The 60,948-nt window shown below is 54.4% G+C and overlaps 3 protein-coding genes across 6 annotated transcripts; 2 read left to right on the top strand and 1 right to left on the bottom strand.

Moving 5' to 3' along the window:
• Positions 1-20,869: 20,869 nt before the first annotated feature.
• LOC102110095 (green-sensitive opsin) lies at positions 20,870-25,178 on the bottom strand. The gene is made up of 5 exons (XM_005529357.2): positions 24,624-25,178; positions 22,870-23,038; positions 22,429-22,594; positions 22,070-22,309; positions 20,870-21,919 (listed from the first exon to the last, which is right to left on the bottom strand). Exons 1-5 carry the CDS (start codon positions 24,982-24,984, stop codon positions 21,788-21,790), a joined length of 1,068 nt encoding a protein of 355 aa, XP_005529414.1. The 5' UTR covers positions 24,985-25,178; the 3' UTR covers positions 20,870-21,787.
• Positions 25,179-35,471: 10,293 nt separating this feature from the next.
• On the top strand, positions 35,472-41,045 carry MLN (motilin). 3 transcript variants are annotated; one of them, XM_088067194.1, is made up of 5 exons: positions 35,472-35,554; positions 37,456-37,581; positions 38,820-38,942; positions 40,057-40,159; positions 40,906-41,045. In XM_088067194.1, the coding sequence occupies exons 2-5, from the start codon at positions 37,465-37,467 to the stop codon at positions 40,911-40,913; spliced, it is 351 nt and encodes a 116-aa protein (XP_087923320.1). In that variant the 5' UTR covers positions 35,472-35,554; positions 37,456-37,464; the 3' UTR covers positions 40,914-41,045. The 3 variants fall into 3 exon arrangements, with proteins under 3 accessions (XP_087923320.1, XP_087923319.1, XP_087923321.1); XM_088067193.1 differs by lacking the exon at positions 35,472-35,554 and adding an exon at positions 35,630-35,670; XM_088067195.1 differs by lacking the exon at positions 35,472-35,554 and adding an exon at positions 35,630-35,670 and having other exon boundaries at positions 40,060-40,159.
• Positions 41,046-41,864: 819 nt separating this feature from the next.
• Positions 41,865-58,697, top strand: LEMD2 (LEM domain nuclear envelope protein 2). Of its 2 annotated transcripts, XM_088067130.1 has the most exons (10): positions 41,868-41,914; positions 42,098-47,249; positions 48,462-48,502; positions 49,589-49,664; positions 50,854-50,930; positions 51,573-51,652; positions 54,088-54,233; positions 55,187-55,288; positions 55,371-55,473; positions 56,697-58,697. In XM_088067130.1, exons 2-10 carry the CDS (start codon positions 45,755-45,757, stop codon positions 56,845-56,847), a joined length of 2,271 nt encoding a protein of 756 aa, XP_087923256.1. In that variant the 5' UTR covers positions 41,868-41,914; positions 42,098-45,754; the 3' UTR covers positions 56,848-58,697. The 2 variants fall into 2 exon arrangements, with proteins under 2 accessions (XP_087923255.1, XP_087923256.1); XM_088067129.1 differs by having other exon boundaries at positions 41,865-47,249.
• Positions 58,698-60,948: the final 2,251 nt, after the last annotated feature.

The raw sequence follows: 60,948 nt of genomic DNA on the forward strand, positions 1-60,948 counted from the left end.
TGGCAGAGGGTCCACTAGGGCACCGCCAGCCACAGAGCGGAGAAGCAGGAGAATAAATACAGAAAAATCAGCACAAAAAGAGACTTTACCACGAACAAGAGAGCAAAACCCCCAGAGCAGCGGCTGCGGAAATGATGCGCGAAATGTAGCGGTGACAAGGGGCACCGCTGGGGTGGTGACAAGGGGCACTGCTGGGGTGGTGACAAGGGGCACCGCTGGGGTGGCAGGAGTACACTAAGGCCCTCCAGCCACACCAGGATGATGCCCTGATTGACTGCCCGGAACTCGGGGCTGGCAAAGCGGCTGCAGCCCGCGGGGTGCCGGTGTTGGATGGGGGAGGGAGGGGGAAGGAGATGCTGGAAATGGGGGGAGAAGGGCTGGGCAGCAAGGAATGAGGGCTGGGAAATAGGGAAGAACATCTGGGGAGCAGGGAATGAGGGATGGGGAAAGGGAAGAAGTAGGGATGGGGAAGGAGCTGCTGGAGCGGAGGGAAGAAGGGCTGGGGAATAGGGTGTGAGGGCTGGGGAATAGAGGAGGGCTGGCCAGCAAGGAATGAGGGCTGGGAAAATGTCTGGAGAGCAGGGAATGAGGGATGGGGAAGGGGAAGAAGAACTAGGGGTGGGGAAGGAGCTGCTGGGGAGCAGGGAGTGATTACGCGGAATAGGGAAGGGCTTGGCAGCAGGGAATGAGGGCTGGGAAACAGAGAGGGACTGGAGAGCAGGGAATGAGGGCTGAAGAAGGGGAAGAAGGACTGGGGAAGGGGTCAGGAATCTCATCCTTCTCACTCCTTCCCACCTGCTGTGGGAGCTGCTGGGGGACACCTGGCTGCGCCCTGTGAGCCTCAGGGTGTGGCCCAGCTCCCACCCATCCCACGGGTGTCCCACAGCTCCTCAGCCCCTGCCACGGAACCCTGGCTTTGCAGGGGTTGCTGTTTCAGTGATGGGCTTGTTTTCCTTGGAGCAGCTTCTCCGAGCTCTGTCTCCTCCCTTTGCTCTGTGCTTTGGGCTTGGCTCTCCTTGCGCTCCCTGGAGCCAGAGCTCTGCTCAGCCGTGTCCAGCTCGGTGTTCCTGCATTCCCCACAACTCCAGCTTTCAACGCTGGCATGGAGCAGGGCCCCGTGTTTGCCCCTGGCTTTATGGATGGCCCAGAGGAGCAGCCAGGGCTGGGGGAGAGGGCTGGGAATGTCCGAGGAGCCTGTGCAGAGGGACAGGAGCAGCACCCACTGTGTGACACCCTGGGGACACTGTCCTGCTGCTCTCTGGAAGGGGATGAGTAATTAAAAGCCAATATGATCACGAACAAAGACCCTCTAACTAATTAAAGTTAGAAAGGAGTATGTTTATTCACTGGTGGGCAGCACAGGGATTGTCCCCAAAAGGCGTGACCGCCCCAAACAAGGTTCTCCTCCCTCTATTTCCCAAAATCTCACAATCCATATGCCTGACCCCAGCACCTCCCATCCCCATTCGGCACTAAAATGAGGCTGTTAGTCCTTCACATGTGCACAATTCTTCTCTCAGATTGGGTCAGTGGTCTCGAATTGGGTCGGTGATCTTCAAAGGATGAAGTCAGGAAGGTCTTCATCAGGTCTCTGTGACCCTCTGGCACAACCCAAGGCTCCCTGCTTGGTGATTGATCAGTGCAGAGCCCAGGTTCTGCCATTGTTCTCACTGGGTTCAATCTGAATATAATATAATATAATATAATATAATATAATATAATATAATATAATATAATATAATATAATATAATATAATATAATATAATATAATATAATATAATATAATATAATATAATATAATATAATATAATCCTCTGGCCTAAGTATCTAATAATCATTAACCTACCATTTGCTTATCTGACTTATATATTGATCATTATAAATTGTTTCTAAGTCTTAGCTAAAATCTTAACTCCAAAAATCACAATTCAGGGATGGCTCTCCCAGAGCTGCAGACAGCACGAATTCCATCCAGACACGGGGCAGGCTCAGGGTGCTCCATCCACCTCCATCCCTCCTGCTCCTGTCCCTTCTCACCACAGGCTTAGGGTGCTCCATCCATCCCCATCCCTCCTGCTCCTGTCCCTTCTCACCATCAGGCAGGAGCTCTGGGTCCGATTCACTCGGATTTATGGCACATTCCATAGGAAGCGCTGCCTTTTGCCTGCGAAATTCCCAACATCTCTCTGCTCTCCCCAGGGCTCAGCTCCGTGGCTCGGCTGACACAAAGGCATCACACACTGAGAGAGACAAATGAGCAATTTGCCGGGAAATTATCCTTTGGGATTCCTCCTCTCTCCAGTCGGTTTAATTGGGTGAGCTCAGGGTGGCTTTAATTGCTGTGTTCCCAGCACAGCCTCACACCTCCTTGCTTTTGTGTCTCCCATCTCCCTCCTTTTTGGGATCATTTATCTTCCTCCTCCTCTTCCTCCTCTGTTTTTCTCCCCCACCAATATCTCCTGGAAATGGTGACAACCTGAAATGTTCGAGTCTCTCACGACTGGCAGGTTCTTTAAGGCTTTGGTGCTTCTTGGGGTGATGAACGGGCTGGGGGATCCCTTGGGTTCCGCGGGGATTTGGGATGGCTGTGGCAGCAGGGATCACAGAGGGATGCGTTCCAGAGGGATATCCCATGGGATGAGGTTCACCTCCTCGCCCTCGTGCTTTGTGCCCAGCACCTCCCAGACGTGTCCCAGGGCAGGCTGAGGGGACAGCTGGGACAGCCCAGGGTGGCCCCGGTGAAACAGAGAAATTAAGAATTAGGAGTTAAGTGTAAAAGAAATTCTTTGACTGGAAGAGAGGGCTGCCAAACCCTATGGGATGCTTACTGCTCCCACAGGAGCAGAAAGGGAGTGAGACTACAAGATAAAGAGCTAGAATACACAAACAGGATGCAAGGACAAAGGCACCACAGGATAAGGGGATTCTTGGGACCCCCAAAGTGGGAGAAACAGTATCAAAGTCTGAAAGGTGGTCAAAGGGCTAAAAGGAGCATGTGCAAGGAGAACAGGTGCAAAGTTCAACTAAGGAGAAAATTTGATTTCATCCCAAAGACCCCCAGATGATCCCCAGAATGACCAACAAGGAGCAGTGTGCAGCCACAAAGGAGCTGATTTTAATATGAAGTAGGAACAGGTGGGGTTAGGAAATGAATATGTATGAGGTGTATTTTGTAACCCGAGTTTGTAGAGAATAAAAGGAGAAGGGTGTTGCTAAAGGACATGGAATGATTCACACAAACACATCTCAGTGGGGTGATAGGAAAAAAGAAACTTTATTTTTCTGACTCCAGTATTTATAAATTCTTGACAATGACCAGGGATTGGATAATTAAGTTACCACCTTCCCAATCACACTCGTCATGCGAAATGTCCATCAAAAGATGTTTCTTAGAAGGAATGTACAAACATCTACGATTATAGTTACTTTCCTGGGAAAGTGGCTAGAGCTATGAAAACAAGACCAGGAGGTTTAGTTTTCAGGATGACATCTCACCCTTTCTTCTTTAAAAAAAGAAAAAAAGAAAATGAACAGAGAAAATGAAAAATATTCTAAACAATCAAAAGGAAAATAACAAAGCAAATAAAGAATGTTGTAAACAATCAGAAGGCTCTAGTTTCAGGGTAATAGGAGGGCAAGTCTCCAGGGTGTGCATGTCCTTGGAGGAGCTATCCCCCATGCGACTCAGTGCTGAATAAATTCATACCTACTCTTATAACTGCTCTGTGAGTTACAGAGTTTTCTTTCCTCGTATCACTGGGAGCTCCTGGTGATGCCTGGAGGATTCTCCTTTTCCCTGCTCCTGCTTCCCAAATCGCTCATCCCTGTTGGTAGAGGACACAAAGTATTGTGAGGGTTCTGAGAGAATCACAGCCACACACAGAGGTTTTGTGAGGTGAGAAGCCTTTATTGAGGGGTTTTGGAACCCTTTTTGTAAGCAGTTCTGTTCAGGTCACCCTGACTGGTAGAAGAAACAACATCTCCCTCATCCCATTGGTGGGACAAGAGAGAAAAACACTCTCAGAACATCTGTGTCTTGTTTTGGGAAAGTAAACCCTTATTTACACAAATAATCCTTGAGCGAGAAAAGGTTCCCAAGACTTTCCCTTGGGAACAGTCAGTCCCTGAGAGCTTGAAATTCTCTCAGGTTCAGAAATCATGTCCACAAATCCCTTTTAAAGGGCTTGGAGAACACCTGAGGTTCATTGGCACTGGGCACCTGTGAGGCACAAATTGCACCCTCCTGACTTTTGTATGGTCTCACCCCAGAATTACCTCCAGGGAATTTTACATTGGCCACATTCCCAGTGTTTTAACTGGGAGCATTGGGAGTGTCCAGTTTCATTCCAGAGTTACCTTCAGGGCATTTTATAGGCCACATTTCCATGAAACTGGGAGCATTGGGAGTGTCCACGGTGCTCCCAGAGAAGCAAAGGACTTGCCTGGAGGGCTGGGGAAAGTGGGGGAGATGGAGAGAGACAACCAGAGTCCATCTCTCTCCCAAGAGGTCTGGAGTCCTTCTACCTGTCTTCACCATCCTCTTCCTCCCTCCCCACCTTTCCCAGGAGATTCCCCACTCTCCCAGCCCAGCCTGGCTGCTGCCCATGGAGGCAAAGCTCCTTTTTGGGGAGCTCATGGCATGGTCCAGCTCACTGCCTGGATTTTATGCAATGTATGCAAAGGAGAGGATAAGCAAGCCCAGTCCCTGGCCAGGAAACAGCAGATTTGTGGTTCTCTCATGGTCTCCAAGGACACAGCACAGGAATCCAAGCAGCACACGGTGATGGACAAGGGATAATTCCAAACTGCAGCTGAAGTCCAAATTCTGGTGGTAATAAACACATAAACTAGTTAAAAATAAATTGATTAGCCAAGGATATCTTCTTAGCACTCTTTAAACTCTAACATCTGCTTGCAATAAATAATTCAGCCGTGGTTATTAATAAGGGGAAGCTGGGCTGGGTGGGGAGGCTGCTCAGAGCTCTGTGGGGACACAAGGTGTCTGTGTGCTTCCCTGGGGACTTCAGGCGTGTCCAGGTGCTTCCCTGGGAATTTCAGGTGCATCCATGTGCTTCCCTGGGGACTTCTGGGGTCTTCAGGTGTGTCCATGTGCTTTCCTGGGCACGTCAGGTGTGTCCATGTGCTTCCCTGGGATGTGTTGGAAGTGGCACACGTGTCCAGGCACGTCCCAGCTGACCGAGACACGAGTGCAGGGCTGGAGGAGCTGAGAGCCAGACACGCACAGGGTGACACTCATGTCCTTAGTGTGTCCCTGACTGTCCCTGCGGCACATCAGGATCCTTGTGAGCAACCATGCACAGCCCCCGGAGTGCTGGACCCCTGTGGATTTGTACATCCCCTTCTGGAGCCCGTTCCCTTTGGAACGTGCACCCTGCGGCCACGCTTGCCGTGGGATGTGCACACATGCGTTTTCTCTGCTGTATCTCTGTGGGATCCAGGGAGGAATTGGGGATCCAGCCATCCCTGGGCTGGCCGGCCCCTGCCCTGTCCCCAGCAGCAGCAGGGGCTCTCACAGCCTGATCATCGCTGGGTGTCTCCCTTTTTAATCAGCACCAGCAGCTGCTGTGCCCAATGCACCGGGGGCTGCTCCTGGCTCTGCCCGGCAGCCCAGGGCCGGCTCCAAGCTCAGCTGGAGGAGCCAGCTGGACCCAGACCAGGGCTGGGAGTCAGAAGCACTCAGGAGTCAGAGCAGGGGGCACCAGCAGCTCCAGACAGGGCAGGGGAGGAGGGCTGGAGCCGAGGTTCCAGCCAGGCTGCTCCTCCTGCCCATGGCATCTCTGCCTCTGGAAACGCAGATCCTTCCCACTGGATGCAGAAGGAGAGGACTCCAGCTCGCAGTTTAACCAGTTCTGCACGGCTTCTGCACACAGAAGCAGAGAGGGAAGGGCCAGAGGCCAGTGCTGGCACATCAGCTCGGGGAAGGAGCCCCGTGACGCATCCCTGGAGCACCAGCCGTGCCAGCCTCTGTCTTTGATGGGATAAGAGGGAGAGAAGGGGACAGGAGAAATGATGGAAGGATTTTAATCTGCCCATGAACCTCTGGGAAGGACCCAGACCCGAGAGATGGTCAGAGGCACAGTGTGGGCAGGAGGAAGAGGGACTTCGTGAGCGGTTGTCACCTCTTGTCTGCTCTCACTTCCCAGCCTGCTGCCTCCACCCTCCAGTCCCTGCTGCTCCACCCTCCACCAAAATATCTCCCTGAGTTCCTGAGGCCACGATGAGGTGCTGGGCTCATTAATCACCTCCTCCCATCGGTGTCTGCCCAGGAATTAAACTCATTTGTCACTGCTGCCCTGTTCCCAGCCGCCCCTCGCCCGGCCCGCTCTCCTTGCCGGGCTTGGAGCTCGTGGCTGCCCCAGGGCCGATGTGTCCCCACATCTTGGGCACCACCGGCCTTGCTCTGCCTCAACCTGCTCAGAAATGCCCTGGGCCCTGCACTGAGCTGTCTTCTGTCCCCTCCCTATGCCCTGTTTCAGTTTGGGACCCCAGACCTGGCTGCTCTCAGAAGCAGCCCTGGATGTCGATGCACCAGGGCTGAACAAGGCTGGGTGTCCCCTTCACCCCACCAAACCCTGCTGGCAGACATCACCAAGCCTCTTCCATCCTCCTTTTCCCAGGTTTTAGGTCATTTGCCCTGAGCTGTTCCCAGCCCATCCCCTTGTCCCTCCCTACCTGGGCACCTCGGTGCTGGTGGAGCAGAAGGTCCATTCCCAGCCCTCCATCCCCCCGTGCTGCTGCTTCCACACTCTCCCTGAATCCTGCTGTGCTCCAGCTTCCAATACTGCCCAGGAATGCTCCTGGGAATGCTCCCGGGAGCTGCTCGTTAATGAGGCTCCATCCCTCCATCCCTGCCGAGCATCCCGCAGTGACACACGGCCCTGCCTTTGAACTACCCGCGAGCGATCACTCTGGCTCCAGCAGGACAGGATGGAACAAGCCCTGGTTGCGCTGTTTGTGATCATTTTCCTGCCTCTTCACCTGCTCCGGTTTTTCCCTCAGAAGACCCAGATGTGGTGGGGAGGGACCAGCTGAGCGCAGCTCAGAGCGTGGCCACATCCAGTGGCTCCTGCTCCTCCCTGCACACCCCCCATGCTGGATCTGGGGGCACAGAATGTTTATTTATTTATGGCTCTGTGCAAGAGACCCATCCCACATCCAGGCGCCGAGTGCAGGCTGCAGACTGCTGCAAAAACGCTGGAAAATGGAAATGACCGCGATTAGGATTTTCTGTTAGCCCTAAAAATCCCATCTGGGCCTGGGGAACGCAGTCCCTGCCCTGAATCACTGCACAGCACGGGGAACACAACGCTGGCCTCACTGTCAGCCGTGCTTCCCCAAGAGACGCCTGTTTCCCTGTAAATCCCGACGTGCCAAAAGCCTCTCCCTCCCTAACGGGAGCCTGAGCCCTGCACAAAGCCCCGAGGCTCTGCGGCTCAGCGTGGCAAATGTAATGTTCTTAGTCAGCCTCATCGCGGCAAATCTCCATATTTCACAGGGATAAACACTCACCTCTCCTCCCTGGATCCAGCTTTAGGGCTGGGTTTCCCCCGCGGGAGGGGTGTGAAGCCGTGGAAGAAGTCCTGGCCACCGTCCCCCCTCTCTCATGTTTGGGTTCTCCACACAGCAAGCTTTGTAAACAGGTTTTTCCTTAAAGGGAGGAGGCTTTGCAAAGAAAAGGGGCTGTGGAAACTGCCCTGAGCACCTTCCAGCTGGGCTGGTCCTCCTGGGAATGGAGGATCCCACGCCACGGGACTGCTGGGCCAGGCAGTGGGAGCTCCCTGGGCTCCTGGCATTGCTGTGGGGATAAAAACCCTGTGTGGAGGTGTGAACGGCTGCCCTGGGCAGGTGGGATTTTCTCAGAGGGTCATCCCTGGCTTTTGGGATGTCTGGAGCTGCCTCAGCATCCTTCAGTGTCACCTCACCTGCACTAGGCTACTCCCTTTGGAATTTCAGGTGTAAATGGAGCTGAAATCCCCACCCCAGCCCACATCTGAGCTGTGCTGGTGGAGAAACCAACCAGGACCCCAAAGCATCCCCAGACAGGGCTGCACCAGAGCTATCCCCATCTCAGGAACACCTGTAGCTGCGCTTTGCCCAGGTGTGAGGGGCAGGGGGTGTTCAGGGCTATCTCAGCTACTCAGGGAGGTTTGAGAGAGCTCCTGGGCTGGTTCAGCACTGCCAGGAGCTGCAGGTGGCTCCCTGCTGCTGCCAGGGCTGTGGGTCAGAGCTGTGGCCATGGCTACACCTGCCCGAGGCTCTGCAGCAGCTCAGAGGGGTCACTGCCCACTCCTGGTGATTCCCCCAGCCCTGGCTCCGTGGGTGGATGAGGGTAAAAGAGATGCTGGTGGAAGGAGAGAGACTGGGGAGCTGATGGGAGGAGGAGAGAGACAGGCAGAGATTGTTCCTAAAGCACTGGGGGGGATGACGATGTAGATCACCAGAATTGGCGGGGGACAGGCCATAAAGCAAAAATAAAAAGGAATTATAATTTATGATGCACAGTAAAAATATCCTGGGAACTGGGTTATGAAGAAGAATTCATTCTCTCGCCAACTCTGCGTATCTTTAAAGATGATAAACGACGTTATGATTCTTCCTTGTATCTGAGAGCTGGAAAATTCACCCGGCCTTGGAGCTCTTGTCACATTCCCTCTGTGCTGCTCCTGCCCCCCAAAACACGAGGGGGGCTGAGCTCTGTCCAGGTGCTCCTGGGGGGACAGGGAGGGTCCCCAGTCCTGGCTGGGGACAGCAGTGCTGGGGGGCTGGGGCAGAGCCAGGACCTGAGCTGTGTGGGGACAGGGCTGCAGCCAGCACCTCTGCCAGCACTTTTGGGGTGGTTTTTGTCCCCCCATCCCCAGGCACAGCCCCTCCTGCCCATTGAGAGTGGCTGCTGCTGTCCCTTCACTCTGAGCGTCCCCAGATGTCACAGCAGAGCCAGGGGAGGGACCCCTGGGTCACATCTCATGCACAGGGTGGTGTTTGGGGTCAGTGAGAGGGAGAAATTCCCTTTATCACGTGGGTCCATGGGGCCTCTGACCCGGGATCCTGAGCCAGGGCAGGGCTGAGGATGAGGAGCAGTGCTGGGAATGGATCTGCTGGGACAGGAGGGTTTGGTCCTGCCCAGCTGAACCCTGCAGACACACGGCTGAACGGATTAGCTGTTCACAGGGTGGATTTAAAGAGCTGGGAGAGGAGGATGAAGCCCAAACTTTCTTCCAGGCAGCTTTGGCATCTCTCCCTCCCCTCTGCTCAGAGCCGGCCCCGCTGGGTTCCTGCTTTGATAAGAACCCTTGATGCCTTCGCGCCTCCAGGCACCGAATAAAAGGTTTAATTACCCACTGCCAGCACCGCAGCGCTGCTGACAGCCAGGAGGGGCCTCCTGCCCACACCTGGGGAGGAGGAACTTCCTCCAGCAAGAGCCATTCCCAAATTCCATGAGCAGAGCACCCAGCGGCTCCTCGGGGCTGTTGGGCAGAGCTCCTCTGCTCCCCCAGACCCGCGGGAGGGAGGCGAATTCCGACCACTGAATTCCACCTCCTGAGGGGCTCCTGGCCCTTCCTAAAGGACGTGGCAGTGGCCCAGAGGCTCCTGGCAGCCCCTGGCACTGCAGGGTCCCCATGGGGGTTCCAAGGCCCGTCCCGTGAAGCCGCGGGGACTCCCCCAGCGCCGATGTCCTCGGCACGGTGACAGCCACGGGAGCTCTCCAGCAGCTCCGCCTGTGCGGCACCTGCAGCCAAGCCTCTGGCTCCTGGTGGCATTCCCGGGAGAGGGTTTTTGGCAGGGGGAGGGGAGTGAGATGGAGCCTGAACCCCGCGGCTGCATCACCCAGAACTCTCCTAGCCCCGGGAAGTGCCGGGTCACCCCTGCCTGCCCATGTGGATGCTCGGGGCTCTCCTATCTTCCACCAAAAGCTCCTGTCAGGGAGGAGGAGAGAACGAGTCCCGCTCTGTGGCTTCAGCTGAGCCGCAAAAGTCAGCGCTGCCCCCTCGGGCTGGCTGGAGGCTGGGCTTCGTCACACAGGGAATTTTCCAGCCTTTCCCAGCCCAGCAGCAGCCTGGGAACAGCTTCCCAAGGCTCCAGCTCTAGCTGGGTGGGGTCTCTGTCCCGCGGGGCTGGGTGAGGGCTTCACTTCAGACACCAAATCCTCGTGGGGACCAAGCTCTGATGCCTCCAGGCCCCTGGGCTCGCCTCCTCTGCTCCTGCAAAACCAATTAATCATGGAAGCATCTCCAGCATTCCCCATCGGAGCCGTTTAGCCGGGGCCTGGTAACAGGTGTTCCTTTACAAGGGCTTGGGAAGCCTTTGGGAACAACGGGAGCGAGATTGCTTGGCTCTGTTCATGTGCAGGTTGATTTGCACAGCAGGATGGCAAAGTGCCACATCCCATAAAACCCCCCAATCCCACAGGAGCAGCCTGCCCCGGGCCCAGCTGCAGTGGGACCACTTGCCCAGCCTGCTCTGCCGCCCCTGCCTGTCATTTCTTAATCAACTTCTGGAATATTTTATTACTCCTGGCTCTAGCTGCTCCTTCCTCCCTCCCCCCCTCTCTCTCCGAGTCAGTTCTGTGCTGCTCTTGCCCAGGGCTGCTCCACCTTCTGCTCTGCCCTCCCAGCCAGGGGATGCTCTGCCCTCAGGTGTTTAAATCCAGGAGGGTCCTGGTGCTGTCCCTGCACCTCCTGCAGCTTAAACCCAGCTCCAACAGGCACCTCCACCCACCTTAGGGGTGCCAGCCAGAGCACGGGGTAAGTTTGGCATTTTCAGGGTGAGTTCAGCACATTTGGGGTGAGTTCAGCACCTTTGGGGTGAGTTCAGCACGTTTGGGGTGAGTTCAGCACCTTTGGGGTGAGTTCAGCAACTTTTGGGTAAGTTCAGCATATATGGGGTGAATTCAGCACCCTCGGGGTAAGTTCAGCACATTTGGGGAGAGTTCAGCAAGGTTTGGGGTGAGTTCAGCATGTTTGGGGTGAGTTCAGCACATTTGGGGAGAGTTCAGCGGGTTTGGGGTGAATTCAGCACATTTGGGGTGAATTCAGCACATTTGGGGTGAGTTCAGCACATTTGGGGTGAGTTCAGCACGTTTGGGGTGAGTTCAGCATCCCCAGGATGGGTTCATCCCCCCCAGGAGGAGCAGCCCGGGCCATCTGCCAGCAGAATCAGTGTTTGCCAAGCTGTATCAGAGAGTCTGCTCCTTTCCCCGCAGTTCTCTTAAAAAAGTCTTTATTCCCAAGCAAGTGATGGATGTGACAGCCGGAATGTCCCCCACTGCCTTCCCTGCCTCGAGCTTTTCCTGTGCCTTTGTCCATCTGCCACAACGAGGGGGCTGCGGCCACTTTTCTGCCGAGAAAAGCTGATAATTCAGGGGAGCTCTGTCCCTTTTCACTGGAATTGGACTGGAATTGTTGCTCAAGACTCGGGGGGAGGGAAGACAGGAGGGTGTTTGGCAGTGAACTCACACCCCCTTCCCAACTCCCAACAGCTTCCCAGCCACAGAGATCTGAGGATTTGATTTCATTTTGCTGCCACCAGTAAAACACACGTGGAGGGGGATGGAGGGAGGGGACAGAGGGATTTGGGAGCTGAGGCTGAGGGTGGGGAACAGCCCCATCCATAACTAAAGAGGGAGTGCAATAAACAGGGGTAGGGATATTTGCCAAGATAAATGGCCCTCAGAAAATCTGTTCCTCGCAAACTTTGTGGGGATAAAAATGATTTAGGGAGACGCTGTCAAGATAAAAATCGTATCTATTCAAGAACAACTCCTTACAAGTGTTATTAATAGCGCTGGGGATGGTTAGGCTGGGAAGGACTTTAAAATATTGTGTTTGCTTTAGGCTGCCGGCGCTGCCGGGTGTAATTCCTGCAGGGTGTAATTCCCGCAGGGTGTAATTCCTGCTGGACAGCGCGGGAAGTGGAAATAAACGAGAGACAGGAGAGCCCCGGTCTCCCTGAATCTGCCTCCTCAGCATCCTTGGGGATGTGGGTTTGGGGTGCAGGGGATTTCCCTGCTCTATGTTCCGGCCACGTCCCGCATCCCAAACTGCCTTGATGGGGATGTTGGGGCTGGACAGGAGCAGCGGGGACTTGGCTGTGTTGATCCCGATGCTGACGCTGCCAAATCCTCTCCCCGCTGCACCCCAAAATCAGCGCCAGGCTGGGGTGAGACATCTCCAAAGTCTCCCTCGGGATGTGGCAGAGGGATGAAAGGTTTCTCCGGCATCAGAGCCCTCCTCCCCGGGTGTTTAATTACCGCCTGTCAGCCGCTCCTGTCCTCAGCATCCCCTCACCGGCACCACGGCTCTGCTCCCCGGGGCTCCCGGCTCGGGGCTTCCCGCACACCGGAGCCTCCCTGCGGGGCCGGGAATTGGGGAGAGGAGAAGGGAATTGGGGAGAAGAACAGAGCACTGGGGAGCAGGGCTGGGAACTGGGGAGTGGAGAAGGGAACTGGGGGGAGAAGCTGCTCCAGCCCCACTTGCAGACGTTGTGCTCTGCCCCAGGGCCAGCTCAGGGACAGACAGACAGACGGACACAGCACCGGAGAGGAGGGAGCTCCCTGATGCCCCTCCGAACGGATTTTTGTGGAAACTCGGGAATAGGGAACAGCAGGCAGTGCCCAGCTCCCAAGGAAGGGCTTGATCGAGTCCCCAGACCTGTTGGCAGGTCGAGACGGGGACAGAAAGCCTTTCCTGGGAACGGGAGCGAGCAGGGGGCCGGAGGGGTGAGGGATGCGGTGAGGTTGAGCTCCCGAAGCTCCTCTGCCTGCTCCGTCCACTGCTGAACCCTCCGCAGAGCTTCCCTTCCTCCCAGCCAGCCCAAACCTCTCCATCCCTGACCCCAGGGGACAGATTGTTCCTCTCCTCTTTCCCTCCAATCTCCTCTGACCCCCTCCCGTTGCAGCTCCCCATCATTCCCGCTGCTCTCCCCGGGCTCATTCCCGGCACTTGACACCTCTCAGCTGGATGAAGATTCATCTTCCCCGCTGGGATGTCTGGAAAAGGAGGGGGAGGTCACTGCTGTGCTTTGAGTCTGGTTTGGAAGCTGTGAGAGCAGAGCTGAGGATTTAATGGCATCTTAAATATACGGCTGATTGTTGGGTCCAATTCTGATTTGAAAGCAAATACAGGCCTGGGAATTAAGGAGGAAGATGAGTTTCACTAGAAGGTAAATAAAAATTAACTGGTGGTGATATAAACATACCTGGGTACAAATGCAGGCATGAACGTTTTGAAATACACTCAATTAGAGAAACGAGAGTTTGGGGTTATTTTTAATAAAAGCTTCATGGCAAAATTTCAAGGACTTACGAACAATAAAAACACCCCCAGCTGCAACATCCAGCTCGGGATGTTTATGGCTGTTTAGTGCTCTGAGCATAAAATAAAAGCACCACCACAAATTAGCCTGTTGTTTGTGCCACCTCTTGTCCCTGATCTCTGCAGGTGGCTCCAGACCCTGAGTGAGAGTGAGGAGGGCACCCCAGGATGTCCCTGGAGATGTGTCAGGCTTGCTGCCCAAGCTGGGAAATGGGGGGGAATGCAGTAATTAGGGGAATTAATTAGGCAGGGAGCGCCTTGGGTGGCATTCCTGGGGTATGGGAGCAATTTAGCATCACCCTGATGATGCTCTCACGGGCTCTGTTTATTCCCGATGGTGCTGGGGCATCGGGGCTGCTGGAGCACGAATGTGGGAGATGATAGAACTGGGATGAAGCAGCTTTTGAGCTGCTAAACTCGTGCTTTGTGTGGGCAGCACTGCTGGAAACCTGCTCGAGTTTGGGAACCCAGCTGGGGTCGATGAATCCCAGTGGCCCGGGGGGCTCGTGCTGCAGCTCCCTTCAGCCAGAAAATCCCTAAAATGAGGCAGGAAAGAGAAATTCAGGAAGGAAGAAGCTCCTGCTGGAGGGCACGGCGGCCTGTGGCTGTTCCCAAACTTCTCTCAAAGAGGGAACAACAAAGAAGTGAAATGCGGAGATAATTAAGGACATAATTGTACACACACAACTGCTTAATTAAGCTTTTCCTCTTTAAACCTGACAGAATCTGCTTACAAGGTGCGAGCACGAGGGGAGGCTGCCCATATGCTGGGCCATCTGCACCGCAGGCGGGAGGCAGCAGCCCCGGCGCTGCCGCCCGGAGAGGGAGGAGGAGGACGAGGAAAAAGCAGAAAAAACAGGAAAAGGAGGAAAAGGCTGCCGCCCTCAAAAGAAAAAGAGCATCAGAGTCCTTCTCTGGCCATGTGCCGGTGGCCCTGGTTCCTTCCTGTGCCCATGGCATGGATCTACCCAGCCCCCAGTGCCCAATGCTGGGAGCTACCCCTGCTTGGGACCTCCCGACTTCAGCAGCTCCAGTCTCATCCTGGCAAGGCATCCCTGGGATGCGATGGATGGATGGATCTCCTGGAAGGGGAAGTCCCTGGGAGGGGGAAGTTTCTTTGGGCATTTGTCCCACTGGAATTAATGGGAGTTGAGTGGGGAGGGAGAATGAAGGGCTGGGTGAGGATTGTGACCGGGATTACAGGGGCTCACAGGATGTTTAATTACCCGGGGAAGCTCGAGGGCAATGAATACTTCACAAAGGCAGCAGTGAATTATTAATTATCTATTCATCAGAGGCAACTGAGATGAACCCTCTGGGCCAGGGACTGAGCTCATCCTCCCTGAGGGAGCAGGAGTCCTATGGAGTGCCTCTGGCAGGGATTTTGGGGAAAAGTGTTTCCATAAGCATTTCTTAATTTGTTAATCACGTGCTGAGCTTCATCAGGCACCTGGAAAATATGGTAAAGAGGTGGATCGGGTTTGGAATTGTGAGGGAGGGCTAGATGAGCAGGACAGGTGGCAGAATTCCGTGTGCTCCCTGAAAGGAGCAGCACAGCAAACCAAACTAAACCCCCAAAGCTGAGCTCGGGTAACAGCTGGGCTGCTGTGGAGCTGTCCGGGGACGTAGGAAGAGGGGGAGAGGGGGGCAGAGCCAAACACGGGGCACAGAGGGGTTCCAGCCATCCCTGACACGTCCCAAACGTGGAGAAATCCAGCTCAGCCCTGAGCTCCCCGCTGCATTTCAGGAGAGAACCTCGGGAGAAGGAGCTGCGGGTAGAGCTGGCTGGATAAAGCCCTGCTCGGGAGCGCTGGATGGCGGCGGAGCCGGGCCGGGGCTGCCGCATCCCGGCTGCCGCAAGGAGCAGGCTCTGCTGCCATCTACCTCCGCCGGACCCGCGGGGCTCGGGGCTGCCCCGCTGCTCGGGGAGCCCAAAACATCCCGAGCCGAGGCTGAAAGGTGCTGGGAGCTCGCAGATGGAGCGCTTGGACTCTCCAGCCTCTGCTCCATCCACATCAGCCCAGGGATTCTCGCTGGGTATGCTGTCCTGATCCCTGGGGAGGAGGAGAAAAGGAGGAAACATACCCTTGGCACCACATTTCATCAAGGTTCTGCTGCCAAAACCTTGTGTGCCTCCAGCTGAGCCCCCGAGGGTGCCAGGCAGTGCCAATTTGGGGCATCAGCATCCTCTGACAGCAGCCGTGGCTCTGCTCGAGCCCTGCGAGGCTGCCTCTCTGCTGGCACCTTCCTCCTTCCCTCCCTGCTCCCCGGCTCATCCTTCCCTTTGGAGGGGCAGGGCAGCCCTGCACATCTGCATGGCACAGCTGGCAGGGCACACCTGGACAGGATATTCCCCCAAAACCCCTGGCTGTGCTGATCCCACTGCAGCAGTGCTGGGATGTTCCCGGTCCTTCCCTTCCCTGCTCCAGGCCCTCCCCTCCCACTTTTTGTGCTCAATTTGTAGTTTTGTGTCACTCCCCCTCCGAAATCCCTGCTCCCGCTGATGTTCTCTAGACCTTAAAGAATATTTAACCATCTGGTAAATTATTTATCCCTCGGAGGTTCGGTGCACTCGGGGCAGCTCGGGGCCCTCCTGGAGAATTAACGAGAGTCATAAATCAAAGAGACGTTGGAGAAATTTCCCATTCCTGGGCTGAACCCCCAAATGCCACTCGCAGGGTGGGAGCCAGGCGCTGCCACTTGCTGCTGCTACTTGTTTAGGAGCTTGTTAAATTTAGAAGTTAAATAGACTCCAGGAAGCGGATGAGACACAGCAATCGCTGGCTGAGGGGGAAATTGGGTGGCTGCCACCTCCTAATGCTCCTTTTGAAGGTGTTTTTTTCCCCGGCTTTGCAAAGCTTTCCCTCTGCCACCGTCCATGCAGCTCTGGGGGAGGAGGAGACGAGGCTGCAGCGCTGTGCCCGGGGATGGGGATGATCCCACTGGGCAGGGCTGGATCTGGGGCTGGCAGAGGGGATGATGCTGCCCCAGGGGCTCCTGGCAGCGCTGGGCCTGTAAAAGGCTGGTGGCTTTTCCCTGTTGTCCTTCAGGTGGGTGGGGTGGGGATGGAGCGAGGACTCCGCATCCCACTGGGATGCTCGGGATGGTCCTGCACTACTCAGGTGTCTCCTGGCCAAGGGATCCCAAGGACACATCCCCTCCCGAGAGCCCCAGGAAAGGATTTGGACCAGAAGGAGGCCCAGAGAGGAGAAATCCAGCACGGGGTTTTGTCCACAGCACAGATCACAGCTGTGACAGCTTTCCCTCCACCACCAAACCCTTCTGCTCCTCCTGCACCCTCCAGGTGAGATTTTAGCAGGGTTTGTCCTTATTGCCACCCTTCAGGAAATCCCAGGCTCGCCCCGAGGGGCACAGAGGTGTCTGGGACAAACCCCTGGGAATGGTGGGACCCCTCCTCCCCCTGGGCCTGAGGCAGGGTGTCCGAAGAGGGACCAAATTCCAACTCCCTTTTGGTAATAGAGGAATGAATTTATCTCCCTGTGGGATGATGTGAAGCTGCAGCCAGACCCCCGAGGTGGGAGGTTCACCCCTCCCATGCTGCCAGCCTGCCTGAGCCCTGCTGCTGATTCCCCACAGAAATGCGAATTTTGGTTTATCACGTCTGCCTGGCGGGCAGCAGGAGCTGCACAGTGAGCTGGGGGAAAGCACAAGGTAATAGAGGTATTTATTAAAGCAGGGAGGAAATTTATATGCTATTCCTGCTTTTTCAGCTCTCAGTCATCGCCGGGGGGAGAGGAAGAGTGGGCAGCCTGTGCAGGAAATCGCCAGGAGTCTGTTTTCTGCCCATTTGTCAGTCTGATGAACAAGAAAAATATGGGCAAGCTGGGTGAAGGAGAAATGGAGAGTCTGGAGGAGGCTGAAGTGCACTTCACCACCAGGAGCAGCCCCAGGTGCATGGGGAAGCCTCCCTGGATCCCTCTGGGGCTGGGGGGATTGTGCCACCAAGGGGTTGGGGTGCCTGAGGCTCCCGGTGTTGGCAGCGAGCTGAGAATGGGAGGGTGGGGAGGGGGAGCTAGGAGAGGGGGTGTGGGAGGAGAAAAGGGCTCTGGATGGAACAAGCTGGAGGAGAAAAGGGATTCTGGAGAGGACAGGCTGGAGGAGGAAAGGAGTTCTGGAAAAGACAGGATGGAGGAGGAAAGGGGCTCGGGATGGGATGGGATGGGATGGGGAAGAAAAGGGCTCTGGAAGGGAAAATCTGGAGGGATTAAATAAAAAGGGATCCAGCCCTTTACCATATTCTCCTGGAGAGGATGGATCAGAGGATAAAAGGGGCTGCGGAAAGGACAGGCTGGAGGAGAAAAGGGGGTCTAGCGGGGCTGGGCTGGAGCAGGGCCCTGCCAGTGGGATGAGGTTGATCCCAGTGTCCAAAGCCATCACCCCAATGCCTGCAGCCCCCCTTGGCAGGGCTCTCCCAGCTTTTGGAGCGTTTGTCATCTCCTGGAGAGGAGCACTGGGGAGTGCAAACCCACAGAGTATTAAGTGCTAATAATTCCCTCCTTTCATTTGCAGTTATCCACCTACATGCGAGGGGCCGGGATTTTGCTGACACTTTCTGCCTGGGAATTGAATGCTGCCTGAATCATCCAGCCAGGGCCATTTGTTCATAAAAGTAAGGAATTGCTGTTTGAATCCTTTTATTGCTGCTAACGTGACACAGGCAGCCGTGATGGATTCGGGCTGGGGATGTGACACGAATGTGGGGACTCCTGAACCCTCCTGGGTGGGAGACAAACACTGCTTGGGTCTCCCTGGGCTGCTGGTGCTGTGCAAGGTCCCCCAGGCGCTGTCAGGGGCAATTCTGGCTTCTCCCAAGCTGTAATCCTGGCAGATTTTCCCTTAAGGAGCAGCTTTTCCCCCTGGTATCAGGGTCTGGGCACCACAGAGAGGGATTTGGCCCCCCCAGCCCTGTGTGTGATAGGGCAGAGGGAATGGAGGAGTGTTTGAGGGCTTTAATCTTCTTGTTCCCAGAGCTGCTGGAGTGGCCGGACAAGGAGATGTTTTTCCTTTGGCAGAGACAAATGAGCAGAGCCAGACCCTCTGGCATGGAGCTGCTCCTTCTACACTGATGGGATAAAAATGTCCTGGGAGAAATCCAGGCAGTGCCATTCCAGCCTGGAGAGATCAGCCCTGGGCAGGGTGAGGATTGTGGGGAACAGCACTGGGCCAGGACCAGGTTTGCCCCTTTTTGGGGGGTTCTGTCTTTCACCCAGGACTGTGGGGCAAAGACCAAGAACATCTCCCCACCAAGATTTCCCCCCTCATCCCTGCAGATGCTCCAAATCAGGATGTTATTAACTCCAAGCCGCTTTTCCCCGAGTGCTGCTTGCACAAACGAGAACTGATTTAAAATGAATTGAGCCAATTACTGCAGTTTTCCTAAACCAGCTGACGACAGTGCTGGGATGAGGAGGAACAGTCCCAGCTGCAGAAGGACAGGAGTCAGACACTGAAATGCCCTTTGGGCCTGAGATTCCAGCTGTCTCCTTTCCCTGGATAAGTCTGGCTGCTTTCCTCAGTTTGCATCTGAATTTAGGTGGCAGCAGTGCCAGGCCAGCGGCACTGGAGCAGGTGGTGGTGCCTGCTCTGAGTGGGTGATGCCAGGATGGTCCCTGCTGGTTGCAAAAGCAGCGCCTGGATATATCCATGTATTTATGGGAAAGTGGAAATAAAGAACTCCTGGGTGATTTTTCAAGAGGAATCTTTGAATGAGATGCTTCCTGCCATGGATGGGTTGGGTCTGTTGGGCTGGGTGGGTTTTTGGTTGTCCGGTGGCTGTTCCTCCCCTACCGCAGTGATTTGAGGAAATCAGTGCTGAGTTTGGATATTTTGGGGTTTTTTAGGGATTAGGTCAAGGAGAAGGAGTTCCATCATCATCCTCAACAGCTGCTGCAGAGGGGCTGAAGGCAGAGCAGAGGGGTCACCCTTTTAGGACAGGTTTATCTTTATTCCCATCCACAGCTTCCAGACAAAGCAGCTCCTTTGCACCATGGATAAGCCCAACCTGCCAGCATAGCTGAGAGCAGCAGAATCCCAGAATCCCTAAGGCTGGAAAAGCCCTCCAGGATCACTGAATCCAACCTGGGACTGATCCCCACCTTGTTACCCAGCCCACAGCACTGAATGCCACACCCCTGGACACCCCCATCCCCTCTTCACTCCATCCCTGGCCACACTCCGGGCAGGATCCACCTTGGGAGTGCCCCTCACAGCGGGACAGATGCACCAGGGAGGTCAAACTGTTCTGCTGGGGTTAATTTTTCATGGTGGTGTGGGCAGTGGCACATCTGGAGAGCAGCTGGATGGGCAGTGCAGGTGGGAACAGCCAGGAGGAATCACTGTTGGAATCACTGCTGGAATCACTGCTGGAATCTGCCGCAGCACCACAGGGCTGGACTCTGCTCCCTGCCTCTCCCACCCGTGGGAATTTGTCTACAAACCTCAGCCCACCCCCAGGCTCCCCTGTCAGGGATCACAGACTGCTCTTATCCTCACCCAGAGCTTTCTGGATTCCTGGTGGATTCTCCCACTTTTGCAGTGCAGCAGCAAAAAGCAGCAGCCCTGCTACAGCTGCTGCATTTAAAAATAATCACAGACATGGGGGCCCAGGCCCGTTCAGGGGGTCCAGGGCTCTGTTCCTGGAATACTTTTCACTCTGGAGTCTGGGGTGAGATGATGGGTGCTGAGGGCTCTTCCACACTCTATAAAACAGCCCCAGTGCCTCTAAAGGAACTGAAGGAAGCGGGCTCGGGGGTTTGTAGGGAAGGAAAAAAGGTTCCTGGGATGGGCAGAGTGGCCATGAATTATTTAGCACAGCAGGATTGGTGTGGGAGCTGCTCCAGGGCAATCCTGGCCAGGAGCCCCGAGTTTGGGCGGGTGCAGAGACAGGAGGGTGCCTGGAGAGCCGGGGCTGGGGCTGCATCCTTCCCCCTCCCAGGGCCTGGTGTTTTGGAGCAAAAACTGCTTCCTATCCCAGGGATGAGCCTGGGTCTTCCTGCTGGTTTTGGTGGCTTTGGACCCAAAAAGGAGGAAACACACCGAGGCGAGGGCAAGTGTGAGCTGAGCAGGGAGGGGAGGAGGGCGAGGTTCTGGCAGCAATGGTACTGGTTTTGCTCTCCAGCCACCCCAGAACGAGTTCACTGGCACAGGGAACAATTTTTCCCTGACTGCCAATTCCGTCACGATGCCTCCTGCAAGGGCCCTGCAGGAAGGGGAAGTTGAACTGTGTGAGAAGCTCTCGGCTGAAGCTTTACTTAAGGCTACATGGGGAAATCTTAAATATGAAAGTACCAAAACCAGTGGCTGGGCAGCGAGGGCTGTGCACCTTCTGTCTCTTTTTGCCTCTAAATACCTTTGGTGCTGCAGCTAATGGGGCTGGCACTTTGTGGGAATGGTGTCACCCACAGATCCCCCTTCCCATGGCTTTTGGGACAGCTGCAGGCTTGTGTCTCCAAGAGCAGCATCGTGTTCCCACCAGCATCTCATCCCCACAGCCCAAGAGAAAGGACAAGGACTGAGCATTTGTGTTTTTCTCTGTGCTGCTTTTGTTTATTTCTTACTTTTTAAAATCCCTACTCCTTGACTGCAGACGTCCTTGTGCTGGCATGAGATTATTTATTTATAAAATATGTACAGGAAAGCTCGGGTCCCGGCCCCACCCTCCGAGGTTGGCTGTGCCTGTCCAGCCGGAGCAGAGGTGGAAGGGGAATTTCTCTGCTTCAGAGTCGGGAAGAGGAGGAGGAGAAAGGAAAGGGCTGAGAGGGATAGAGACTTCAAAGGACGTGAGCAAATATTTACAGGTTCCAAGACAAAAAAATATATCTACAGTGTTGTCTTGGGGATAGAGGCAGTTGGGCTGGAAGCAGAGCTTGCTCGTGGCTCTGTTTGTTATATTGATTTCTAGAGACTGTGGGAATCGATTCCTGCTGGGAATCCTGGTGGGAGGGAGGCTCTGGAGATCCCCAAGCTCAGGCCCTGGTGAGGGGGCACATGGGGCCACCCCAGCCACGGGGTCCTGCACCTGGGGCTTTGCCAGAATATTTAGATTTTTGCAAATGAGGCCTGGATGCTCCTGTGACACTCCCTGGAGCCCAGGGCAGGGCGATGCTGACAGGGAGTGGGATTCAGGCAGAAGAAGGTTTGGGGTCCCCACCAACCGCTGCTGTGTGAACACAACAGGGACAGGAAGGGACAGTCCCCCAGAGGTGACATGCTCCTGGGAGCCGGGGCAGGGCTCCCCGGGCTCCGAGCGGCAGAGCTTAGACTGCCAAGTGTGGATCCCCGTGTGGGGTGGGGTCTGCGCAGGGCACGCTACGGCAGGACGGGCACAGCTAAATTCTCCTGCAGGGATGGGGGCAGGGGCGCGAGGGAGAGGCTGTGGGGTGTCTGTCTGGGTCCCCGAGCTCGGCAGGTCACCCCAGTTCAAACTGTCCATGCTCTATGCGGGTGATACTTGGCTGGAGGAGACAGAGGAGACCTCGGTCTTGCTCTGGGATACGGCAGAGGAGGTGTCTTCATCCCCAAAGGGGTTCTTGCCGCAGCAGATCGTGGTGATCATGCAGTTACGGAACTGGGGAGAGGAGAGAAATGAGAATGGTGGCACTGGGGGCCAGCTACAGGACCAGGAGTCTCTGCATGGACTGAGATCCAACCCCTTCTGGGAAGGAGCAACGTGCCCGTGGAGCCCCCAGATGTGCTGCCCAGCCCCGGGGCGTCTCACCTGTTTGTTCATGAGCACGTAGATGATGGGGTTGTAGAGGGAGGAACTCTTGGAGAAGAAGGCAGGCACTGCCATCAGCGTGGCTGTGAAGTCGGCGCCCTTATTGGTGAAGATCCAGAACGCCACCACGGCGTAGGGCGTCCAGGCCAGCATGAAGCCCAGCACCATGAGGATCACCATCCGCGTCACCTCCTTCTCCGCCTTCTGGGTCGTGGCCGATTCCTGCTGCTGGGCAGCTGCCTGTGCACAGAGAGGGTGCTCAGGAGCAGTTTTCTACCCCCAACCCTTGTCCCCAACCCACGTCCCCTGTCCTGTCCGAGCCGCCTGCCCCGTCCCCGCCAGTCCCCTGTGGCCGTTACCTCCCGGACTTTGCAAACGAGGCGCCCGTAGGAGAAGAAGATGATGACGACGGGGATGATGAAGTGGATGACGAACATGTAGAGCACGTAAGACTCGTTGTGGAAGTCGGGGTTGTGGGTGTAGTAGTCGGGCCCGCAGGAGCACTGCATCCCCTCCGGGATGTACCTGCAGGGAGAAAGGTCGGGATCTGCTCCAGGACCCTCCTTGGGGGCAACAGGGACAGAATTCCCTGAGGATGGGGGATACCGGCAGGGTGGTACACGTGGTTTGGGTGCACTTCCAGCATGCAGTGTCAGCTTGCTGTGACACTCCCTCCCTACCGTGGGAATGGGACATTCATTTCCCTCCTCGGAGGTCGAGCCCTTCTGTGCCGGGAGCCACCTGCTCTCCCTGGGTGGATGGAGGGATGGGGAGTTGCTGCTGGGAATCCTCAGGCTCACCTGGACCAGCCAAAGAGCGGAGGGGCAGCACAGGAGATGGCCATGACCCAGGTGAACGCGATGCCCATCATGGCATGGCTGGCAGAGAAGCGGAAGTTGCCCATGGGCTTGCAGATGACGATGTAGCGCTCGATGGCCAGGACAACCAACGACCACAGTGCGACCTGGCCTGCAGGGAGGACACAGAGTGGTCAGAGCTCCTCTGGGCTCCACCTTGGTGCTTCCAGAGAGCAGAGGGAGCTGGGGATCAGCGTGGGATAAGCAGCATCCTGTTAAAAAACTGGGAATCCTCCACCCGTAATGTGCAGAAGGTCTGGGAACCGAGGGGATGCTGGGGGCGGAGGAGGAATCACCATGGGGGTTGTCAATAAATTAAGAATCAAGGGGGTGAATCCCACCTGTGCGTGGGGAAGCACAATTCCCGGCAGTGCTGCCAGATGCCTCCAAACCTGTTGATTCCTTTAAATGTGCATTTCAGGAGCCTTCCGCTGGATCGGGGGAGGTGCGGGGAGGGGGGACTGTGTGGGTGGGGAAACGTGCACATGTATTTATGAGGGATAATTAAACTTCGGGGGATTTGGGAGCTTTTAGTCGGTGCTGTAAGCCTGCTAATGCCCCCAGCTGTGATAAGCTGCTGATAACGACACCCTGAGCTGGGATTCACTGGGGACCTGCAGCTCCACAGCCGCTGCTTCCCAGCCAGCTTCCTTCCCTGGGAGCAGGAAGGTTCAAACATTGGAAAGGCAAAATAACGCTGCCCAAGGCTCCCTGAGCAGGGATGGGGCAGACTTTGGGATCTTCTGACCCCAAAACCAAGCCTTTCCTTGCTCCTCAGCTTGGATCAGGACATTCAGCCGTGCCTTTGGCAGAATATCCGTATTTTTAAAACGTGTATTTTCAGAGCAGCATCACTGTGGGAAGTGGCCTCATTTAGGGGAAGGAAAGCAAAGTCCCTGTGGAGGCTCTGGGTCTCTCCAACAAGGACTGTTGGCTGTCAGATCCATCACGAGGTGTGGTGTGGGCAGGGCTGGCTGCGTGGGCTCTGGCTGCCGAGTGAATTCTCCCTGTTTTTCAACAGGGCAAAGTGTTGGCGGCACTTGTGACCCTGAGAAATGCCTCAAGGAAAATCCCAAGGGCACCCAAATCTGGTGCAGCTGGGAGAGAGCTGAGTCGTCCATGCGGAGTCTGGGAACCACCCTAGATCCTCCTCCCATTCCTTTTGCCCCTGGATAAGCTTTGAGCCCTCTCATCTCTCCACCCTGTAGCTCTTCCATGGGGTTCCCTTCTCCTTCTAAACCTTCCATTTCCCCAAAAAGGGAAGCCTTTGGGCAAAGGAATAATCATGGAATCGTGAAGGCTGGGAAAAGACCTCTAAGGTGATCAAGTCCAAGCCTGTGCTTGGTCCAAGCTGCTTGGCATTGATTCGGGAACATGCTGTGCTCATCCCTGGCAGGTCTCTGGTAACCACCTTGGCATGGCACCCCCAGTGACCAGCAGGGCCAGGTGACCAGAAGCTGGGTCCTGCAAACAAGGATCCCTTCCCAGGCTTCCTTTCCCTGCCCCGATGCCGTGGAGGCTCCTTGCTATCAAGGTCAAACACACAGAAATCCATTTTCCTCCCCAGTTTTAAGAGCAGGACGAGCCCCGCATGAGGGGGAACAACGCTGCACACCCCAGGAGTGCCATGAAAGGATGGAACCAGGCTCTCAAAGCCCTGAAGAAGGAAGCCCCAAGCCCCCATTCCTAGCCCTTACCTCCCAGCGTGGCAAAGAATCCCTCCACGGCACAGCCGATGGGGCCGAACACGAAGTAGCCGTTCCAGGCGGTGTAGAAGGTGACAGTGAAGCCAAAGCAGGCCATGCACAGGTCAGCCACCGCCAGGTTGACCAGGATGTAATTGAGGGGCTGCCGGAGCTTCTTGTGCTTGAAGGTGACCAGCAGGGTGAGGAAGTTGATGGGGAAGCCAGTGGAGATGAGGAAGAAGATGTAGCAGCACACGAGGCGGTATTTCCAGGGCTCGGCCAGGTAGTACTGCGGGTACTCGAAGGGGCTCCGCACCACCCCCGTCTTGTTGGACATAGGCACATAAAAATTGATCCCCTCCGTCCCGTTCATCCTGCCTTCGCTACGGGAGCTGCTCTGCCGGAGGGGTTTTCTGCAATGAATTGCGTTCCGACTCCGATTAATAAAAAAAGGGAAGCCCCACCCCCTCCCAAGGTGGAAAATGTGCAGCGAGAGGATTCCCCCCCAGCCTAAAAAATTAATGAATTACGAGCAGAAGTTGAGGGGATGGAGGCGGTGCCCTGGCCTGTGCCGTGCCGGGGGCTGGTGGTGCCGCGCCCCGGGGTGGTTTTATACCCTCCGGCCTCCTCCAGGGAGGGGGGAGGCTGATGAGGGGCTCGGCTAACTTTGTATGACAAGGGCAACAGGATTGAGAGGGGTTGATGGTTTAAGCACCCTCTAAGCAGCCAGTTGGCCCCAAAACCTGCATTAAAGCGTATTAATTGCCATTAAGTGTTTAATGTTGTTTAATGTGTTGGGGGCAGGAAGGGATGGGGTGGGGGGCACTTGGGAAGAGGGGCAAAAGTGGGAGGAGCAGTGGGGAACTTGGGAGTGGCCAATGTAGAAATGGGGCTGTGCTGGTGTCCCACAGTGTGTCACAGGTTCAGGGTGTCCCTGGGCGGCTGAAAGACCCCATGAGACCACCTGGGGGCTGGGGAGTGGCCAACTTTGCCCCACTGACCTTGGGGAGGTCACTGGGGGAAGACTGGACCGAGCTTTGTGGGTCTGAGCTGTTGGCTGGGCTCTGTTTCGGGTGCCTGGTTCAGCATGGGGGCTTCTGGGGTCCCTATCCCCCAGAGCAAATCCAGGCTCTGCTGACACAGCCAAGGGCTTGGAGCTGGGCAAAGGTAGGAGGGGAAGCCACTTCCCATCCCCAAAGTAATGCAGTTGATAATTTTTTGGTAAATGTAGCATTTTGGGCAGGGCTCTTGGTTGGGTGACCCTATTTACACCCCTGGTTGTGCCACGGGCAAAGGACAGCAAAGATGTCCTGAACTCCCTGCAAAGAGACCAGCCCAGCCTGGGAGAGCCAGAGGGATGGAAGGGAGCTTTTCCCAGGCTCTCAGCACGGAGTGTGGGATCCCCATCCCAGCACACACAAGCCTGGGAAACCCTTCCCAGCAGGGCCAGTGCCAGTGCTCCATGTCATCCAAGTTCTTCTTCCCCATTCCTTCCTTGTTCTGGGTCATGGGTGCTCCTTCTCCAGGGGACCTGCCTAAGGCGCCTTAGGGAAGCTCTTCCATTAATCCTGGGGATGTGGGGCGTTAAGGAAGCTGATCGGATAACGAGGTAAGCTGGGCCTCCTCCTCGCTGCCCTCCCCAAGGCATGGCCCATGGAAAAAGTCACCGTTGTTTTGTGGGATGGATGAGGTCTCCTGCAAGCCTGGAGCGTCTCCGAGCTGGAGGCTGGGAGCGGAAGGCTAAGGGGGTGTTGGGATGGATGGTGTCCTAATCTCTGATCCGCCTGTGCAGATCCAGTGGGAGCAGAAGTAGGACGTGGTGCAGGGAAGTGGGTCAGGCCAGCCTCAGGTGCCCTGGGATGAGGGCTCCATCCCCATGGGATGGATGTGCCTCTTGGAATCATCGCACTGTGAAGGAGGTACTGAACTCCTGGTCCTGGTCCTCCTTGAGGGGATGAGTGGAAAGTGGAGGAGTCCCATGGCCTTGCCTCTCACAGAGCTTTCCCTGGAGGAATTTCCTTCCTCTCCTGGCCATGGTCAGGCTCCAGATGTACAAAAACTGGGCACATTGCAGAATGAGCTGAATATCAAAGGATACCCCAGAAATTCTAACCCACAAAACCAGCTGTGCATCCATCTCAATTCCAGTGTCCAGCTCCCATGGGAGAAAACAACTCTCCAGCTCCAATATTTCACTGTTGTGGCCCACCTTCAAAAGAGAAAGCAACTCTTCAATATTTCATTTCAAAAACACTTGGGCCTCACTGCCAGTGCCAGCAGCATCCCAAAGCTCTGGTGCTTCTCCAAGGTTTTGCAGTTGGACACGGGTATCGCATGGGAAGGTTAATTGTCACCTCCCATCCCTTCCTGGCACCCCTTTGGGGTGGGCTGCCCTCCCCTAAAGTCAAGAGTGGTGCAAAAGAGGCTGTGGGGGGCAGAGGGACACTGAGGCTGGGTGTTGGGGGAACACTCAGCTGCACTTTTTGGGAGAGGCACCTTTCTTGGCTCAGCAGGTCCTCACAATTCACCCTGGCAGCTGAGTGTGGAGGAGATTTGGCTTCATGGGTGGTCCCCAGACACCTTTCCCAGGACAACTGCACTGACAGGGTTTCAACTGACCATCAACAAGGCCTGGACCAGGCCCTTCCCCTTTTTTGGGAGCTGCCTGTGGAGCCAGCTGTGCTCTGTCAGAGGGCTGTCCCCTCCCAGCTGTCCTCATGGATGTGTCCCCTTGGGTCACTGCCCCCAGGCTGGTGGATTTAGAGCTCTGGGCAGGTCAGCGCAGCCGGAGCAATGGCCAAGGCCTCGAGTAAACCCAGAGCAGGGAAATGACACCGGTGAGGGTGGCTGGTCCCTCCAGGACATGTCCTGAATGCAACCTCAGCTCCTGCTGCAGCCCTGTCTCAGAGATGGCTTTAATTTGGTGTCTCTTAGCAGGGAAAGTTTATGAGCTGCTCTCTCTCCTGGAGAGCTCCCGGCTGTTTTCTGTGCTGACTCTATGACAACAGCAAATTCCAGGCCCTGCCTAATGTGGGAGGAGAGCTTTGCTGCTCTGTTTGTCCTCAAGAAAAGGCTTTTCTTGCCCCTTGCAGGTTCTCCTGCTTTGCCAAACGCTTTGAGCTGGGATTGTCTCTCGCTCGTTGTTTGTTCGCGCGCGGCGTGACGGGGCCCTGAGCTGCTCTGGGCTTTCATGTCCTGTGTAAAGCAAGGAATGATAATTATAATCAAATAACCGGCTTGCACAGAGCCGACACGCCTGGTTCACAGGGATCAGTGACAGGCAGAGCTCACATGGGGGAGGTGAGGTCCCGGAGCCCTTTGTGGTGCCCATCCCCAGCCCTGCTGGGCACAGGAGCCACAGGAGCCACTTGCCCAGGGGCACCCGGGGAACACCTGGCAGAGCAAGGTGGAGGGAAATGCAAAAGCACAACAAATCAGACATGAAGGGAACATCTGTGCTGAGCTCCTGGTGCTGAGCTGACGCACAGCCCGTGAACCCTGGCTGTGAGCACGAGGCTGCCTGCACGGCTGAGCTCACTCCTGTGCTCCTGGCTGGTTTTGTAACCAGTGCTGCCCTGAATCTCCCTCCCGTGGCAGCTCATTCCTCCCCAGTGGGCAGGAAAAGAGGGAGCAATGTGCCTCTGGGTGCCCTGGGAAGACCCCGTTTCCCCTATCACATAGCAGCCACCCAGGGCCATGGCGCTGAGCTGCTTAGGCCGGGCTTGTGAGCTCCCTCACCAGGAAAGGGGTTAAGGCAAGATAAAGCCAGAGCGTTATAGAGACCATATGGAGGGGAAGAAAACCCTTTATCCTGTAATTGGATTCGCTCTGCACTGGAGGTGAGGCTGAGTGAAGCTGACAGGCCGTGATGGGTGAGGCGCTGCCAGCCGCCCGTCCAAAGCAGGATGTGTGTGCACAAACTTGTAGATCAATCCATTAGAGTGGATCAAATAGATTTAAACGTGTGGCAGGGAGAAGGAGGACACTGATGTATTTACAATTGGGTTTGCTGGGCTGGCCCTCCCCCAGCAGGGATTACCTGGCCATGGCTGGTGGCTCTTTGGCTTTGTGGCCCTGCCCTGGGCACCTACCCAGGGCAGGGGCTGGCGGTGCACGTGGAGGTGCCCTTGCTTCTGTCCCAAAAAATAAGGGTGCACAGCAGGCTGTCTTCTGTCTTTCATGCACAACATTTGAGCAGGAGGGACTCCAGCTCCTGTTTTCCATGTAGGTTCTCCATGTCCATCCTGCTCCAGGTTCTCCCCTGGTGCCATAAAGCAGCTGAGATGTGGGGAGAGCTTCCCCATGCCGACCTCTTCTCCCAGTATTTGCACGCTCTGTCAGCTCCCAGCCTTTTCCTCCTGCTGCTTATCCAGGTAATGTCTCTCCAAGAGCTGCAGGATTTCCTTGGAGAGACAGGCACTCTGGGCCCTGTCATTTCCCTGCCAAGGAGCTGAGCAATCCCGGCTCAGCTGCGAGCCTGCTCCGCTCCGTGTGGTGCTGTCAACACTTCTCCCTCGGTGACAACCCGGGGCTGTGGCAGAGTGGGCAGGTGTGCAAGACAGTCCCCCCGGCCCCGCAGCGAGGAGCAGCCAGCACAGCCGGCAAATCCCGGCAGCTCAGGCAGCGCTCCCGTGGCTGCGCCTGGAGCGAGTCGTGCTCTGCCAGGGGTGACGGCAAAAACGCCGCTCTGATCTTCCTGCCCCGCAAACCGGAGCCAGTATGGATTTTGGTCTGGTTTCTGGGCTTTCTGAGGCGTTGAGCAGGAGTTGCCAGGGGGAGATGGGGGTCAGGGATTTGTGTGCAGCTCCTCTCCTTTGCCTGAACAGAGTCTGCAGAGTCAGAGAGGTAAAGGAAAGGCTTTTCCCAAATTCCCAAGGGATGCACGTGCACGGCACCCTCCCTCACCCTGCAGTGTCCACTTAAGCCCTCCTGAGCAGCCAGGAAAGGGGGTTCAGGCACACAGAAATAATCCAGCTCTTTTACTTGTAATTTGTAAATCTCATTTGAAGTGGAATCCTGTGACTCCCGAGGGCCTTGTTGTGGCTGCTCATGGGCTTCCACAGCGACGCTGTGAACGTGCTGCTTCATTTTGTCATAACTGGGTCAATTTAATTTTTTTTCTCTTTCTAATACAAGCCCTTAGTTTTCTCAGTGGAAGGCTGGAGCCTGCTGTGACACGGGCAGCTGGGTTATAATCTTATGGGAATCATAAACGGAGGAAATTTAGGGGTTGCCTGCTTGTTTTCTTTTTCCAGCAGGGCTGTTCCCTGCTGCCTGGCTGGGCTGGCTCTTTGCTCCAACATCCCCAGGAACAGCCAAACTGGTGTCCCAGCTCCCAGAAGAACCACATCCTGGCAGTGTTTCTCCCTCAGCCAGGTGCAGAGCCCCATTCCTGCCTCCTGCCCAATTCCAAGGCCCCAACTGCTCTTGGTGGTGGCCGTGTGTCCTGCACTGCGATTCATTTGTGTCCTCTTGTAGCCATCCCTGCTTTAAAGCCTTTTAGGGATTTGCTGTGAACCAAATGTGTCCATCCTCTCCCTGTGCCCTTCATCCTGTAATTGGATTCATTTCCTCCATCCAGCCCAGGCCAGGCTGCTCCCCATACCTTTATGTAACAGTGCTGGCTCCGGCTGCGCCACTCCGGGCTTGACCTGCAGCCACTGACACCAGTCACTGCACCTTGAATCCCATATTGGCCCAAACACCCTTTCCTTGGGCAGCCCTTGCTCCCTTTTCCACAAGGGATGTGGGCTGTCTGCAGCCTCTGTGTGGCTCCTGCTGCAGTTCCATCCCAGCATGATCCCTCCGAGCACGTGCAGCTCCTGCTCCAGAGAGCCGTAAACAGAACAGAGGAGCACGGGCAGGATTGTCTGCAAAAATGATGCATTTTCCCACCCGCTTCATTAATATTTATTCTCCTTAATTCCCAATCTTTACTGTTTAGCCCTCTAAAGCCTTTGTGGTTGAGAGGCTTTCGCTGAGGTTGCTATTCCGCACCTAAGCAAAATATCCACAGATTAAACGGGCATTTTATCAAAAGTGAGCCCTGTGCTGGGATCAGGCCTGGCTGCACAGGCCCCAAGGCTCTGCAGATCTTTCTGCTGCTGTCACAGTTTTCCAGTCCGTTTTCCCCATATCCCAGCTGGGATGGATGTGCTGCTGTTCCTTCTCCCCAGGCTCTCCCGGGATCCCTCACCCAGGAGCTCACTGACCCACCACATGCGAGTCTCTTTTTCACTCCAAAGCCATCCAGCTCTGCCTCTTTGTTCCTCCCAGGATGAATTGGTACCTTGAGAGCCTGAGCCCTTCTCTGTAGCAGATAAATGGCCACTGATTACTGAGGGGTTCTGGGATGAGCATTGAGACTCCAGTGAGAGCACCAAGAAATCCTGGGAATTTGGCATCATCCAGTCTTGGGAAATCTGCTGGCAGCTGGCACTGCTGAGCACAATGATGCCTGGACTCCTTCTGTCCCCCCTCTTCTTTGTTTCCCTCCTTTTCTTCCCCCCCAGTTGTTTTCCCTGTCCTTTTTTCCCTCTCTTCTTTATTTTCCTCCTTTCCTTCCCCCCCAATTGTTTTCTCTGCCCTTCTTTCCCTCCTCTTTTATTTCTTTTTCTCATTTTCTTCCTTCTGCTTGTTTTTCCTCCCCTTCTCTCCCTCTCTTTTTTCCCCTCTTCTTCTTCCACCCTGATAGTTTTCCCTGCTCTTCTTTCCCTCCTCTTCTTTCTTTATTTTCCTCCTTTTCTTCCCCCACAATTGTTTTCCCTTCCCCTCTTTCCCCTTCAAAGGGCCCAGCAGTGGCTGCTGTCCATGGTGAGCACCGGTGCAGATCCCGGTGGCTGGAGCCTGCTGCTACCTCCCCTTTCCCACCTGCAGCAAGCCCAGCCTTACCTGAGCCCTTCACTTTGTACCCCATAGGGGAACAGGAATATCATTCATCCTCCTCCTTCTGCTGATGGGATGGTCTGAGCAGCCCCCAAAAAAACATTTGGGGCTTTTTCTGGTGCCTTGGTGTTGTTGTCTCGCAGTGCTCAACCTGATCCACTGGTGTTTTTTATGGGAAGAGGGCAGGGGAGGGAGGGAATGAGGCAGTGAAAGGTCAGAGGGTGCCTGGAGTATGGATAAGCTGAATTCCTCCCCCTCAAACTGAATAAATGTCCCCTGAGAGCAGGTCAGGGATCTCTTTGGCTGAAATCTGAGTGATTTCCCTGCCTCTGAGCTCAGCCCAGGGCATGGCTTGGCTCTCCCATGGCCTGCCTGAGCTCACAGCACCCCAAAATGACAGTGGGGTGCCCAGGGACACCACCCAGCCCCATGGGGCAAACCAGTCACAGCCCCTCTCTGGGTGTGAGGCTGCATTTTGTACCATTCCTAAAAATATTCCTGATCCCTCAAGTGAAAACCGGGTGGATCGGATTTGAAAACCAAAATGGGAACAGCTGAGCTGCATCCCATCATGTTTTCTCACCTCCTCTCCTTTCTCTCTTCACTTCTTCCAGATCAGGGAGAGGGTGGCAAAAGAATGACCAAAAATGTAGAGACATGAGGCAAGGAAACATTTTTCTCCTGTTTATTTCTTTCCTTATTTGAGAGAAGAGAAATTTTATAAGCACAGACATTTATTTTATTAGAAAAAAGGTTGTTAAAAAATGTTTTGTTTTTTACTTTTGATACAAGTGAAAGAGGATTGTTATGGGATAGGAATTTTGGTCAGTGCCTGTCCCCTCCAGCCCTTGTAGAGAAGCCAAATTCACCCAGGCTCTGTCCAGAAAACCATTTTTCCTCTTTTATTCTTTCATGGAGAAACTGAGGCAGCAGGCAGAATTTCCCCAGTCTTGGGGTGCCCTCAGGGCTGGTTTCCAGAGAGGCTTTGGTGTGAATTTTGGGCTGTAAATCCCAATCCCAGAGCTGCTGCAATGGAGCTATTTCTCAGGGAGCTCTGGGAGCTGCGGGTGCAGAGGGGCCACAAGAGGAGCTAAAAGTGAGATCATTGCCCCTGACAGGCTCCTGAGCCTCTGCTGCTCCCCCAAACCTTCCCTTCCTTCCCCACACCTGCCCTGTGCTCACAGCCCCTGGAGCCTCTGGAGCGGGAAAGGGAGAAACTCCATGAGAAAACTCCCCATTAATCTGAGACCACCCTTTGCTGCCAGAACCAGGAGCTGAACTGGGCTGAGGAGTCAGCAGGAGGTGAATCCTTCCTATTGCCCCTTGCCCAGCCAGGAATTGCCAGGAATTATCTGGAATTACACCAGAGCTGGGAGGAATCCAAGTGGGATGGGAACAGGAAGGGGGAAATCTGGACCCTTAAAATATTCCCGCTGCAAATGAATACTAGCTTTAAGCCTGCAATTCTGCAAATGTGGATCTGGCATTAATATTTGGAAAACTGCATTAAAATCTGCCACTGGTGCTTTATTCCTCAGGACCCTGTGAAATCCGTGCCACATCTATGCAGGGGCAACAGCTGGAGGATCTGCCTGGGCTGGGAGAAGATTTCAGCTCCTGTTTCCTGAGCTGGGAGCCCAAAATGAGCTCCTTCCCATGCTGGCCTCGCTGTGTGACTGCAACCTTTCAATCCCATGCCGGGTTTTGGACCCATCTGACCCCAAGCAAAAATAATTCCACAGGAGTGGGGTGAGAATGGATTCCTGTGGGCTCCAGGAAGGGAACTGAGGGTAGGGGACGGGATTTTTCCAAACCTAATGGTGGGTTTGGTAGGGCTGTGGGAGCAACAGGTCCTGCACAAATTCCTGTTCCCCATTCCCTGCTCCATCCAGGAAATTGTTGGATATGGGGGAAGGGGATGTGGCCCTTGATGGCTCTTGGAGCTCTGATGCTCAGCCCCAAATGGGAAGCTCTGCTGGGAGCCCCCAGTGCCTGCCCAGGTGGGATTTTAGTCCTCCAAACTGCCCCACGTGCTTACTCCAGGCTCAAATTCCACATCAGGCTCTGATCTCCTGCCCTCCTGCATCCCTTTGCCAGACAGCCCAAGCCTGGAGCAGCTTGGAGTGGGGAGCACAGACATGGAGAGAAATGCTCTGGCACGGGCAGCTCATTCTGCCCCTTGTTCCTTGACACCACAACTGCTCCCAGGCCCAATGGACTGCACTTCCACTGCCAGTTTCCTGGGAAAATGACTCCCAGTTATGCCAAATGTTTAACTTTCAGAACAAGCAGAACTGCACCCATGCCCATCCTGCACATCATGTTCTGGTTGAGCCTCTAACCTCTGCTGCCATTTGGCACGGGAGCCCAAAGGGGAGTTTTGGGGGCTGCGGGTTGCAAACTGTGCCAGGGATGCAGCAGGATGGAATTTTGGAATTACAGTGCTGGCAGGGAGACCTCCAGCTGGGGTTTTTATTTTCATTTATCCTTGTTTTGCAGCCAGGATGTGCCAAAAGCTGCGTTTATGGACTGGGCTAAGCCAGAGCCAGGATGTGCCTGTTGCTCCCACCTGCCCTGGCGCTTCCAGCCCTGGAGTCAGATCCTTTTTCAGCTCCATGATTCCTTCCTGTCAGAGCACTCCTGCATAATTAAGAGGCGAAGCTGGCAGGCTGCATGCAGCTAATACAGATATGATTAATTTTCATCCCTCTGTTTGATTTGGAAGGTTGTCCTTCCTGAGGCAGAAGGTTCCATCCCAGATGGATGGAAAGCTGCCAGCCGGACGCGTCTTGGAGGGACAGTGGGACAAGACACGGGAAAGTTTAGTGCTTTGGAAAATGACCTTTCTTGGTAACTAATTTGTCACTTCCCAGCACCATCTGCTGACTCGTCAGCTGCATCCATCATAACCATGCGAGGGAAAGGACTGGAAAAGTCAATTAAAATGGGAATCAAATGGGGTTTGAGCAAAGTGTTTAGGGAAGGGAGGGGAAGCCCCACAATATGTGGGTGACATCCTTTCCATCACCCCCAGCCACATTCCCAGGGAAGTTTCCAGGGAGCAAAGCCGTGCTGGAGTCTCTGGAAGCTTTCCACTGCCCAGGGGGTGATAAGCTGGAGCAAATGCCCAGGGGTCCGGGAAGCACCTGAGTGCTGGACACAAGGTTTTCCAGGAGGGCTCTGTCCCAAATCGAGCGTTATTGACGGCCGTGACAGCAGCAGGTCCCTGGTGACACCTGGTGTGCTGCGTCCTATTGACTGGCTGTGATGGGGCCAGGTGACAAATATGCATTCCCAGGAGACAAATGGCATTTCCAGGAGACAAATGGCATTCCCGGGCTGGGCAATCACTGTTCCCGATATCCCTCCCCAGCCAGGCAGGAATGCTGCTGCTTTCCGCTCTCCCAAACCATGGATCCCGTTGGATGCAGGAAGTTTTCATGGCTTCCCAACTTGTTTTTCCCTCCTGCCCCTCGCCTGGCTGCTCCCAGACTCGCTCAGGAGCAGCATCAGGATGTGCCTGGCCTGGTTCCAAGCCCTCTGGCATCAGCTCCTGGCTGATGGTCCCGGGAGAGCATGGATTGCACATTTCCCCCCTTCTCTCAGCACCTCGTTTGTCTGGAGAGGGATGGCAGTGCAGGGGTTGTGTTCCCGAGAGGGATCAGTTTGCCAGGCTCAGTGAGGATGGGAGAAGGGGCCACTTGAAGACTCAAAGTGGCAATTTTGATATTATTGTGATTAGCAATTACAGTAGAAATATAATTGACACAGGTGTCATTGTAGTGCTGGGACATTCACATCCTAAAAACCTTGTCCTGCAGGCTCAGGATGTAAAAACACAAGCCAGGAGAGAGGAATTTCTCTTAGAGATGGGGAAACCGAGGCAGCAGCAGATCTGCCTCAGCTGCGGGACCACCAGGAACAGCTGAAGAACCTGGGGTGGAGCAGAGGGGATCTGCCTGGAAACAAGAAACTCGGAAAACTCCAGCGCAGATAACAACATTCCCTGCCTGGGAAAGCTGTTTCCATGCAAGCCAGGCAGCTGGACAGGGTCACAGGTGAGTGACTGTAGTGCTTGGATGGGTTTATAAAGGGAGGGGAACCTGCAGGAGCATCCAGGTGTGACAGGAGGAGAAGAGCTCTGACCTCCAGTGTCTTGTGGCTGCTCTCCCAGGTAGGTCTTGGCATCCCTTGGCCACAGCAGAGCCAGCTCAGAGGAGGAGGGAACAAAATCAATGCAGAAGAAAGGGGGAAGGTGCTTTTCCCTCATCCCAACTTGGGAGCACCGATCCCAGCAGCTCCTGCCGCCGGTGGGCACCTGGCAGATACCGGGCACTGCCGCAGAGCTGTGGGGTGCCCTGGTCCCTCTATGCTCAGGAGCTGCTCTGAGCAGGCACAAAACCGCTCTCAGACAGGTCCTAGTGCCAGGAATGCTTGGATTTTTTGTGAGACAGCTCAGTAGGTGAATGTCCTGCCCTGTTACAGTGCCAGCTGCCCACCCCTCCTGCCCCCACACTGGCACTTGGCTGGGTCCTGGGGGGGTGAGCAGAGCTGGCACCGCTGTCCCAGCCCCTGTGCCCACAGTGCTGATGCTGAACTTGGGATCCTCCTGCTTTTTTCTTCTCCCTTTGGAGCTGGGAAGCAAATCCACCAAGTGCTCTGTGCCTGGAGAGGTGCTGAGCTGGAGATCTCAGGGCTGGAATACAGGTCCTGCCTGCCAAGCTGGGGAGGGCCATTCCACAAGTATATTTCTGAGTGGAGAAGTCTGTGTGGGTGTTTCTGGGAGAAGAGGGAGTGAATCAGTTCCTGAAGGGATTAGCTAAGAAGAGCTGAAGGAGGTGACTGGGTTTATTTTCTTTGTATTCAGCAGTATTTTATTTATTTATATACTTACTGCAGTGATAGAACAAATGAAAAAGTACCAAAGATTGATGCTGCTGAGGTTGCATTGCAAGGGGAGCCTGAGAATTCCTGCCTGGATCCCTGCAGGAAACAGGGCTGGGACACCCTGGGAAGTCCCAGGGCAGGAGGTGGCTCTGGTCTGAGTGGACAGGGGGAGGTGGCACTGGTGCAGTGCCCAGGGAAGGGAAAGGAGAGGATGTGACTGACAGGTGCTGTGGAAAGGGAATATTTATTAACTTCTACTGGCCCCTGGTTCAATACCAGCTGATATTTATGGGAAATCTAATTCAGGAGTCAAATCTGACCTAACAATGTCTTCTCAATAATGTCCAAACCAAGAGGTTGCTGAAACTAATTAAGGATCAGGCTCCAATCAGGTGGAGAAGTTAAGCTGTAGGACCAGATTTCATTAAGTCTGTCCAGAGAGAATATTTTAATATTTAAAGAGAACATTCAATGTTTACATAAGTCCTTTCCTGATGTGAAGTCATAGTTAGATCACTTCAGAGGTGGTTTTTAAAGCCCTTTATCCAGGCTCAGACAGAGCCAGGCTGGAAAATGCCTTTCTCATCTCTCTTGGACTCAATAAGGCTTCTTAAAAGATCCAGTCCATCCAGGAAGGTTTCCGGTGGTGAGGAAAATCAAAACAAAAAATTAACAAAACGGCTGTGTGAAGGTTTTTCTCTTTGCAGCATCTCTGTCCCCTGTGCTGGTGCTGGGATTGATGAATTTGCTCCGGATGTGTGCAGGTCCTAAACCAACTCAGCTGCAGGGCTGAGGCTCGAGAACTCAGGGAGGCTGGAGCAATCCTGAAGGGCTGGGCTTGAAATCTCTGGAGATGTTGCTCAAGAACAAATCTGTTTACACAAACAGCTTTGAGAAGAGAATTGTCAGTCAAGGCACTTCTATTCTCAGCTCAGGAGCAACTGGAAGAGTAAATATCCCTCTAGTGGGCTGGGGCTGAGCTGGATCGCAGCTGGTGCAGAGCCAAAGGCATTTCTTGTCAAACACCTCTCTCCACTCTTGTCCCTGTTGTCTCCTTTCCCATGTTGACCAGGCTCTCAGGATGGTTTCGAGGAAGGTGGTGGCCAGTTTGCTGCTGGTGTCCCTGCTGTCTGTGCTGGCTGAGCAGACCCAAGGCTTCATGCCCTTTTTCACCCAGAGCGACTTCCAGAAAATGCAGGTAACCCCTCTGGAATGAGTAAACGAGGAAAAGTTTCTCCCATCCTCATCCCCCAAACTGCCAGTGCACACCATCAACAGGAGACACTGATTTCCTTCTCCCACAATCCACGGCTTTGGGGGGAAGCCAAGGGGATTTTGAAGAGAGGGTATTTTAGAGAGCCTGGACCCCTCTACCAAAGGTCTGCCACACCTGTGGGGCTGTCACCTGCTGTCCCTGAGGGTCCTTTCCCTTTCCTCGGTGCTGGAATTCTTCCAGAGCAGCTGCAGCCTCCCATCAGCTCAGTGATGGCTCTTTTGTTGTAACAAATAATTAACCATCCCCCGGCTGGTTGTCACCTCTGGGACGCGCAGAGAGAACGTTTTTCCTTTTGAAGTGAAACAAATAGCGTTGAAAGGTGTCAGGCAGGCTCAGAGAAGGCAGCTTCTGAAACACAGCCCCAGTGAGCTTCCCCCGCACTGCCGAGCCCCTGCATACCGGGAGAAATCCCGTTTCCAACACCTATCCCTGGATAACAATTGCTTTTTGTGGGGACCACAGGCATCCTTCAATGTCCTTGAGGAGGATGGGGGACCCACATGGGCTGTGGCTGTACCCCACAGCCCTCGTAGCTCTGTGTCTGCGAGGGACTGGGGGTTTTCTGCATGAACAGAGGGGGAACTCTGTCCCCCAAAGGCTGTCCCTGCTCCTCCTGTGCTCACCCGCTGGACACTGAGCACGGCCTGTGCCATGTTTGATGAGTCCTGCTGCATCTGTCACACTCCAAAGCACCTCTGACTTTTTCCAGAGGCTCCTGAAGGCAACTTTAGCCCCATAAATGGGAATGGGCTGACATTACAGACCTGCAGAAAGGCTGGGAAAACGTGACCTCTGCACATGCAGGGCTCGGTCCAATTTCCGTGCAGTGCTCCAGAACAGACCCAGGCCAAGTTCTGTGGGACAGCTGGGTAAGGTCCCAGTGCTGTCAGCCCCCATGGGAAGGTCCCAGTGCTGCTGACACACATGTGAATCCTGTTTACTGCAGACCTTCACACACCACCCCGAAACCCGACCTTGTCCCCAGCACTGCTGAATTCCAGTCCCCAAAGGCCACTCAGGCCACAGTTGATGGGCCCTTCCCAGGAGAATTCCACCATCCTGGTTCTGTGCCCAGCACTGTGGATTGTTGGGACAGTACAGAGTGGGTTTGCTGCTCACCCCAGCATCACCAGCTGCCCCCTCTGCTCTCTGCCCCAAAGCTGCAGGAAAAGGAGAGGAACAAGGCAGGGCAGAAGAAGTCCCTGAGCTCACTGCAGCAGCTGGAGGAGGAAGGTTTCTCTGAGCAATCTGGCGTGGATGTCAACGCAGCCAAGACCCTCCAGGTATGTGGAGCCATTTGACTCTGAGAAGCCCATGGGACATGCAAGGGACAAGGAGTCCAAGAGATGTCCTCTGCCAGCCTGCCTGCTTACATCAGAGGGAAATTTTAGCTCCATCCCACAAATTATCCTGGTTGTTCAGTAGCCAGATCACCCCTGAGACCCGACTGCTTCTCCCTGAGGAAGATGGGAACAGCTCAAGGTCTCTTTGCCAGGCAGTGAAGCCCAGCCAGGTGCAAGGCAGGAGCTCCCAGTTCTACTTCAGCTCCTGCTCTGACCTCACAGCTCTCTGCACTGGCGAGGCCTTATTTAAAAACTTGGCCTCAAAGTCTGTATACAGAGCAGAAAATGGGCAATTTTAGGGATTGAAGTGCCAGGCTAAGCCCTTAAAGGCACGTACCTGGCTAGCCAAGTCTGAAAACTGTACTTTTCCTCTTGAGCGCAGGGAACTTTTTCCTTGTGTGGGCAGTCACTCCTGCAGGGAGCTCGGCTGTTCTCTACCAGCAAAATGGGGGTGCAGGTCCCCCCAAATAGGGACAGACCCAGTGGGTCAGGCAGCAGGACCTACCAGGCTGGAATGTGGCCAAGGCACAGCTTAATGTGCAACTCCTCCCACACTTGTGATGCACCAACTCTCGGTAACAGGATTTAAACAGCAAAAGGGCCCAGTTCAAAGCATGAAATACCCAGCACATCCCCACAGCTGACCAGCACCAGAACAGAGCTCTTTGCTTCAGGCACAGCTGGAACAGGACCACAGCTCATCCTCAGCTGTTGCTGGGCCAGGAGCTCTGCAGGCTCAGGCTGAAAGGGTCGATGTGCCACACAGTGGAGGATTAAAAGGTTCAGAAATTATTTTCTTTGCAGTCCCTGCTGCCAGGAGGTGCCTTTATCTGGATTTCTGAGGCAGCCCACGGGTTATGCAACAGCATTCTGAACAACTCAAGAGTGTGCTGTCTTCAAAATATTGCTTTTCCCCATATGAGGGTCATCCTCTTCCTTCCAAATCCTCCCTAAACCCTCCATCAACTCGACCAAAGTGGGGTCAAAACACCCCAACTTCCCTCCCTCTGCTCCCCTCAGCTTTTTTTTCTGACTTCTCTGGCTTCCTCCACAGCAGGCCCCTCCTGTCAGAGCTTGGCTCACCCCAAGGCAGCTGGAAATATACCAAGATGTCCTGGAGAAACTGCTGGCAGAGCTGTTACAGGACACCCCAGACGGTACTGTCAGAGGGTTGATTTCTGCCTTGGGAATTCTGCCTTTCCTTCTTCTCACCAGCTCATCAGCACGGAGATATTTATATTCCCCAGAAGGGTTTTTGTGTCATGTTTGCTCGCTTTGTGGAGCCCTCAGTTGCCAACCGCTCCCGTGTGCACCCTTCTGGGAAGGTTATTCCCTCGTAAGGTGCTGCCTGTGCCCAGAGCTGATATTGACTGGCAGCAGCAGCACAACCCTTCTCAACAGCTCTGTTTGCCACTTCCCTGCTCCTCCTCTTCCCAAAAAGTCCTCAGTCTCCAGGGAACAATTTCCAGCAGAGCTCATAACAGCAGCTGTACCTGTGAGGCAGCTCAGCACGTGCAGCCAGCTTGGAACACCTCGCTGCCTGCACGGGGGCTTAACACTGACACTTAATTACACTCCAATTTGCTGCAAATCCTCCTTACCTTTGGGAAATCGTGTGTGGGAATTGCAGCAGCAAATATCCAGGGGCAGGCTGTTGTGCAGCTCTTCCCACCTGCAGGTTGAGGGATGGTGGGATGGGGCTGTGCCTTTGCGTTTTCTGGGATGTTGAAGCCCAGGAAAGGGGGTCCCAGTCTCCCTGTGGGAGTGTTCTGCCTGTGCTGATCCCAGTTTGCCTCTGAGCTTTCAGTTAGAGAGCTGAGGAGGAGGAAACAACACATAAAGCTCTGGAAAGACTGAATGCCAGATTTAAGGACACTTGTGCTTTTCTTTCTTTTCTATTTAGCTGACTGATATCTGCAGGATCAGAAGAGAAAGCGTTGGAGCTGCTCAAGCTGAAAGACTCCACTTATGTAAACGAAATCTGTAAGAGAGATTAACAAAATCTGAGGTGAGATAATAAATGTGCAGCGTAATTAAAAGGAGGATTTGTGTCTTCTGTCCTGCCAACCTCTCAAACAGATGGGGAGTGCCCAGTGTGGGAAAGAAGAGAGAGGGAAGGCTCCAGGTTCTGGAGAACATCCCTGTTTTCCTGAGCACTGCTCTGGGGAGTCCTGTGAGGAGCTGAGGGAGCTGAGAAGGGGGCTCAGCCTGGACAAAAGGAGGCTCAGGGGGGTTTTCTAGCTCTGCACAACTCCCTGACAGGAGGGGACAGTCAGGGGGGATTTGGGACCTTAACCCATGGAACAGAGCCAGGAGGAGAGGGAGCTGTGCCAGAAGAGGCTCAGAGTGGGCATCAGCAGGAATTTCTCCATGGAAAGGGTGCTCAGGCCTTGGAAGTGCCCAGGGAGGTTTGGAGTGCCCACCCCTGGAGGTGTCCAAGGAAAGCCTGGATGTGGCACTCAGTGCTCTGCGCTGGGGACAAGGTGGACATCCTGGAGTCGATGATCCTCAAGGGCTTTTCCAACCTCAGGGATTCTGGGATTCTGTGAAAGTGTGTGGCAAAGCCTGAGGAATCAGTCTTTGAGGAGTATGAAGTCATAGCCCTTCCTTATGGCAATGAGGGAAACAGAGGCAAACCTTTAAACCTTTACCATATCTCCTGGCTGAACTGGTAACATGAGGGGTTCTCTGGGTATCCCTGACTCAGCTACCTGCTGCAGGAGGGTGCTCTGGCCCATTCCCACACCGCTGGAGAGTGCAGGTGCCCTGATGGGCAGCCCCTCCCTGTGCCCAAAACCCTCCTATCAGCCTGGTGCTATAAATCCACCAGCACTGTGAGGAGCAGCTGTGCCAGGCACAGTGTGATGGAACGGCACTCTGCCCTTTCTCCTGCCTCTCCAACACACCCCGAGGTGAAATCCTAATTCCACTTGAACATCCTGCTCTCCATTTCCATACCTTTGGCTTATCTGAGAGCTACTCCTCTCTGCTGGCAGCAGGAAATCCAACATATGTAAAGTATGGATGGATGAGATCAATGGTATGTACGTGAATATATCCAATTCCAATCCAATTTTATCCTCCCAACCTAACAGGAGTTCTGTTCTCACTGAGCTCATTCCAAGAGCTCTGTTTGTGCTGGAACAACACCCCTTGGAGCACTCTGCCGTAAGCAGCCCTCGGGAGAGGAGAAAGCTCCCAGTGGATAATGGAACAGGCAGCGTACAGTGGATTACAGCTCTAATGTTTGATCCAAAGGCACACTCCTTGTCCAGGGACTGATCAGCTCCAGGAAGCTCCCAGGATTGCTGAGGCAGTGTGAGCTGTGGAAGCTCTGTAATGACTCTGAGTGGGAGGGAGATGGGAAGTAACACATTCCATTAGGCTGGGAGTGAGAGCAGTCTGGGCTGCAGGAGCTCCATCTGCAGAGGGGTGATATCCATGGAAGAGCTGGCATGGGAATCACAGGAGGAGCTGTGCCACATTTACACCAGTGTGCAGCAAGGTCAGAATCTTGTTCGCTTCAGAGGACACCTCTTGCCTTGTTACTTCAGAGACACCCAAACCTTTACTCCAGCTTTGAACTTGCCACATGAAAACAAGAATTCCCCCTCAAGGGGCAAACTGCTCCCAAACCCCCTCCATCAGCTCCACTGTGGATCAGAGCTGTCCCTCCAGTGCGCCCTTTTCCCAGCTCCTTCAATCCCATTGTTTTCCAGACTAACACCTTCCCTGTGAGATCCAAGAAGGAAAGTTTTCCAGTGATGGAAAGAAAGAAAGTGAACATGAGCCTCTTGGATTTGCTTCCTGGACCATTTCCCACCAGGGTGATGCTGTGGAAAATTCCAGAGGGAGATCCACTAGTAGGACTCTGCTCTTATTCTTGGACCCAGGCAAGCTGCATCAGCAAGGACCAGCTTTGACCTCCCTCCATGGATTCTGCCAGCAGGTCTTCCCAGTTGTCCCAGTTATAAATGAGCTCGGGATGTAATGGCTGGTTGTGACAGAGACCACAGGAACCCCTGCCCCATCCTGCAGTACCAAATGTGTCCAAGCAGGCACCAAAGTACACCTTCAACTTCTGGGAGTAAATTCCTTCCACCGTCAGGAGCCTGGGCAGGAGAAGCAGAAATATTTTCACTGTGAAGAGATGGAGGGACCTCAACCAGCCCCTTCCAGGCTGTCAGGGCTCTGGGTAAGGAAGTGGTCTCCATGTTTCAGGACAGATATGTTTTCCCCCTGCCCTAGAGGGTGCTCTGGTAGACAGCAGCACCTAGGTCACACCAGCAGGCAGACAGGAAGAATCTGCTGCTCCAGAAACCGAACAAGAATTCCATGGTGGGATGAGCAGGCCAATAGGTGGGGAAAAGAGGCAGGGAAAAAGGAGAGAAAGGAATGGAGTCACCTCTGACTTCCTAAGGTCAGGACAGGCAGGAGGGCTCTTGGGTCACACCTGTGCCATGGCTGTGAGTGACAGGGTGACAAATGGGCACAGCCAGCTCCCAAGAAAGCCCTGACACTTCTCTGGTGCCATGTGCATGGCTGTCACCCAAAAGCCACGGATAAGGAGGTGGGTGGGGATGTGGGATTTCAGCAGCCCATCAGTCAGAGGTGCAAGGGTTCAGCTGCGGCATTTGGGGTGCAGCCATTCCCTGCTCTGGCATGGATCCATTCCCAGGGCTCTGCTCACACCAGCCCTGTCCCCAGACTGCCAGAACTGGAGCAGCCGGCGTGGCACGTCTGCTCCTCTGGCATGGGAGCCGCTGCCAGCAGCTCTGAGGCAGCTTCTGGGCTCGCAGGGAAAGTGGAGGCTGTCCCTCCATGCTGTCCCAGCTTCCCACAGCCAGCTCCGGCTGTTACCAGCCAAGAAACACTTTTTGCCTAGCCCATCTGTAGCCTCGGCACCGCTTGGTGCTCCCAGAGCCATGAGGATGATGAAGGGGTTGCAAAAATAGAAAATCCACTGTCAAATTCAGCATTGGCACTGTGGGCAAGGGATGGGAACAAAGATTGCCCATGGGGATAGAGGGTCTGACACGTCTATGCCTGCTGCTTTCCCTGTGGGGTTCAAAGGGGATTCTCCTATGGGCAGGAAGGGAAAGGGGTTGAGGATTTCTCTCCAGAAAGTATAGGCCCCTGATGCTGCTGAGCTTTGGTGCTGCCAGCCTCCTTCTGAGGAGGAATCACAGCTTTTCCCCCATCCTCCACTTGTCCAACACCAATCCCATGTCCTCCCCTCCAAAGACTGTGCAATGAGGCTGCTGGGCCAGGGGTAATTTCCCTGATGGACAGAATCACAAGTTGGAAGGATGGGTTTGGGCTTTTGTTGCTGTTTTCTCCAGAACAAGGTGAGTTCATGCAATTCCTGAGTTTGCACCAGCTCAGCCAGCATGCATCTGCATGTCCAGGCAGAGCTTCTGCAAAGTGGGAGCTGTGAGCTCACAGGATCTGTGTGATAGAAGCCAATTGGAATTTTTTATTTACATTAGACCCCTCCCCACATCATGAGCTGGAAGTGGAGCACAGAGGAGGCTCAGCTTAGCACGTTCACACTTCCCAGCACAGCTGAGTTTGCTCTTTAAATGGGTTCCTTGGCCTCTGCTGAGGATGTATTTGCTGTTGCCAACCTGACGAACAAATCTCAGCGTCTCGTTGCTACATTCTTGGATAAATTGCAAAAAGTGAGGTGAGCTTTGGGGACCTGCTAAGGAAGAGGGCTCCTAAAAGAAGGATTAGTGACAGGACAAGAGGTTATAACCTCAAGCTGTGTCAGGGGAGGGTCAGGTTGGACATCAGGAGGAGTTTCTCCATGGAAAGGGTTGTTAACATTGCAAGGGGCTACTCAGGGAGGTTTGGAGTCCCCATCCCTGAGGTGGCCAAAGAAGACTGGATTTGGCACTCAGGTGGGGATCAGTCACAGGTTGGACTCCATGGTGTTGGAGGGATTTTCCAGCCTCATGGACTCTGGGATTCTGTGATTTATGTTGGGAAGGCACAGCTCAGCTCTTTCAGCCTTGTGCTCCTCCGAATTCTCCCTCTCCCCACAGGTGCCATTCCCAAGGGAATGTCCCCCTCCCCAGTGTCACACATCCATCACCAAACCCATGGCATGCAGCCAGCCTTCAGCACCTTCAGCATCGCTGTTCCATTACCTTTAATTAAATTCCAACATTACACCACCGTATTTCAGCTGCTTTCATCGCTTTCTTTAGTGGCGGCGGCAGGAAAAAGCAATTACTGTTCATCACAGCTGTGCCAAAATAAATTTACAAGTCAACGCTTGGGTTTGCTGTTTCAGGTGTGGGGTGTGGAGGGACTCCCCCTTCCTAGGAAATATTTCATGGATCTGTATCCTGGTCCTGCTTGAGGTTCTGTCAGAGCTCAGCAACTGGGCAGCAATTATGGAAACGCATGTGGGGATGGAAGTGGGCTGGGAAAGGGACGTTTTTGGGAGAATGACCCTAAAAGTGTCAGAACATCGGGGTGAGGCAGGAGCCACTCCAGGAGCGGCCCCACACAGCGATGCGGGACAACCCATCATCGAGACCGGCTCGTCCCGCAGATGAGGCAGCTTTCGCCTTTTGCCTTCCTCATTTCTCCCCCTTTTCCCCGGTCCCGAGGGAGCAGCGAGGAGCGTGAGTCGCTGCTCCCTCAGGACACGGCGGGACTGGGAGTCCCCACCTCCCTTGACCTTCTCAACATGGCGCCCGCCCCCGCGCCCTTTCCCCCACACGCCCTGTGCCCTTCCCAACATGGCGGCGCCAGGGGAGCCAGGGGCCCCTCCCAAGATGGCGGCGTCGCTTCCCGCCCGCGGGGCGCTTCCGGCGGGGCCTGGCGCGGTCATGGCGGAGCTGACGGACGCGGAGCTCCGCAAGGAGCTGCTGGCGCTCGGCTACCGCCCGGGGCCCATCACCGCCACCACCCGCAAGGTCTACATCAAGAAGCTGGGCTGCCTGCGGGCCGAGGTGGCAGCGGCCCGGCGCAGCGGCCGCACTGCGCCGCCCAGCCCGGGCCGCTCCTCCGCAGGGCCGCCGCAGGCCTCGCCCTCGCGGCAGCCCTCCGGCTTCACCAGCGGGGCCGCCCGTGAGAGTGAGGAGGAGGACGAGGAGGAGGAAGAGGAGGAGGAAGTGGGGCGGCCGCCCGCGTCCCGCTGGGGGACGTTGGGGGAGAGCGGCGGGCAGGCCTGGGGGGACCCCCGGGGGTCCCCGCCGGGCCGGGGCGGAGGCGTCAGGGCTGAGGGCAGCCGGTCCCGGGACAGCCTCGGGAGGCTGAGCCCTTCAGAGCAGTGGGGGACGACTGTGGAGAGAGGTGGCGGTGGGCTGGGGGCATCCCTGGCTGGGCACGGGGGGTTGAGTTCCCCCTCGCAGTGGGACACGTCCATAGAGAGGAGCGGGGGCCTTGGGCTGGACAGGGCCGGGGAGCTGAGCTCTGCGTCCCATTGGGAGACATCCAGAGATGTTGCAGAGCACGGCCGGGGGCTCAGCCAGGGGCTGGGGGCGACCCTTGATGGGTTTCGGGGCTCCTCATTGCAGTGGGGCGCCTCAGAGAGGAGTGGGGGGCTCAGCAGTGGCCTGAGACCGACCCTGGACAGGTTTCGGGGGTCAAACTCCGCATCCCAGTGGAGCCCCTCAGCAGAGAGGAGCGGGGGGCTCGGCAGCCGGGCTGGCTCGGGGTTGGATGGTGTTGGGGGACTGAGCTCCACGCCCTACTGGGCCTCCTCAGCAGGCTCCAAACCCCTTCCCAGCGAGGAGGAGTCCAGGAGCCACTGGGGGACATCAGGAGGGGGAATCAGGGCACAGAGCTCCCGAGCTGCCTGGGACACGGCGGGGGAGAGGAGGGGGCTCTCCTCCAACATGTGGTGGAGACGGGAGAGCGAAGTGACCCCCAGCACCCAGTGGGTCTCCTCAGCGGCCCCCGGGAGGTTCAGCAGCCTATTCAGGAGAGGGAAGGAGGACCTGGCTTCCAGCGTTGGGAAGGAGGCAGAGCGGGATGCGGGCAGCCGGGCTGGGGGGCTGATCCGGCGCTTCCCGTGGCGGGCAGTTGGCGATGGGGGGCATGGAGTGACCCCACGCACGGCCCTCCTGCGCTCAGCGCCGAGGCAGCAGCCGGAGGGGAAGGGGAAGGGCCTGGAGTATTACCTGTCCCAGTTCCTCTGCCTCGCCACCTTGGTGCTGCTCCTGATTTTTCTGGGGATCCTCGTGGTGAAGATGGTTGGGTCAGGCTGGCTGGACGGGAGCGAGGAGAGCTGTACGTGCACTGGTTTAATTCTCATTTAAACTTTATTCCTCACCTGTCTTCCTGCTTTCCCTTTATTGCTTCAATTCCCATCACATTTATCATCCTCACTGCCATAACCTGACATGTCTGTTTCTGTCCCTCTTCCCATCTCCCCTTTCCAATGGGAAACCTTGTTAGTCATGGGAAGCAAATCAAAAGTTTGCTTTTTCCAAACGAGTTTGGCCTTCAGTCCTTCAGAATCATGTGGTTTATGTGGAGTGCCATTCCTGCTGGGCCAAGGATGGATTTTATGGATGTCTGCTGGGCCAAGGATGGATTTTATGGTGTGACATGATGTCTGTGTAGTACCTGGGGTATGTTTTTGATGTTCCTCTGCCAGCACAGCCCTTCCCAGCCTTTATTCTGTTCAAGGAGGAAGTGCAGCAGATCAATTCAGCACTTCAGGTGTGGCAGTGTGTCTCTCTCTTCCATGAGAAATGGAAAGGGGTTTCCCCAGCAGCTGTTTTTTAAAGCTGAGTTCCCCAGCTGGAACAGTTGGAAATAGGGGATATTTCAGGCTTTGAGCTGAACAATGAAGGGTTTGGAGGCTGTTTTGGGAAGGTGCTGGTTCTGAGCCTGGGCACACCGTGCCCTTGGTGTGGGCTGGGAAAGCTGCTGCATTCCCAAAGCCAGGATAAAACTGCTCATTGTCACTGGATTGTCCTGTTTCAGCTGACACAGGAGTTCTGGAGGCAGGAACATTGCCCAGGTTCGAATTGTGCCAGCCCTGGGGCAGTGCAGGGTGCTGGACATGCTGCAGGTGCCAGGAGCTGCTCAGGCCCTGCAGAGCCCAGAGCTGCAGTCAGCCCTCCAGGAGGGTTCATTTCCCTCCTTGGCTGTGCTGGGATATTTCAGGTGACCCTGGTGGGCAGTAAGAGGCAGCACTGGAGTGTGAAGATCAGCGTGAAGCTTCTCCTCAAACAGGAACTGTTGAAACATCCAGCCCCAGTTTTCACTCCCTAGCTGAACACATTCATCAGCTCCATCCCTGCAGTGTTTTTCCTCGGGGCTGCTTCCAAAGCAGCTCCTGAAGGGGCTGTTTGCACCTCCAGGTGCTGCCAGGGGGAGATGAACAATAGCAGAACCTGGCTTTAAGTTGAGCCTGCTTTTAAAAAGATAATTATTTTCTTGATCAAAGCTCTTAATTTGCAGCCACCTAACTCACCCTCTTCTCTCTCCTAGTTAATCTCTTGCCTGTGGATTGTGACAAAAGCACGGATGAGGTAAGCATTTATTTATTTATCCTCACTCTTGTGAGCTCTCACAGAACAGTGATTATTCCAGGTATTGTATTCCATCCATAGCAGTATCCCTGTAGAATGATTAGTTCTATCGTTTTACAGAAAAATTGAGACTTGATGAGTTGGAATTAATGGGCCAGATTAAGTTAGGAGTGTGTATGAGACTCTGAAAGATAAAAATTTAAATTCCCAATTATGTGAATCAATTTCTTTTTAACAGTTGTACCAGCAGTGGTATTGGTTTGCAATAAAGCTGTTTTCAGCTTTAGCAGTACAAGATTTAATCCAGCTAATTCCCTGTGGAGTGCCTGCACAGCCCTGCTCCCTCTGTCAGGATGGATTTTTGGAAAAGCTGGGGCTGCCCCATCCCTGGAAGTGCCTGAGGCTGGGTTGGATAATGGATAAAATGGCAGCCTGGGATAGTGGAAAGTGCCCGTGGGATGGGTTGATCCCTTCCAACCCAAACCATTCCAGGATTCCATGGGCTGGTTTGGATGGGATATTGGGAATAAATCCTTCCGGGTGAGGAGGGGCTGGGATGGAATTCCCAGAGAAGCTGTGGCTGCCCCATCCCTGGAAGTGCCCAAGGCCAGGTTGGACAGAGTTTGGAGAAATCTGGGATAGTGGAAGATGTCAGGGGTGGAACTGGGTGAGCTTTAAAGGTCCCTTCCAAACCAAACATTCTATGATTAGGAGGAAGAAGGTTTTGTGTTGGATTCTGAGTTCTGTGTACTGGAAAGTTCTGGAGGTGATGCTTCCATCTGTGGTGGGTCCGAGGCTGGTGCTGCAGGCTGGGCTGAGGGTTGGTGGCACTTTATAGAATCCCAGAATCCCAGACTGGTTTTGGCTGGAAGGGACCTTAAAACTCACCTGATTCCTCTGGGGAGGGACTTCTAGGAGATGCTCGGGGTCACTTGTGCCTGGAATGTTCCTCATTCAGGAGATCTGTTTGGAGCTGGTGGTGGAGGACTGAGCCAGACTAAAGATATAGTTCTGTCTGGTGTTTGGAGCTGCACTCCTGCTGTCCCCATGCCACTGTTGATGTGTGTCCCTGTCTGTGCCCTGCAGTTCTGTCAGGCCAAGCACAAGGATGTGACCATGGCCGTGCTGCACGAGCTCTACAATTACCTGTCTGTGCAGGCAGGTGAGTGCCAGCGCATCCCCACCCCTGCTGAGCCTGCAGGAGCTGCCTCTCCCAGCTCCAGCTCGCTTCTGTCCCACTCTGGAGGGGTTCATGGAACCGGCAGTTCCCTTTGAGGAGTTCTGAGGCAGGCAGGGAAAGGTGGATTTATTTTTATTCTGAGTGTTGCTTGGCTAATGCACTCCTGTCACACTGCCTGGGTGAGTGGGCCTTGTTTGTACTTGAAGTGTTGGGATTTTCAGGTAGGATTGGTTGGCTTTGTTATTCTTTTCTAACAACAGCTTGAAATTGTCTTCAAGATAGAACCAGGAGTGTAAACTGATATGTTCTTACACATGAAGTGACCTAAGAAATTATCATTTCTGCTGAAATGTGGTGGCAGATGTGTGAGTGCCTCTCCTTTTCCTCACCAGAGTGGGACAGGCTCTCTGACATGAGGAGCTGACCCAGCACAGTCCCTACTGCAGGGGTAAATCCAGCCCATCAACGGTATTTTGGGATGGAGTAGGCTGCTAGAAATCCACTGCATGAGCAGGGACCTGTTCAGCAAGATTCACAGCAGTGGTAATCAGTAAAAAGGTTTCAGTTCCATTTTCTGCATTTCAGGCCTCAAGGCTGAAGCCTTTGGATACTGAAGCCGCACAGAATTCCTAAATCTTTTCAAATCTCACTTCAGATTTCCACCAGATTTACTTAGCACATTTGTTTAGTCAACTTGGTGAGGCAAGATTTAGAGGATTTAGTACCTTGCCAGCATTTCTCTGCCTGGGTTAGAGGCAGAGCTGTGATTTCAGCTCCTTGGAGGCATTTTAAACACTGATCATTAGCTCCACACCTGATACCTGGTGGCAGCTGTGGTTCTGTGCTCTGCAAGGGGCAGGAGCAATACTTTTCCCCCCTCAGTGTGTGTTCAGCAGCTCTGAAGTGTCAGCTTTGATTGCCCTTATCCAGCGGCAGCTCTGAAGTGAGAGGTTTGATTGCCCTTATCCAACCTTCGTGCAGTGGCTGAGATTTTATTAATAGTCATAATCTGATCTGCCTGCAATATAAATCTCACCCTGGAATCATTTTGCTCAGGGCTGGGGTGGATTGGAAAGGCGAGCATTTCTTGGTGTACGTTCAGAGCCTGGTTCTAAGCTGTTCAAGGGGTTTTTACAAACATAATTTTATTATTTGACTTTTCTTTTACCAGGTAATTTTGAATGTGGAAACCCTGAGAACTTAAAAAGCAAATGCATTTGGGTTAGTGAGGTGAAGGATCACGTGCTGGTGAGTGGGCTCTGAGCAGCTTTGTTATAACCCAGTGCTTAGTCTCTTATAAAGCAATAAATAATAGACACTAAAACAATTCACCATCTATTTTGCTTCCTCATCCTGCTTTGATTCTCTCCTATATCTCTCACTTCCCCTTTGGCCAGTCCTGTTCTCAGCAGTTCTTTTGAAAATCATTTTCTCCTCCATCTGTGATTCACCCCCCTGTAAATCTTAATAGTTTGTTTTTTCACTGGAGCCATCAGTCTTGTGAAACCAGAAATTTCCCTGGATTGAGGGCTGGGCAGAAGGATTTTTCTCTACTGCAGAGTGTCAGGAGACAGACTGCTCTGATCCAGCATTCCATTTCTTTCCTGGTAACCTGTCAGTAAGATTATGTTGTATTTAGTGGTTAGCCCTAACAGTCTGGGATGGTGTTATTTCACAAAGTGCTTCATGCATCATCTCCCCAGTCAGAAGACTTTAGGCCAGGCAGACCTTCAGGCTTAGTTCTCCTCCCTCCAGTTTGCAGAATCCCGATAAGAATTCACCAGGGGACAGCCCCTGTGGAATGAATTCTCCCACTGCTGTAATGAAATCATGTTGGTCAGTATTTTAAATGAATGGAGGACTAATCTTCTTATGGCTTCCTTTGCACAGAATGTAACTGGCAGTTCCTCACAGAAGTTTGAAGCTGCCCTGCACTGGATACTGAACAGCAACAAGGATTTGGGAATTTGGTGAGCAGAAACCCTCTGTGTCAAAGTTAGGGATCTGCTGATACTGAGCAGCAAGAGGGATTTGGGAACTTGGTGAGCAGAAACCCTCTGTGTCAAAGTTAGGGATCTGCTGATACTGAGCAGCAGCAGGGATCTGGGAATTGGGTGGGTAGGAGCCCACTGTGTCAAAGTTGGGGATCTGAGTGTTGGCTGGGGTGGAATTTGACAGGGTCAGTGGTGCCCTTCAGCTCCCAGAGCTCGTTAGGCTTTAGCAGATAGGCTGGGATTGGCTGTGGCAGAGCTTGCTGGGCAAACTTCCAAAGGAAAATACAGCCCTGCAGCAGGATAGGAGCTGAGCTCCCTCCAGGAGACAGTTCCCAGCCCAGGCTGTGGGACACAGGGATGTGTCCAGGGATGTGTCGCAGGTGGGATGGAAGTTGGAGGCCAGGGCTGCTTGTGGCCATCAGTGGTAGTGTTGTGCCTCCTGTGGAGTGGTCCTGGTGTCCTGCCCACTGTCCTGTGCCTACAGCTCTTCCTTAACTTACCCACTTTTCCTAGAATAAGCTCTCTCCAGAACATCTGTGCATTTGTGGAGCTGCATCCTTGGACCAGAGGGTTCTTTGGCCAGCAAAGCTCTCTGTGCAGTGGGTGGTGTCACCCATGCTTTGGGATCCTCTGGAGCAAGTCCTGAGGAGCAGCAGAGGGAAAGGGATGTTGAATGATACCTTCAGTGTCAGTTGTGTCTCTGGCAGAGCACCTGCCAGAATCTCAGAATTACTGAGGCTGGAAAATCCTTCTGGGATCACCAACCTGTGACTGATCCCCGCCTGGACAACCCCACCAGAGCACTCAGTGTCACATCCAAGTGAACATTCCAGAGATGGGAATTCCACCACATCCCTGGGCAGCCCCTGCCAGTGCCTAACCACCCTTTCCATGGTGAAATTCCTCCTGAAAGGATGGCCTGACTGACTGTGGGTGCTGGGGGGTTACTGAGGGGGCATTTCTCAGACAACAGGCTCCATCCATCAGAAAGAACAGCAGTACTCAGTTTTCAGGGAAAAAAACACAATATCCTATCCATAACCTACAGAAAGAATGTTATCCAGAGTCAGCAGCCATCATCACCTTCCTCTGGGAGGCGTGGGCTGCCTCCAGTCTGCTCTAACTCTAAAGCCTTAACAGTTGTTTGCATTTTCACGTTGCTAAATGTGTCTCTGATTAAGTGAATTGCAGCAGTCGTGGTGCTGGGGTTGGTGGGCAAGGCTTGTTGGAATTCCCACTGCTCCATTTGCTCTTAAATATTCCTGCAGCTGGTGCTGTGATCCACAGATCAGACAGCATCTGCTGCTTTGATTCCTGGGGTGTGCAAATGCCCAGGATGGGGCATGGCTTCCTTAGGGGCAGGGCTGGATTTGTAGGTGGGCTGGGATGCACAGTTTTCAAATTTTGTATTTTTATACTCCAGCACATTTCCAGTCAGAAGCCATGGGATACAATATCCTCCCACTTTTTATTTTGTTAATTAGCAGCTCTGCTGGCTGGTCCCCAAACAGCTCTGCTTCCCCGGAGCCAGTGTGGCAGCATCCCCAAAACCCTGCCCCTGGCATTTCTAGCTACATGAGATTATTTTTTAGTTGTTAGTCTGAGAGGCAGGACTGGAAATGAGCTTTGCACTGGGTGATTCTACTGCATGTTTTAAATACTTCCATGGAATTTGGGTTGTAAATAAGATGGGGGGTGGGACACAACCATGTGTGTGCAGCTCCTGCAGAACCCAGAACCAGGCCGAGCTCGCTGCAGTTTGTGAGCTGAGCACCTGTAAATTGAGCAAACCTCTTTGTCTAATGGTCTGTTCATAATTAGGAGCTTAAAAAACACAATCTCCTTTGGTCCAGCTCCCCTGGATCTGCAGGCTGTCCCTTGGACCCCTTGGTGCCTGTGAGCTCTCTCTGGGAATGGCTCAGTGTGGAGTGAGCCTGGGCTTGGGAGCAGCAGTGCTGCAGGGGAGGCTGAGGCTCTGCAGGGCTCTGTGCTGGTGCTCTGTCACTCTTTGAGCTGCTCCTGCTCCCAGCCTGGGTCCCCCAGCTCCCACTGCCAGGGCTGAGCAGTGACTCTGACTCAGGGAACGTTTCCATCTCCGTGCTGGGAGGTGGGAATCCAATTCCAACTTTAATCTTGTGCACGCTGAGAGGGGCTGCTCCGAGCTGTCAGAGAGGCAGTGCAGGGACACTCGATGTGCCAGTGGGAGCTGCGGCCCCACTGCCTTCCTGAAGCCACATCCATTCCTGGCCAATCAGCCAGTCCCCAAATGTTCTGGCAGGAGGCTCTGCCTGGGTGTGGGGGCATTTCCTGCGAGCTGCTGCATCCGCAGTCTGGTTGTTCTCCCGCCCTTGATTAAAGACTGCAGTTACAGCCTGCTCTGTTCACTGAGATTTTCTGCCTCTTTCCATCAGGTTGAAAGGCAGGGACCTGTCAGAGCCGGTTTCCAGCGTGGAGGAAGTGTTCTGCCTGGAATCTGCCCACCCCCAGATGGGGCTGGGCTGCCGCTTCCGCCGGGCCGTGGTCACGGCCATCAGGAACCTCTTCCTCTTCTTCTGGAGTAAGTGGCTCTTGGGGCTCAGCTGCAGGGATGAAGCCTTGTGATCACACATTCCTCAGCCATCGGAAATGCCTAGCAGAGGTGAAATAAATCTGCTGATGAGTTAATGTCTAATTAACCTTTGTTCTGGCAGCACAGGATACCCACAGCCCTCCTCTTGTGCTGTGAGTGCTTAAAAGTTGCTTTAAATCAGGCAGCTGATGAGCTCTCTGGGTATTCCTCAAGTGCCCATTATTTTGGGCTGCAGAGTAAGTGTGTTAACTTACCTTAAGGAGTCAGTTTTTCTTTTTTTCTTGCTCTAAGCTCTCAGGTCCTCCAGCCTCTTTAATAATGACTTGTAGCATTTCAGGGTTGGAGGTTTTATTGGAATAGTCTGTCACGCCTCAGCTGAGACAGGGGTTTTACCCAGCGAGGTGATAACGAGAGCCGTGTGACTACAGGAGTTTCTAATCCAGCCTGACAGGGAGGGGGTGACAAGGGACAGTTCTGTTTATTGCAGACACTGGGGGCATTGTCAGTCCTAAACCTTTCATACACATCTCCTGCATTTTGGGCTGCCACTGGAGCCCCAGGCTTTACTTCCCTATCCAGCAGCTCTCCACGGAGCAGTGAAACCTGACAGTTTTCCAGAGTGATTCTTGTTGGGGAGGCCTCTCTGGCAAAGCCTCCTCTGGGATTTGCAGAACTGAAGTCCTGTGGTTGTGCTGAGGTTTCTTTTGTGAGGGCATCTCTGTGCTGAGGCTTTCCCACCACCTCATCCCACATCCACAGGTGCCCTGTGCTGCAAGGGGGGGCTGCTCTGAGGGCTTTTGGGGTGCAGCTGCTCTGGGGAACAAAAGCAATCACTGGGAGTCAGTTCCAAGCAGGCCTTGGTCACAGTGTCAGAACTAAAACTGCATCCAGCAAGGACACAGCTGTCAGTTCCTGCATTCCCTTTTTTTTTATTCTCCTAGGTCTGATAACCCTTTGGGGGATCCTGCTCTACCTCCGGTATCGCTGGCGGAAGATGGAGGAGGAGGAACAAGCCATGTATGAAATGGTGAAGAAGATCATAGGTAGGAGCTGTGGGAGCACAGGGAGCCCTGCTCTGCTCCCTGCAGGGTTGAGCCCTCACTGCTGTGTCCTCCTGTCCTCCAGCTGTTGTCCAGGACCACTACAAGGAATGGGAGCGGAATTTGGAGCGTTACCCCTACGTTGGCATCTTCCACGTCCGGGATAGCCTGATCCCTCCTCAGAGCAGGTGAGCTGGCTCTGGGCACTGAGGAGGGCTGGAAGCAGCAGGATGGGATTCAGGACAGCTCCAAAATGCATCCCTGGAGCTGCTCTGCAGGACGAGGCTGGAGCCTTTGGGCTGGGAAAGGCTTGGACACAGCTCAGGCTGTGCCTGCACCTGGCGCAGATCAGTGTGCCAGCCCTGGGGCTGCTACTTGGTGCAGTGCCACGGGTAGTTGTCCTTGTTCTGTCCAGCAGTACCTGGGTCTGGTTTGCTTGGACCTGCAGCATCAGGTGTCCTCTGCTTCATCTGCTCGGTGTCTGGTGCTGTCCCCTTTCCCAGCCATCCTACTTGGCTCTCCAGACCAGAGCAGTTCCCAAGAGGGGCTCTTCTGCAGTGATTGTGGGCCTGGAAAGGGGCCAGTTTGAGTTGTGCAGCTGGGATAGGAGCTGGAGTGAGATGATTTGATTTGGGTTTTGTTTGTTTGTTTGAGGTTGTGTTTGGAGCTTTCTTGGGTTGGGTTTGGGCCTTTCTCAGGTTGGGTTTGTGCTTTCTCAGGTTTGGGGCTTTCTCAGGTTGGGTTTGTGCTTTCTCAGGTTTGGGGCTTTCTCAGGTTGGGTTTGTGCTTTCTCAGGTTTGGGGCTTTCTCAGGTTGGGTTTGTGCTTTCTCGGGCTTGGGGCTTTCTCAGACAGGACTTATGGTTGAGGTCATTGCTCTGTGGGTGGTGGGGCTGAAGGGCTGCAAGGATGGATCCTGCTGCTTTGCAGGGTTATTTCTTGTGTTTTGGTTAGATGGAGCTGCTTTGTCCTCCTGTGAAACATCCTCCCTCTGTGTCAGACACAGGATTCCTTTTCCTACAAGGGATGACTGCAGCTGTTTGAGCCATCCCTGGGTGTGAGATGCTCAGAACTGCTGGATCCAAAGCTGGGGTGAACATGAAGGTGAACATCTCACCCCCCTGGCTGAGATCTCTGTGTGCAGGATGGGGGAGGGCGATTTGCTCATTGAGTCCTTTTGCAGCACAAATTGAGGCAGAAATTCAGGGCACTGACAGAACCTCTTATCTTCCCCCCAGGCAGGATTTGTGTGGCCGTGCCCTGGTGTGAAATCTCTAACCCAGGGTTTGTTTGATGCCCCTTTCTGCCTGCACAGGGAACAGGAGGCAGCCAGATCCACAGGCACAGTTGCTGTAGGCAGGGAAGCACAACCAGCTTGGGATTCTCATTTATTTTCTTGCTGTTCCTCACAGAAAAAAGATGAAGCGGGTGTGGGAGAGAGCCGTGGATTTCCTGGCCTCCAACGAGTCCCGGATCCAGACAGAATCCCACAGGGTGGCAGGGGAGGACATGCTGGTGTGGAGATGGACTCAGCCCTCGTACCTGTCAGACTCGGAGCACTGAGGCAGCAGGAGGAGCAGCCGTGGATCTGGGTGGGGACATGGACCCTGTGCAGGGCTCAGGCCCCTCGCTGCTGGGGGAGGAGCAGGGCCTGGCCCCAGGGTTGGGGGTTGCACGGCTCTGTTTGCTCTCACTGCTGAAATTCTCCAAACACACACGTTCAGGGCAATATTGGCTTGGAAAGAAGAAGGGCTTGAGCTGGTGGGAAGCTGGAATTGCACCAAAGTGAGCCTTCCACAGAGACCTGGCTCCCGTGGCAAGCAAAGAATACACAAAGAATACAAAGAATAAACTGCACAGCCCTCTCGAGGGCTGGGGTGCTCTGCCAGAGCCTGGGGGTGCAAAATCTGACCTCAGTTCTGCAAAGGCCAACTGGTGGCAGAGTCCATCAAGGAATGTGCTGAAAGATACCATTTCCCATGGAAACATTTGGGTGGCAGTGCAGGCGTGTCTTTGTTTGCGTTTGTTTTTATCAGTGCAAAGACAGTGAGGAAGCACTTGCTGCTTCCCAGCAAGGAGAATGTTTTGTGTTGGCTTCATCCATCCAAAACTGGGGGAGGAGGGGGAAGGTGGGCCTGGAGAGAGAGGGGAGCCTGACGTGCCTTGGTGGTTTGGACTGGGCTGGGGGTGGTGGAGGAGAGTTTGTGACCCTGTTACACTTTTAAGTCTGCAGTCTGTGTGCTTTTATTACTTTTTGGGGGCTTGGGGCGGGGATTTGGGTGGGAAATAAAGGATATAGGAAGCTTTTAGAGGTGCTTTCCTGTGGCTGCAGCCCAGGACTGCCCAGTGGCTGTTACAGAGCAGCTTTGGGAGGGCTCTGAGGGCTCAGTGTTCATGTTTGAGCTGGGCAACTGCAGTGTCTGTGTTCGTGTTGGAGCAGGGATGTGCCAGCTCGGGGACTGTCGCTGTTCCTGCAGCCCCCTGTGGGTCCCAGGAGCAGCCTGGCTCTGTCCCAGTCCTGCTGCATCGTATCTCGTGTCTGTAATCACTTCAGCTTCTGTTTCTGTCCAGTGAAGGAACGTTTGTTTCCCAGGAAATGACACCAGTGTGTGGCAGTTCAGGCTCAGCAGAGGAGCTGCTGCTCTGCTCTTCCCAGGGCTCTGCAGCAGCTCCTGAGGCTGCAGGACTCAAATCCTTTGCTGGCCTTGGGCAGAAGTTGCAGAGCGAAGCCAGCAGTGATTTGAGCCCTGTAGCCCCTGGATGTTGCTCTCCTTGAGGACATCCTGGGGCTGGATGCTCAGATTGCTCCTGCCCCAGGCTCTGGGCTGGCTGAGGGCACAGCCCTGGGCAGGTGATGCCACTCCAGGTGTGTTCCTTGTGCCTGGCAGAGTCTGCAGCTCTCCCCACGTGGGGCGTTCCACTGGTACCCCTCGTGCTGCTGGGGCCCACAGAGACTCCGTATGGCTGGAGCAGAGCTCTCCAGGAGCAAAACCAGGAGATCTTTCCCATTAAATGGGGAATATCCTGCATGAAAGTGGCTCTGACCCCAAACTTTTGGGTGTGGGTGTTTGGGCAGGAGACTCAACAGCTCTTTGAGGCAAGGACCAGCCCCTTGCACTGTAATAAATAGGGAATAAAGGCAACCTTGATTCTTCCAAAATGTATCAAGATCATCACTGCTGCCAGAGAAATTCTCTCAAAACACCGGTGCCTCTGTTCTTAAACCTTTTTAAACTCTTGGTGGGGTTTGGGTGAGCTTTTTTAACCGTCCAGAAGTGCAGAGTCAGGCATTGCTGTCATCCTTTTGTATTAAACCTGGTTTTGTAGAACAGACTTCAATGGCTTGGTGCTGTTTCTATGTTCCATTTAGCTCTGTAAGAAATCAATATCAAAAATAAATTTATTACAAATAATTTAGTACTTTTATTTGTGCTCAGACATCACAGACTGTCCCAAGTGCTCTTGCTTGGATCAGGTCAAGTTCCAGCTTCTCCCAAGTTGTGGGGTGTGGCAGGAGCGGTTCCCCACTTGTGGGACTTCTGTGGAAAGGGGTGACTCACGATGAATTAATCTCATCCCGTGGCTCTGGGTGACAAAGGGGATTTCCAGTGGCACAGGGAGTGGCTCTGTGGCCAGCAGGAGCTACCTCCTCTCTGGCTGCAGCTGTTGCTGAGGTTTGGGAACAAAGGGGAGGGAATCAGTGCAAGGCCCCACATTCCTTGTGGGATGCTTTTACCCAGGTGAGGTTGCTAAGTTACAGCTGGAATCCATTCCAGGTTAGGAAATGGTGCTGTTTGGAACCGTTCCATGTGCCAGGGGGTGTTGCTGTCTGATGGTGGCTGTGACTGTCACCCCCACTGTGTCCCCTGTTCCATCTCTCTGGGGCAGAGCAGCCCCATTCCATTCCATGCCAGACTGGACTGGGAATTCTGGCAGTGCCAGCAGTTTTCCTGGGAAAAGCAGGTTCTGCCCTCCCACTGTGCTCCCTTCCCAGCCCCCACTGCCAACCAGAGCTGCTGAGGGCCCTTTCCCACTTTCTTGCAAAGTAAATTTCTATAATTAACCACATTTCTATAAATAACTTCTCCAATGGAGCTGTTGCATCCCCTCCCTGTCAGGGAGGCAAACGTGGCCCAACGAGGGCTCTGAAACGAAACCAACTCTCTATCTTTTCCTTTCCTGCTTCCATTTAAAGCCCTTCCCACGGGATGTTTTTCCTGCTGCTGACACGACAGCTGATGCTGCACCTTATTGACAGGCATGGAGTCAGGGCACAGAGCCAGTTCTCCTGGAAAGATCCAGCCAGAGAATGAGTCCTGCCCGGAGCTGCCTCCCTCCAGCACAGCCCCATCCATCCATCCATCCATCCATCCATCCATCCATCCATCCATCCATCCATCCATCCCCATCAATCCGGAATTTATCGGGGTTCCACCCAGCTTTAAGGAACGGTAGGTGTTGCAGGAGGGGTTTGTGGAGCCCTGTCCCCACCTCCCAGGCTCCCACACGAGGCCAGGCCTGTCCAGCAGCACCTGCTTTTGTAGGAACACTTCTGTGGGATCTGATGCAAAGCCCACGGGGGTCTGAACAGCCTCTCCAAAGCAAGGAGAGCCCAGTGGGTCATGGAAAGCATGGGCTCTGAGCTCATCTCGCCCCGGGTGGGGTGTGGACTCTGTGACCCCCACATTCCCCATCCCAGCTCCTGGCACAGCAGCAGCTCCTTGGAGTGTGCTCCTGAGGGGCAGGAGGACACCGGAACCCGCAGTGATGTCCCTGAGAGGGAGGAGAATTCCTGCATAGGGAATATCGGGATGAGTCCCGGTGTGCTGAGGTCACTCGGGGCAGCCCTGGCTCCCCCAAGGCTCCCAGCACCGCCAGTGTCCCCAGCCCGAGCCGCACTGGGACAGCTTTGGAGCGGGGGTGGCCAAGGTGGGAACATCGCTAGGCCCCTAATTAGTTCTTAATTAGCACAGCTTCAATCCGAGGCAATGTTCTCTCTCTGCGGAGTGCTCCACTCGTTAGCAGAGGCTCCGTGGTTACCTGTGCTGCTGCCCACCCCGCGGTGCTCCCGGGAATCCTCCCTGTGCCTGACTGCCGGGACACGGCTCCAAGCGGCATTCCCGGCCATGGAACACGGGAGACAGCCCGCGGGACAGGCCCTGCCAGGGGAAACGGGGGCACTGCCAGCTGAGCACTGCCAGGTGGACTCCCCAGTGCCCACCTGGATGCTCAGTCCTGCCTCTCACTGAGCCCCAGTGACCCCCAGCATGGGCCTGGCCCCTTCCTACCAGCTCTGGGATGGCTGGATTTAAAGCCTGGCACGTTTAGGGTTGGCAGCCTGGCCTGGCTGCTCTCTGGGGGCTTTTGGAGCTGGGGGCTGCAGTGGGTGAGGGACAGAACAAGTGCAGGGATGTCGGGACCTGCTGGGCACAGGGAGAGGAGCTGCTCTGGAGCCCTGCCCTGCCCCGCCTGCCCTGCAGAAGAAGGAGGAGGAGGAGGAGGAAACTCAGCTGGACTCGGGGGACAGGAGAGGAGGGAAGCAAAAACCCCATGTCTGGCTGTGCAGAGTGCTCAGGTAAGCTTTTTCTCCTTCAGAAACCAACCTTATAAAAAAAACCAAACTCTCAAACCAAAAAAAAAAACAAAAAAACCACCAAATAAAAA

Source organism: Pseudopodoces humilis, chromosome 26 (assembly GCF_049639895.1).
Source record: "Pseudopodoces humilis isolate 2021_Gansu_Grassland_sample_001 chromosome 26, ASM4963989v1, whole genome shotgun sequence".
Classification (NCBI taxonomy): domain Eukaryota; kingdom Metazoa; phylum Chordata; class Aves; order Passeriformes; family Paridae; genus Pseudopodoces; species Pseudopodoces humilis.

Bases quoted from the DNA above. Each gene is read 5' to 3' on its own strand.
- LOC102110095 (XM_005529357.2), bottom strand. From the start codon at position 24,984: ATGAACGGGACGGAGGGGATCAATTTTTATGTGCCTATGTCCAACAAG. The intron at 22,595-22,869 runs GTGAGCCTGAGG...TTCTCCCTGCAG, and splicing joins CCGCTCTTTGGCTGGTCCAG to GTACATCCCGGAGGGGATGC. The intron at 21,920-22,069 runs GTGAGACGCCCC...TCCTCTCCCCAG, and splicing joins ACGTGCTCATGAACAAACAG to TTCCGTAACTGCATGATCAC.
- MLN (XM_088067194.1), top strand. From the start codon at position 37,465: ATGGTTTCGAGGAAGGTGGTGGCCAGTTTGCTGCTGGTGTCCCTGCTG. The intron at 37,582-38,819 runs GTAACCCCTCTG...TCTGCCCCAAAG, and splicing joins GCGACTTCCAGAAAATGCAG to CTGCAGGAAAAGGAGAGGAA. The intron at 38,943-40,056 runs GTATGTGGAGCC...CTTCCTCCACAG, and splicing joins ACGCAGCCAAGACCCTCCAG to CAGGCCCCTCCTGTCAGAGC.
- LEMD2 (XM_088067129.1), top strand. From the start codon at position 45,755: ATGGCGGCGCCAGGGGAGCCAGGGGCCCCTCCCAAGATGGCGGCGTCG. The intron at 48,503-49,588 runs GTAAGCATTTAT...TGTGCCCTGCAG, and splicing joins GTGACAAAAGCACGGATGAG to TTCTGTCAGGCCAAGCACAA. The intron at 51,653-54,087 runs GTGAGCAGAAAC...TCTTTCCATCAG, and splicing joins AACAAGGATTTGGGAATTTG to GTTGAAAGGCAGGGACCTGT.